The 72089-nt window shown below is 42.3% G+C and overlaps 1 long non-coding RNA gene across 1 annotated transcript; it reads right to left on the bottom strand.

Annotated features, from left to right (window-relative positions):
- Nucleotides 1-53611: 53611 nt before the first annotated feature.
- Nucleotides 53612-62818, bottom strand: LOC109872646 (uncharacterized). Its single transcript, XR_002252502.2, has 4 exons — nt 62128-62818; nt 55550-55597; nt 54821-54881; nt 53612-53673 (listed from the first exon to the last, which is right to left on the bottom strand). It is a non-coding gene; the product is annotated as an uncharacterized LOC109872646 (long non-coding RNA).
- Nucleotides 62819-72089: the final 9271 nt, after the last annotated feature.

The following is a 72089-nucleotide window of genomic DNA, read 5'->3' as shown; positions in this document are numbered from 1 at the left end:
TGCTGACCTGTTGCACCCTCGACAACCACTGTGATTATTATTATTTGACCAGGCTGGTCATTTATGAACATTTGAACATCTTGGCCATGTTCTGTTATAATCTCCACCCGGCACAGCCAGAAGAGGACTAGCCACCCCTCATGGCCTGGTTCCTCTCTAGGTTTCTTCCTTGGTTCTGGCTTTTCTAGGGAGTTTTTCCTAGCCACCGTGCTTCTACACCTGCATTGCTTGCTGTTTGGGGTTTTAGGCTGGGTTTCTGTACAGCACTTTGATATATCAGCTGATGTAAGAAGGGCAAAATAAATGCATTTAATTAGATTTGATTTGATTCAGACCACCTTGATTTTTTCCACATTCCGTTAGGTTGCAGCTTTATTCTAAAAATGATTCAATTGTTTTTCTTCCCCATCAATTTATACAAAATATCCCATAATGACAAAGCAAAAACAGGTTTTATTAAATTGTTCCTAATTTCTAAAATAAAATACTGAAATATCACATTTACATAAGTATTCAGACCCTTTACTCAGTCCTTTGTTGAAGCACCTTTGGCAGTGATGACAGCCTTGAGTCATCTTGGGTATGACGCTACAAGCTTGGCACACCTGTATTTCGGTTTCTCCCATTTTTCTCTACAGATCCCCTCAAGGTATATCAGGTTGGATGGGGAACGTTTCTGCACAGCTATTTTTGATCGGGTTCAAGTCCAGACTCTGGCTGGCCCACTCAAGGACATTCAGAGACTTGTCCGAAAGACCCTCCTGTGTTTTCTTGGCTGTATGCTTAGGGTCGTTGTCCTGTTGGATCTCTCTGTACTTTGTTCAGTTCATCTTTACCTCAATCCTGACTAGTCTCCCAGTCCCTGCCACTGAAAAACATCCCCACAGCATGATGCTGCCACCACCATGCTTCACCGTAGGGATGGTGCCAGGTTTCCGCCAGATGTGACACTTGGCATTCAGGCCAAAGAATTTAATCTTGGTTTCAACAGACCAGAGAATCTTGTTTCTCATGGTCTGGGAGTCTTTAGGTGCCTTTTGGCAAACTCCAAGTGGGCTGTCACATGCCTTTTACTGAGGAGTGGCTTCTGTCTGGCTACTCTACCATAAAGGCCTGATTGGTGGAGTGCTGCAGAGATGGTTGTCCTTCTGGAAGGTTCTCCCATCTCCACAGAGAAACTTTAGAGCTCTGTCAGAGTGACCATCAGGTTCTTGGTCACCTCCCTGACCAAGGCCCTTCTCCCCCGATTACTCAGTTTGGCAGGGCAGACAGATCTAGGAAGAGTGTTGGTGGTTCCAAACTTCTTCATTTTAAGAATTATGGAGGCAACTGTGTTCTTGGGGACCTTCAATGCTGCAGAAATTATTTGGTACCCTTCCCCAGATCTGTGCCTCAACACAATCCCTTCTCGGAGCTCTACGAACAATTTCCTTCGACCACATAGCTTTTGCTCTGACATGCAGTGTCCGCTGTGGGCCTTATATAGACAGATGTGTGCATTTCCAAATCATGTCTAATCAATTGAATTTACCACAGGTGCACTCCAATCAAGTTGTAGAAATGTCTCAAGGGTGATCAATGGAAAGAGGATTCACCTTAGCTCAGTTTCGAGTCTCATACGAAAGGGTCTGAATACTTATGTAAATAGGATATTTCTATTTATAATTTGTAATACTTTTGCAAACATTTTGCTATGTCACTATTGGGTATTGTGTGTAGATTGCTGATTTATTATTTTTTATTTGATCCATTTTAGAATACTGGTTTGAGTACTTTCCGAAGGCACTGTAGATAATTACAATGATTACACACACATTTGCATTTATAGGAGCCTCTTCCATGCCAGAAATACAATTTGTCAGAATCGGACCCATTCACAAGGATATGTTGTTTGTTCCACACCAAGCCCACCCCACCTACCCAATAATTTATCTTCCTGTCCCCCCCCTAGTAGTTCTATTTAAAGATGTCTGATTGCCCTACACTCTGGGGCTATTTAACCATTTCTAGCAGTTTAGCATTGTTCTCCTTGTTTGTTTTAACAGTTGCAAGCATTGAAATCTTTGCCAGGGAGGACACTGACAGCTATTAGCAGACATTTTGTGCCAAAAAGCCCCAAGTCCTGCCATGCTAGCTGTTTAGCGTAGTGCTGTGAATTTGTTTTAAGTGGTTGCCTTGAGTCCGGCTGAGAGAACATTGCCATTGTGGAAACTAATGGCTGGCAAGCAGCCACAAGTGTTTAGCTCTCATCCCGAGCACTTCCCTCTACTCTTTCAGCACCATAGGCAGCAGTCAGAACGTCAGCATATATATATCTCTCTCTCGTTTTCCTTCTCTCTCCTCCCTCTCACCTCACATGACTCAGCTCCCACCACTTAAAAGCTTGTCCGCAAGAAACAGAGAGATGTCCACAAGGACTGGGGCACTGGGGATGTGATAACCCTCTATTGCCTCTCTATATCTCTCTCTGCCTCTCTTTGTCTGGCCGTGTTGACCCTGAAATGAGCAGATCTGATCTGATTTGAGTCTCTGTAGTCACTGGTCCTGTCTGGCCATGTCTGATAGCATCCATCTGCCTTTCTCTTTCTCACTCTGTACTATTCATCTGTCCTCACTCTCTCGCCATCTTCTGAGCCCTCTGTACCTCTTGGTCTGTCTCTCTCTCCCTCTAGAGCTGAGGCGGTTATTTTCAGTGTGTTTCTATAGTTGCAGTCAAGATTTTGTGGCTGGAGAAAACAGAACTCCATCTATAGCTAGAGGACTTCTCATATCTCCTAGATGTATACTTTTTGTCTTAAACTGTTGCTTTCTAGTAGTGTTTTTTTTGCTATACTCAAAAAATGAAACCAGAAAGTATTAGATAATATTTATCTGTTAGACCTCTGTCATTGCCAACAAAAGGTATATAACAAAGTATTGAGATAAACTTTTGTTATTGACCAAATACTTATTTTCCACCATCATTTGCAAATAAATTCATTAAAAACCCTACAATGTGATTTTCTGGATTTTTTTTCTAATTTTGTCTGTCATAGTTGAAGTGTACCTATGACGAAATTACAGGCCTCTCTCACCTTTGTAAGTTGGAGAACTTGCACAATTGGTGGCTGACTAAATACGTTTTTGCCCCACTGTATATATTAAGGAACCTTGTGTGTAAATAATATTTGCTCTTTCAACATTTTGTTGATATTGTCATAATGTTGATATTGCAAAGAATACTTTGATCATGCACCCAAAATCAACAATGACAAGTGATTTCAGACATGTTACTGGCACTTTTAGTTTATTGAAGGCAGTACATCTGTTCAATCAAAAAGTACACAAGGTTTGTATCATTTGATTTACACAATATGCCTACAACTTTGAAGATGCATTATATTTTTTTATTGTAAAACAAAAAAGAAATAAGACAAACAACATAAAACTTGAGCGTGAAAAACTATTCACCCCCACAAAAGTCAATACTTTGTAGAGCCACCGTTTGCAACAATTACTGCTGCCAGTCTCGGTGTATGACTATAAGCTTGGCACATCTAGCCACCGGGATTTTTGCCCATTCTTCAATGCAAAACTGCTCCAGCTCCTTCAAGTTGGATGGTATTCTCGGAGTGATGAGAGGTGTTGGGTTTGCGTCAGACATAGCGTTTTCCTTAACCTCTTGAAACTAGGGGGCACTATTTTTATTTTTGGCAAAATAACGTTCCCAAAGTAAACTGCCTATTCTCAGGACCAGATGCTAGAATATGCATATAATTGACAGCTTAGGATAGAAAACACTAAAGTTTCCAAAACTGTCAAAATATTGTCTGTGAGTATAACAGAACTGATATTGCAGGCAAAGGCCTAAGAAAAATCCAATCAGGAAGTTGTTGCAAACGGTGGCTCTACAAAGTATTGACTTTTGGGGGGGTGAATAGTTATTCATGCTCAAGTTTTATGTTGTTTGTCTTATTTCTTTTTTGTTTTACAATAAAAAAATATTTTGCATCTTCAAAGTGGTACCCATCTTGGATCCGGGAGAATTATCAGCAACTACACTAATTAGTATAGCGCAACGGTCAAATAATCTTACTAGAAAATATTCATATTCATGAAATCACAAGTGAAATATAGTGAAACACAGCTTAGCCTTTTGTTAATCTCCCTGTCGTCTCAGATTTCTTAATTGTGCTTTACAGCGATAGCAAGACAAGCGTTTGTGTAAGTTTATCGAAATCCTAGCATAACCCAACACCTCTCATCACTCCGAGAATACCATCCAACTTGAAGGAGCTGGAGCAGTTTTGCATTCAAGCTAGCAGCAGGAAGCTTGGGTCACGAAAATCAGAAAAGCAATCAAATGAACCATTTACCTTTGATGATCTTCAGATGTTTTCACTGACGAGACTCATAGTTAGACAGCAAATGTTCCTTTTGATCAAAACAGATTATTTTTATACCCAAAATACCTCAGTTTGTTTGTCACTTTATGTTCAGAAATCCACCGGAAATAGCGGTCACGACAACGCCGGAGAAAATTCCACATTAGATCCATAATATCGACAGCAACATGGCAAAGTTTTTTATAATCAATCCTCAAGGTGTTTTTCAAATATCTATTCAATAACATATCAACCGGGACAGTTGGCTTTTCAGTAGGACCGGGAGGAAAAATGGCTACCTCTCTCTTTTACGCAAGAATCACTCTGAGAGCCATCAGCTGGCCACTTACGCAATGTGTTCGTTTACGCTCATTCTTCAACATAAAGGCGTGAAACTACGTCTAAAGGCTGTAGATGTCATGATCGTCATAAGAAGCGGACCAAAGCGCAGCGTGGTGTGAATGCATCATTTTAATAGATTACGAAAAACACGAAGTAAACTGTACAAAACAATAAACGAATAACGACCGTGAAATATAATAAGAACTGTGCTGACACAAGCAACTAACATAGACATCCAACATAGAATGCCCACTCAGATCACACCCTGACCCAACAAAACATACAAACATACAAAGCAAACTATGGTCTGGGTGTGACAGTACCCCTCCCCTCCAAGGTGCGGACTCTGGTCGCAAAACCTGAACCTATAGGGGAGGGTCTGGGAGGGTATCTGTCCGCGATGGCAGCTCTGGCGCTGGACGTGGACCCCACTTCACCATAGTCTTAGTCCACCTTAGTAGCGTCCTTTGAGCGGCGTACCTACTAAAGGGCCCCAGAGGCAGCTCCGGACTGAGGGGCAGCTCGGGACTGAGGGGCAGCTCAGGATTGAGGGGCAGCTCAGGACTGAGGGGCAGCTCAGTACTCAGGAGTAGCTCAGGACTGAGGGGCAGCTCCTGTCTGAGGATCAGCTCAGGACTGAGGGGTAGCTCCGGACTGAGGGGCAGCTCAGGACTGAGGGGCAGCTACAGACTGAGGGGCAGCTCCGAACTGAGGGCAGCTCCGGATTGAGGGGCAGCTCCTGGCTGGCTGACGGCTCCGGCGGCTCCTGTCTGGCTGATGGCTCCGGCGGCTCCTGGCTGGCTGACGGCTCCGGCGGCTCCTGGCAGGCTGGCGGCTCCGGCGGCTCCTGGCAGGCTGGCGGCTCTGGTGGCTTCTGGCAGGCTGGCAGCTCTGGCAGCTCCTGGCAGGCTGGCGGCTCTGGCGGCTCCAGGCAGACTGGTGGCTCTGGCGGCTCCTGGCAGACGGGAGACTCTAGCAGCTCTGGAGAGACGGGAGACTCTAGCAGCTCTGGAGAGACGGGAGACTCTAGCAGCTCTGGAGAGACGGGAGACTCTAGCAGCTCTGGAGAGTTGGAAGGCTCTAGCAGTGCTGGACAGGCGGGAGCACCTGTAGACAAAAGACAGCCTGGTGCAGGGGGCTGCCACCGGAGGGCTGGTGCGTGGAGTTGGCACTGGATGGACCGGACCGTGAAGGTGTACTGGAGATCTTGAGAGCAGGGCTGGCACCATCCGCCCTGGCTGGATCTTCACCCTAGCCCGGCAGATGTGGGGAGCTGGGATGTAGCACACCGGGCTAAGCACGCGTACTGGGGACACTGTGCGTTCCACCGCATAACACGGTGCCTGACCAGTACAATGCCTGCCACAGTTAGCACGGCTAGGAGCACAGTAGCGCTGACCTGGCACAGGAAGTGCAGGGCTAGGGAGGTGCACAGGATGCCTGGTGCGTGAGGCTGGCACAGTTTTCACCAGACGACTAGCACGCACCTCAGGACGAGTATGGAGAGCTGACCCAGGTGCCATCAAATCCCCGACACGCTCCGTCAGGCGAATGTCGTGCCTCATAGACCAACACACTACCTCCCTCATAACTCTCTCCTCCAATTTCCCCATTAACTCCTTCAATGTCTCTGCTTCGCTCACCTCCAACACCGGCTCTGGTTCTGGTTTCCTCCTTGGCTCCTTACGGTAAACAGGGGGAGTTGGCTCAGGTCTGACTCTTGACTCTGCCACACTCTCCCTGTGCCTCCCCCAATACATTTTTGGGGCTGCCTCTGGGGCTTTCTTGCCAGCCTTGTTACCTCATATCGCTAGCTCCTCTCTCCGGCTGCCTCTGCTCTCCTAGCTGCCTCTACCTGTTCCCATGGCAGGCGATCCCTTCCAGCCAGGATCTCCTCCCAAGTGTAGCAACCCTTGCAGTTCAAAACATCCTCCCATGTCCAGGTGGTTCTGACATCGCTGTCTCTCCTGCTGCTGCTGCTGCTGCTGCTGCTGCTGCTGCTGCTGCTACTGCCTGTTACCATGCCGCTTGGTCCTTGGTTGGTGGGTGACTCTGTCACGATCGTCATAATAAGCGGACAAAAGCGCAGCGTGGTGTGAATGCATCATTTTAATAGATGACGAAAAACACGAAGTAAACTGTACAAAACAATAAACGAATAACGACTGTGAAGCTATAATAAGAACTGTGCTGACACAAGCAACTAACATAGACATCCAACATAGAATGCCCACTCAGATCACACCCTGACCCAACAAAACATACAAAGCAAACTGTGCTCAGGGTGTGACAGTAGACACCTTAGGGAAGACGTAGAAAAAGGAATCTGGTTGATATCCTTTTCAATGGGCAATAGGGATGCATAGAAAGACAGGGGTTTCAAAATAAGGGTCACTTCCTGATTGGAATTTTCTCGGGATTTCGCCTGCAATATCAGTTCTGTTATACTCACAGACAATATTTTTACAGTTTTGGAAACTTTAGAGTGTTTTCTATCCTATTATATGCATATTCTAGCATCTGGTCCTGAGAAATAGGCAGTTTACTGTGGGAACATTATTTTTCACACGAATAAAATAGTGCCCCCTAGCTTCAAGAGGTTATTAATTAAACAATTTAAAGGCAATGCTACCAAATACTAATTGAGTGTATGTAAACTTCTGACCCACTAGGAATGTGATGAAAGAAATAAAAACTGTAATAAATCATTCTCTACTATTATTCTAACATTTCACATGAAGTGGTGATCCTAACTGACCTAAAACAGGGATTTTTTTACTAGGATTAAATGTCAGGAATTGTGAAAACTGAGTTTAAATGTATTTGGCTGAGCTGTATGTAAACTTCCGACTTCAACTGTATATACTGAGATCATGTGACACTTAGATTGTACACAGGTGGACTTTATTTAACTAATTATGTGACTTCTCAAGGTAATTGGTTGCACCAGATCTTATTTAGGGGCTTCATAGCAAAGGGAGTGAATACATATGCAGACGCACACACCACTTTTCATTTTTTTTCCATTTCACTTCACCAACTTGGACTATATTGTGTATGTCCATTACATGAAATCCAAGTAAAAATTTATTTAAATTACAGGTTGTAATGCAACAAAATAGGAAAAACACCAAGGGGATGAATATTTTTGGAAGGCATTGTATTTCTTATTGCCTGCTACCTTGGTAATAACTTGAAATAAAGTCAGCTAAACAAAAGTGACTTGTGTTGGATTTATGTGACTCACTTGAGATAGTAAAACACTATGGAACTCAAGTTTAATTGAATCATGCTAGGTAAATTCAACATAAGTAGAGACTTTGGAAGTGAGCTAATAAAATTTTTATCTGTAGCATTTACTCAATACAACCATGTTATTTAGTAGTAATCTATATTCTATCATTAATATTTACTCAACTCAGTTTCGTGGAACTGGTTTACATAACTTGTTCAAGTGTATCCAAAACTAAATTTTTTTGAGTATAGATTGGGTCATCGACTTTAAGTGCTGTTTCTCTTCCCAGTAGCCTAATTGGTGCTGATTGCTCTATAACTTGCAGCTGATGTTTGACACATCAACCAGGATTAAGGGGCAGGGCAATTTGTGACTGTTGTTGTTGTTTCTGTAATCAGTCACTATATTGAAGGTGGAGTGATTTCTCCCCTCCTAGGCAATCAGCAATTAATACCGGAAGGTGTGCTCTTCACCTCTGCTAGGCAATTAGCCATTTGTTTTAATACTTCGGTCTCCCCTGTTTTCTCAGCGGCAGCTGTAAGCGGCGGTTGTGTCAGTGGCGGTCTCGTCGCAGAAATGAGGACAGTTCTGCTGAGTTGTTCGAGGTAAAATGCTCCTGATAAAATGTCTGGCCATTCACCCAAGAAGCTCAAGGTTCTCTCTTGGGTGTTGTCTGCTAACACAGACACACACACGCTGAAACTTCCCCCTCTTGTGAGCACAAAGGGAACTAGTTATAGAATGTGATATAGAAAATATGTATTACATTATAGCAACCAATACACACAATCATATAAACAGGGTTAAACAATTAAACTATCAAAGGACGTTCCATAAAAAAACGTATATAAAAGTAAGCAAAATCAACAAATTAAACCGGACACTTTATTTATTCATTCTGGGTTGTACAATCCAACTAGTAACTGATCCTGATCCTTATTCCATGAAACTTCAGACTTTAATTTCATACAGTTACACATGCTTCATTACACAGTTTAATTGATGTAAATTCTATCACCCCTTTCTACTTTGCCTCTGGCCACAAATACGTTTGCACATAAATCATTCCATACAACCCATAACACATGAATTACTACTGCTGGGCCACTTGCAAACGCAAGAAAAATATGTGAACCCTTTGGAATTACCTGGATTTCTGCATAAATTGGTCATAAAATTGAATTTGATCTTCATCTTAGTCACGACAATAGACACATTGTGCTTAGACTAATAACACACAAATTGTATTTTTCTTGTCTATATTTAATACATCATTTTAGTAGTCACAGTGTAGGTTGGGAAAGTATTTGAACCCCTAGGCTAATGACTTTTCCAAAAGCGAATTGGAGTCAGCAAACCTTGAGTCCAATTAATGAGACGAGATTGGAGACGTTGGTTAGAGCTGCCCTGCCTTATAAAAAACACTCACAAAATTTGAGTTTGCTATTCACAAGAAGCATTGCCTGATGTGGCACATACCTTGAACAAAAGAGATCTCAGAAGACCTAAGATTAGGAATTGTTAACTTGCATAAAGCTGGAAAGGGTTACAAAGTATCTCTAAAAGCCTTGATGTTCATCAGTTCACGGTAAGACAAATTGTCTATAAATGGAGAAAGTTCAGCACTGTTGCTACTCTCCCTAGGAGTGGCCGACCTGCAAAGATGACTGCAAGAGCACAGAGCACAATGTTCAATGAGGTTAGGAAGACTCCTAGAGTGTCACCTAAAGACTTACAGAAGTCTCTGGAACATGCTAACATCTCTGTTGATGTGTCTACGATACGTAAAACACGAAACAAGAATGGTGTTCATGGGAGGACACCATGGAAGAAGCCACTAATGTCCAAAACAACATTGCTGCATGTCTGAAGTTTGCAAAAGAGCACCTGGATGTTCCACAGCGCTTCTGGCAAAATAGTCTGTGGACAGATTATACTAAAGTTGCGTTGTTTGGAAGGAACACACAACACTATGTGTGGAGAAAAAAAGGCACAGCACACGGACATCAAAACCTCATCAAAACTGTAAAGTATGGTGGAGGGAGCATCATGGTTTAGGGCTGCTTTGCTGCCTCAGGGCCTGGACAGCTTGCTATCATCGACGGGAAAATGAATTCCCAAGTTTATCAAGACATTTTGCAGGAGAATGTAAGGCTATCTGTCCGCCAATTAAAGTGCAACAGAAGTTGATTGATGCACCAGGACAAGGACCCAAAATACAGCAGTAAATCAACAACATAATGGCTTCTGGAGTGGCCTAGTCAGAGTCCTGACCTCAACCCAATTTTAAAAGGCTGTGGCATGACCTCGTGAGTGGTTCACACCAGATATCCTAAGAATATTGCTGAATTTAAACAGTTCTGTAAAGATGAATGGTCCAAAATACCTCCTGACCGTTGTGCAGGTCTGATCCACAACTACAGAAAACGTTTGGTTGAGTTTATTGCTGCCAAAGGAGGGTCAACCAGCTATTAAATCCACGGATTCATATACTTTTTGTCACTCTACACAGTGAATGTTTACACGGTGTGTTCAATAAAGACATGACAACATATAATTGTTTGTGTTATTAGTCTAAGAAGACTGTGTTTGTCTATTGTTGTGACTTAGATGAAGATCAGATCAAATGTTATGACCAATTTATGCAGAACTCCAGGTAATTCCAAAGGGTTCACATATTTTGTCTTGCACTGTATATAGTTATAAACATAACGACACTGTCAGGATTTAGCCAGGATTGTTCAGGTTTTGGTCACTAGATGCCCTCATTGTGCTTTTTTGACCCTTTTGTTTATCCCTTCTTCTAGTTATTAGTTGCACCTGTGCCACATTTCCTTTGAATGTATTTAAACCCTTAGTGTTCCTCAGTTCTTTGCTCTGTGTTTGTATATTAGCACCCAGCCCCAGCCATGCTGTTGTTTCTCTAGTTGGATTTTCTTGAGGTACTCTGGTTTTGTTCTTGTTTATTTTTGATTATTCTTTTGAGGTTAGTTTTTTTCCCTGCTGTTCTTACCACTATGTGGATTTTCCTTGTGTCTTGGAGGATATACATTTTTTCTCTTGACATTACTTTTGACGTTGTGGATTTATATTATTGCCTGAAGATCTTTTCCTTTTTTCTTTATTAAATCACCGTCTCTAGTACTGCTGGGTCTGCCTCATCTTCTGTGTTCTGCTGACTATTAGTGGCTCAGTTTACTAAGTGACTGTTTCTCACACCGGAGACCCAAGTTCGTAACCGGGTCCTGACAGACACTGGTAGAATGTACATTTATATACGGAAAATACATATACGGTATTTACTACTAACATTGACATAGATTATATTAATCTTATATTTCTAGCATGAACTTTTCTCATCATGGCCCCAAAATGATAGATCGGTATCTCAATGCATTTTTTTGTCTAAATTACTATAAATTTCGCAGTGTGCAGACTTCCACAATCAATCTGATACCCAAAATGAAGCCTAAATCAATTACGGGCACGGTTGACCAACCCCTCCCTCCCAGTGCTCATTCTTCAAGCATTTTTCATTTTCGTCTTCGGATCGCTTTACAGTTCATCCTCCCAATGGCAGACATGTAACTCATGCATGTCAGAGTGAATGGCCCTTGATAATGTTCCGATTTCAATATCTGGGGAATAATCAGATTTCCCCAGAAAGACAAATCTCTCACTTGAGTCGCCACCACCATCCTTTATGGTCCATTCTGTCTTGCCCATTTTTCGACCAGTGAACCGGCAGCATGAGAGAAGTTTGGACAGGTTCTCTCTCCATGCTCACACCACGTGGACAGTGTCAGGACTCCTATTGTACTCTTGAGAGAAAAGGGAGTTAATAGCATTGGCTGGATGCTGTACACAGGTTTCTGGCTTGCACTCAGGTCTCAGGGAGAAGTGGTGAAAGACAGGGCCATAGTAAACGCCATTGTCGCCATTACTTCACCTGGTTAGAGGGGGTGAGACACACTGTTCTCGTTCAAATGATCCCTTCCATGCATCTAGATACCATCGGTGGTCACCTTCACCATAACCTCGAGAGAGGACAGGCCAAAACATACGTTTTGGGCATTTCTGATTCAGGAAATCCAAACAAATTATTCATTGCATGAAACATTTTTCCATTCCCAATATTATTAATACAAATTATTATTACTAAGAAAAATGTCAAAGAGAATAACAACAGTGTTGAAACCATTTTGCAAATTGGTTTATAATCGTAATAATAAAATAGTATGAACACAAGTATCTTATGTCGTTGAAAAGCTTAAATTCTTATTAATCTAACTCCATTGTCCGATTTACAATAGGCTTTACAGCGAAAGCATACCATGCGATTGTTTGAGGACGGCGCTCAACATCAACATATATTTCAACCAGCACAGGCTTCATAAAATCACAAATAGGAGATTAAATAAATCCCTTACTTTTGAAAATCTTCCTCAGTTTGCAATCCCAAGGGTCGCAGCTATAACATGAATGGTTGTTTTGTTAGATAAAAACCTCCTTTATATCCCAAAATGTCTGTTAAATTGGTGCCATCGATTTCAGTAATCCACTCGTTCAACATGCAGACAAAAGAGTCCAAAAAGCTACCGCTAAACTTTGTTCAAACAAGTCAAACTATGTTTCCATTTAATCCTCAGGTATTCTAAAATGTAAATCAACTATAATATTTCATACGGAAAGAAGTATGTTCAATGGAAATGCAAAATTAGCAGACGCGCCTCCTCTTTGTCACGCACCAACAGACTGATTTTCCACTGGGACTCTTTGCTTGTAACAATGAACAAAGACTGTTGACATCTAGTGGAAGCCATAGGAATTGCAATCTGTGAGCTGGAATTACATAGGACCCATAGCTTTCCATTATAAGACCCTGGTACCTAAAAATAAAAAATGTTGGGTGGTTTTTCTTTGGATTTTCGCCTGCCATATCAATTGTGTTATAGTCTCATACATTATTTTAAAGTTTCTGCAACTTCAAAGTGTTTTCTATCCAATGCTACCAATTATATGCATATCCTGGCTGAGTAACAGGCAGTTTACTTTGGGTACATCAGTCAGGCGGAAATTGAGAAAAATAGACCCTATCCCTATGAAGTTTGACAGAGAAGTAGCATTGTATTTGGTCAAACAATTTTTTACCAACAGTTTGCTTCGACTTTTACTTTGGCTTCCCTCCAGGCCTGAGGACAAAATACTTTCACTAGGCTAATATTAAAGATTAAAGAGTCAGCTACCATCCTCAGTAGCTTTCCATCTAATGCCAGAAGGATTGATCGATAACAATAATTTTTCCACCTCTCCCACTCTAAATGTATAAAATCAAACTTGCAATGCTTTTCTTTCATTATTAGTTTTTTATGCATGAGTTGGCTGGACTCCCCGCCTGTGCCATCAAACCCCTGCAACTTATCCACTCCCTACCTTCAGGCTTTTCTCAAACCCTACACCTCTGTTCTCTTGGCCCAGCTCCCGCTCAGCCCTGTCAAAGCTCTTCTCTGTCTTGGCACCCGAATGGTGGAAACATCTCACAAAAACATTTGAAACTTTACCTCCTCAAAGAGTATCTTAAATAATCCCCCCCCCGCCCCGCCCGTTCTAGGTGAAAAGTCTTATTGCGCTCTAGAGGCTCCGGAAGAAAACCGATCCCTTTGATGAAGGCTGTTTGAGGTCCTTTGATTTTTCTGATGGATTTCTTTAAAAGCTTGTCATGTTCCGTGCTGTTACAGGAGAGGCTGCTGAATGTTGCTTTTGTATCTATTGAGGAAGCAGAAAGGTCAGGGCTTTAATATCACACTGTGACTCCGTGAGCGCCTGGCTGGGTCTGGGTCTGCCTCAGTGAGACTCACTCATGTCTACGGCACACATTGATAACACTGCGCCAAGTGGACAAAGACACAGAAATGTCACCAAGAGCTGACCACTGTGTGGGGAGAGAGAGAAGATGGGGGAGGCGAGGGACACGGAGAGAGGTGTCAGGAAAGAAAGAGGATATAAAGACTGCTCATGAGAGATGGAGAGAGATATGAGGAAGAAGCAAGAGAGAAAGAGAGGGGGGGTTAAGTAGCAGAAAAAGAGAGGAAGAGGGAGGCAGATGTAAATTTAAAGGACAGGATATAATATTTGATTTAATGACATTTCAGCTTCATGCTTTTAACAAACTGTAGAGTATTGTTTCTGTAAATGCATTGTTTCTGTAAATCTATCAGTGCAATATTCTCTACATTAATTCAGGCAATTCTTTTAGGTTTTAATTGTTTATAAAAAAACTATAGAAACCTTGCCTTTGTGATATAGACTGCAAGGAAGGTCATGACTTTTTGTAAAGGTCTCACAGATCCCAATACTGTGGAGATTTTAAGAGTTGGACAGAATGGAGGTGATGTAGAGTTGAAGGACAGTAGAAAAACTAGAAAAAAAGCAATAATCCAATCATGTTTATTACTCTGGACTCTTGGACTCTTTTTTCAAGTATGAGTAACTGCATACACAGAATATGTCTGAAAGTGGGCGTGTTGAAAGAAGAGGGTGGATCATCAGCGATGGGTGTGACATCCACTCTCTGTGCTTGGTTAGACAGTTTTGATTGAGCAATGTTTCTTAAACTAGTTAGAGCTAGGCAGAATACTGCCCCCTTTGGAGGAATTGCGTGCCCATAGTAAACAGAAAAAAAATCTGTCCAAAATTGCTAATATATGCATATAATAATTATTATTGAATAGAAAACACTCTAAAGCTTCTAAAACCGTTCAAATTATGTCTGTATGTAAAGCAGAACTCTCAGGGCAGCCATTCTCCCAAACTCTCTCTTGTCATCAAGAAAGTTGGGCCAACTTTGACGTCATCGCCCCCACCCTTCCCAACCAGCTATGGATCTGGGAACAGTTTCTATCTCTTCAGCGCGATGTCTCCTTTCAATGGGGCATTTCATTGTGAAAATCGCACGCTCCCTGACCCTTTGGCGGGCTAAAACCTTCGGGTCACGCGAAAATACATGTACTCTCATGCGCGCGTCGCGTCTGGAGCTCTCTTTGTTCCAGGATTCACCAAACGATGTCGGTTTGTCTGTTCGAGCTGATAATTGTTTTGCACGTTTAGAATATCCTAAAGCTTGATTCTGCACTTAGTTTGACCAGTTTAGTCGACATATAATATGTAATTTTGAAGTTTTGATGCGCAACCCCTAGAATTTTGGCTGCATTTCAGCCGGAATTTGTCGCATTTGATAACCCAAAGACACAGACTTGAAAGCCAAACGCAGTTTTTGGTAAGTATGACTCCTTGCACGACTTCTGATCGAAGAACATCAAAGGTAAGGGAATATTTACGTGGTAATTTTGTGTTTCTGTGGACTCCAACATAGCGGAGACATATTGCTAATATCTGGCGCCGTCTCATATTATTGCCTAGTGAACGAATTCTGTAACGTTAAAAATAAATGTAACACAGCGGTTGCATTAAGAAGCGGTGTATCTTTCTAACTATATGTAGAACATGTATATTTAGTCAAAGTTTATGATGTGTATTGCTTGTTATCTGACGTTATCTGCCGGAGCTATCATCATTTCTCAGGACTTTTGAGTAGCATTTTTTGAACATGGCGTCATTGTAAACAGAGATTTATGGATATAAATTGCATATTATTGAAAAAAACATAAATGTACTGTGTAACGTCCTATTACTGTCATCTGATGAAGATTTTCAAAAGGTTAGTGAATTATTTTTCTTTTAATCCTGCGTTTGTTGATTGCATCTTTTGTTCAACATGGCTATTCAAATTAGCTGTGTCTTTGGTGGTGGTTTGACATAAATATGTGCTATGTTTTCGCCGTAAAACATTTTACAAATCTGACTTGCTGGCTAGATGAACAAGGTGTTTATCTTTCATTTGAGCTATTGGTGTCACGCCTTGGTCATAGTGTTTTGTGTTTTCGTTATATATTTTGGTCAGGCCAGGGTGTGACAGGGGTTTATGTTATTGTATTTCGTATTGGGGTTTGTAGTATTTGGGATCGCGGCTGATTAGGGGTGTTGTTAGGCTTGGCTGCCTGAGGCGGTTCTCAATCAGGAGTCAGGTGATTCACGTTGTCTCTGATTGGGAACCGTATTTAGGTAGCCTGAGTTTCACTTTGTATTTTGTGGGTGATTGTTCCTGTCTCTGTGTAGTGTTCACCAGATAGGCTGTATTAGGTTTCACGTTCCGTTTATTGTTTTTTGTATTTATAGTTATTTCATGTACCGTAATTTTTCCATTAAAATCATGAGTAACCACCACGCTGCATTTCGGTCCGACTCTCTTTCAACAAACGAAGAACGCCGTTACAGAATCACCCACCACATACGGACCGAGCAGCGTGTTAACAGGCAGCAGCGAAAGGAGGACGTTATGGACAGCAATGGCATGGAGTATACGACGTGGGAAGAAATCGACAGGTGGGCGGCCGACCCAGAGAGAGTGCAGGAGCCCGCCTGGGATTCGCTAGATCAGTGCGAAGAAGGCTATAGGCGAATGGAGTTAATGGGGAAATTGGGAGGAGAGAGAAATGAGGGAGTTGCTGTGTTGGTGCTTTTTGCATAGAATTCGCCCGACGGAACGTGTTGGGGATTTGATGGCACCTGGGTTAGCGCTCCATACTCGTCCTGAGGTGCGTGTTAGTCGGCTGGTGAAGTTGGTGCCAGCCTCACGCACCAGGCCTCCTGTGCACACCCCTAGCCTTGCACGTCCTGTGCCAGCACTGCTCTCAAGATCTCCAGTACGCCTTCACGGTCTAGCCCATCCTGTGCCACCTCCACACTCCAGCCCTCCGGTAGCAGCTCCCCGCACCAGGCTTCCTGTGCGTGTCCTCGGTCCAGTAACACCAGTACCAGCACCACGCACCAGGCCTTCAGTGCGCCCCGCCTGTTCAGCGCTGCCAGAGCTTTCCTCCTCTACAGCACTGCTGGATTCTCCCGCCTGTTTAGCGCAGCTAGAGCCTTTCTTCTCTCCTGCGCTGCCGGAGTCTCCCGCCTGTTCAGCGCAGCCAGCGCTTTTCTCCTCTCCTGCGCTGCTGGAGTCTCCCGCCTGTTTAGCGCAGCCAGAGCCTTTCTCCTCTACAGCGCTGCCGGAGTCTCCCGCCTGTTTAGCGCAGACAGAGCTGCCAGCCTGCAGGGAGCAGCCAGAGCTGTCAGTCTGCATGGAGCAGCTGGAGCTGCCAGCCTGCATGGAGAAGCCAGAGCTGCCAGCCTGCATGGAGCAGCCTGAGCTGTCAGTCTGTATGGAGCAGCCAGAGCTGTCAGTCTGCATGGAGCAGCCAGAGCTGTCAGTCTGTATGGAGCAGCCAGAGCTGTCAGTCTGCATGGAGCAGCCAGAGATGTCAGTCTGCATGGAGCAGCCAGAGCTGTCAGTCTGCATGGAGCAGCCAGAGCTGTCAGTCTGCATGGAGCAGCCAGAGCTGTCAGTCTACATGAAGCAGCCCGAGCTGCCAGTCTACATGGAGCAGCCAGAGCTGTCAGTCTGCATGAAGCAGCCAGAGATGTCAGTCTGCATAGAGCAGCCAGAGTGCCAGTCTGCAAGGAGCTGCCAGTCTGCAAGGAGCTGCCAGTCTGCAAGGAGCTGTCAGTCTGCAAGGAGCCGCCAGTCTGCCCAGCGCCGCCAGTCTGCCCAGCGTCGCCAGTCTGCCCAGCGTCGCCAGTCTGCCCAGCGTCACCAGTCTGCCCAGCGTCGCCAGTCTGCCCAGCGCCGCCAGTCTGCCCAGCGTCGCCAGTCTGTCATGATCAGTTACATCCACCAGTCAGCCAGGATCCACCAGTCTGCCAGGATCCACCAGTCTTCCAGGATCTGCCAGAAGTGCCAGTCAGCCAGGATCCGCCAGTAGTGCCAGTCGGCCAGGATCTGCCAGTCGGCCAGGATCTGCCAGTCGGCCAGGATCCGCCAGTCGGCCAGGATCCGCCAGTCAGCCAGGATCCGCCAGTCAGCCAGACTCTTCCAGATCTGCCAGTCAACCAGAATCTTCCAGATCTGCCAGTCAACCAGAATCTTCCAGATCTGCCAGTCAACCAGAATCTTCCAGATCTGCTAGTCAACCAGAATCTTCCAGATCTGCTAGTCAACCAGAATCTTCCAGATCTGCTAGTCAACCAGAATCTTCCAGATCTGCTAGTCAACCAGAATCTTCCAGATCTGCTAGTCAACCAGAATCTTCCAGATCTGCTAGTCAACCAGAATCTTCCAGATCTGCTAGTCAACCTGAATCTTCCAGATCCGCCAGCCAGCCAGGATCTACCGGAGCCTACTACCTACCTGGGCTTCCTCTCAGTACTGGGCTTCCTCTCAGTACTGGGCTTCCTCTCAGTACAGGGCTGCCCCTCAGTCCCGAGCTGCCCCTCAGTCCCGAGCTGCCCCTCAGTCCCGAGCTGCCCCTCCGTCCCGAGCTGCCCCTCAGTCCCGAGCTTCCCCTCAGTCCCAAGCTGCCTCAGTCCTGAGCTGCCCCTCAGCCACGAGCTGCCCCTCAGTCCAGTGGGGTTCTGGGTGAGGACTATTAGGCCATGTTCGGCGGCGAGGGTGGATTATCCCAGGACGCGAAGGGGAGGAACTAGGACATTAATGAAGTGGGGTCCACGTCCCTAGCCGGAGCCGCCACCATGGACAAACGCCCACCCGGACCCTCCCTATGGTTTTGAGGTGCGTCCGGGAGTCCGCACCTTAGGGGGGGGGGTTCTGTCACGCCTTGGTCATAGTGTTTTGTGTTTTCGTTATATATTTTGGTCAGGCCAGGGTGTGACAGGGGTTTATGTTATTGTATTTCGTATTGGGGTTTGTAGTATTTGGGATCGCGGCTGATTAGGGGTGTTGTTAGGCTTGGCTGCCTGAGGCGGTTCTCAATCAGGAGTCAGGTGATTCACGTTGTCTCTGATTGGGAACCGTATTTAGGTAGCCTGAGTTTCACTTTGTATTTTGTGGGTGATTGTTCCTGTCTCTGTGTAGTGTTCACCAGATAGGCTGTATTAGGTTTCACGTTCCGTTTATTGTTTTTTCTATTTATAGTTATTTCATGTACCGTCATTTTTCCATTAAAATCATGAGTAACCACCACGCTGCATTTCGGTCCGACTCTCTTTCAACAAACGAAGAACGCCGTTACAATTGGACTTGTTAATGTGTGGAGGTTAAATATTTGTAATAATATTTTTGCATTCTGTGCGCCACTGTTTCAGTTGAGGGGGGGTACCCCTTGGGGAACCTGTACCCTTAACACGTTTTCATTGTTCAGTTTCTCTGTGGTGATACTAATGGTTTGTTGGGACCGATGGTTTGTTCAAGTAGCAGGTTAGGAGAATTAACATAGCAGGTTAGGAGAATTATGGTAGAAAGTTAGGAGAATTAAGGTAGCAGGTTAGGAGATTTAAAGTAGCAGGTTAGGAGAATGGTTAGGTTTAGATTTTGCTCAAATGTTCTTACAGTTGCAGTCACACAAAACGGTCTTGAGTGGCAACAAATCTGCCCAATTAGCTGTTCGCTTTCCATACACCCACTTAATACTTAATATTTAATATTTATGTTGACACACCAATGTTCTGGCAGCCATGTTGAGTTGCAGTTACCCATGACTCCTTTTTTTACCCCTTTGCCTTTGAGTGCTATCAGGGAGAGTGCTTTGAGTGTTTCAATAAACAGTGGTCAGGGTAGCTATATGGTATCTCTCTCTCGCTCATTTGGGTTTGATATAAATAAGTTATTAGAAATTGTTTTAATTTCAATGGGGGACTGCAGTGTGTTATGTAAAAAAACAACACTTGTTCTCAGTTGAAGCTGACGTTTATCTCAACTAGTAGCATCTCAAAATCCAATGGAAATAGAACCACAAATCACCAAGCAATTTCTGATAAAAAACATGTAAACAAAATTGACTGTCCAATCAATGATTTGAATCATGAATGCTATACTAGACAATCAGTGATAAACACAACACAGGGATGTTGAAACTGCCCTGTAGTCAGATAAAGGTGTAATAAAGGGGAAGGCTGTGATTGGACTCACAATTAACCTTTTTGTATCAACAATGATCTGTTAAAACACTTTAAAGATTTTTCAGATTCCGAACTCTGTGGGGATTTTTTCTATTGAAATGTCATTGTATGAAGAAATCAAAGTCATGTTTCTCTCCCGAGTAACATACCCTTCTCAATAAAGAAACATGGAGTGAAAAGTGTGATATATCTCAGAGGCCGATTAGCGAATGGCGTGAAAGGATCATGTTCAGAGAGAATATCACTCAGGCAGGAATTGACCAAATTGACAACATCTTCATCTTTGTCAGCTCCACGAGCTGTACTAATTAGCAATGGCTCCGACTTATCCCGCAAAAAGTTTGTCTCCTCGGCCCTGCTGGCCCAAAAGACGGGAGCAGAGAAAGAATACTTGTGTGTTCTCTTTTCTTTTTATTTAACCTTTATTTAACTAGGCGAGTCAGTTAAGACCAAATTCTTATATACAATGATGGTCTACCAAAAGGCAAAAGGACTACTGCGGGGACGGTGGCTGGGATTACTTTATTTTTATTTTTAATATAGGACAAAACACACATCACGACGAGACAACACAACACTACGTAAAGAGAGACCTTAGACAACAACATGGCAAGGCAGCAACAAAGAATGGTAGCATCACAATGTGACAACAACATGGTAGCAACACAACATGGCAGTAGCACAACATGGTAGCACCACAAAACATGGTACAAACATGATTGGGCACAGACAAAGTTGAGGCAAGAAGGTAAAGAAAACAATTCATCACACAAAGCAGCCACAACTGTCAGTAAGAGTGTCCATGATTGAGTCTTGAATGTAGAGATTGAACTGTTCAGTTTGAGTGTTTGTAGCAGCTCGTTCCAGTCGCTAGCCGCAGCAAACTGAAAAGATGAGTGACCCAGGGATGTGTGTGCTTTGGGGACCTTTTAACAGAATGTGACTGGCAGAACGGGTGTTGTATGTGGAGGACAATGGCTGCATGAGATATGTCAGATAGGGGGGAGTGAGGCCTAAGAGGGTTTTATAAATAAGCATCAGTGGGTCTTGCGATGGGTATGCAGAGATGATCAGTTGTCGGAGCAGTATTGAGTGCAGTTTTTCTGGATCAAACGCGCCAATAAATGGACATTTTGGATATACATCGACGGAATTAATCGAACAAAAGGACCATTTGTGATGTTTATGGGACATATTGGAGTGCCAACAAAAGAAGCCCGTCAAAGGTAATTATACACTGCTCAAAATAATCAAGGGAACACACTAAAATAACACATCCTAGATCTGAATGAATGAAATATTCTTATTAAATATTTTTTTCTTCACATAGTTGAATGTGCTGACAACAAAATCACACAAAAATGATCAATGGAAATCAAATGTATCAACCCATGGAGGTCTGGATTTGGAGTCACTCTACAGGCTGATCCAACTTTGATGTAATGTCCTTAAAACAAGTCAAAATGAGGTGTGTGTGGCCTCCACGTGCCTGTATGACCTCCCTACAATGCCTGGGCATGCTCCTGATGAGGTGGCGGGTGGTCTCCTGAGGGATCTCCTCCCAGACCTGGACTAAAGCATCCGCCAACTCCTGGACAGTCTGTGGTGCAACGTGGCGTTGGTGGATGGAGCGAGACATGATGTCCCAGATGTGCTCAATTGGATTCAGGTCTGGGGAACGGGCGGGCCAGTCGATAGCATCAATGCCTTCCTCTTGCAGGAACTGCTGACACAATCCAGCCACATGAGGTCTAGCATTGTCTAGCATTGTCTTGCATTAGGAGGAACCCAGGGCCAACCGCACCAGCATATGGTCTCACAAGGGGTCTGAGGATCTCATCTCGGTACCTAATGGCAGTCAGGCTACCTCTGGTGAGCACATGGAGGCTGTGCGGCCCCCCAAAGAAATGCCACCCCACACCATGACTGACCCAGCGCCAAACCGGTCATGCTGGAGGATGTTGCAGGCATCAGAACGTTCTCCACGGCATCTCCAGACTCTGTCACGTCTGTCACATGTGCTCAGTGTGAACCTGCTTTCATCTGTGAAGAGCACAGGGCACCAGTGGCGAATTTGCCAATCTTGATGTTCTCTGGCAAATGCCAAACGTCCTGCACGGTGTTGGGCTGTAAGCACAACCCCTACCTGTGGACGGCGGGCCCTCATACCACCCTCAGAGAGTCTGTTTCTGACCGTTTGAGCAGACACATGCACATGTGTGGCCTGCTGGAGGTCATTTTGCAGGGCTCTGGCAGTGCTCCTCCTGCTCCTCCTTGCACAAAGGTGGAGGTAGCGGTCCTGTTGCTGGGTTGTTGCCCTCCTACGGCCTCCTCCACGTCTCCTGATGTACTGGCCTCTCTGCTGGTAGCGCCTCCATGCTCTGGACACTACGCTGACAGACACAGCAAACCTTCTTGCCACAGCTCCCATTGATGTGCCATCCTGGATGAGCTGCACTACCTGAGCCACTTGTGTGGGTTGTAGACTCCGTCTCATGCTATCACTAGAGTGAAAGCACCGCCAGCATTCAAAAGTGACCAAAACATCAGCCAGGAAGCATAGGAACTGAGAAGTGGTCTGTGGTCACCACCTGCAGAACCACTCCTTTATTGGGGGTGTCTTGCTAATTGCCTATAATTTCCACCTGTTGTCTATTCCATTTGCACAACAGCATATGACATTTATTGTCAATCAGTGTTGCTTCCTAAGTGGACAGTTTGATTTCACAGAAGTGTGATTGACTTGGAGTTACATTGTGTTGTTTAAGTGTTCCCTTTATTTTCTGAGCAGTGTATTTTTATTTCTGCGTTTTGTGTCGCGACTGCAGGGTTGAAATATGCTATTCTCTCTTTGTTTACTGAGGTGCTATCCTCAGATAATAGCATTGTTTGCTTTCGCCGAAAAGCCTTTTTAAAATCTGACATGTTGGCTGGATTCCCAACAAGTGTAGCTTTAATTTGCTATCTTGTATGTGTGATTTAATGAAAGTTTGATTTTTATAGTCATTTATTTGAATTTGGTGCTCTGCATTTTACCTGGCTTTTGCCCAGGTGGGATGCTAGTGTCCCACATATCCCAGAGAGATTATCAGTCTGATGGCCTTGTGATAGAAGCTGTTTGTCAGTCTCTTGGTCCCAGCTTTGATGCACCTGTACTGACCTAGCCTTCTGGATGAAAGCGGGCTGAACAGGCAGTGGCTCGGTTGGTTGTTGTGGGGGCAGTGGTGTGGGGGCTGTGCTTTGGCAAAGTGGGTGGGGTTATATCCTTCCTGTTTGGCCCTGTCCGGGGGTGTCCTCGGATGGGGCCACAGTGTCTCCTGACCCCTCCTGTCTCAGCCTCCAGTATTTATGCTGCAGTAGTTTGTGTCGGGGGGCTGGGGTCAGTTTGTTATATCTGGAGTACTTCTCCTGTCCTATTCGGTGTCCTGTGTGAATCTAAGTGTGCGTTCTCTAATTCTCTCCTTCTCTCTTTCTTTCTCTCTCTCGGAGGACCTGAGCCCTAGGACCATGCCCCAGGACTACCCGACATGATGACTCCTTGCTGTCCCCAGTCCACCTGGCCATGCTGCTGTTCCAGTTTCAACTGACCTGAGCCCTAGGACCATGCCCCAGGACTACCTGACATGATGACTCCTTGCTGTCCCCAGTCCACCTGGCCATGCTGCTGCTCCAGTTTCAACTTCCACCTGACTGTGCTGCTGCTCCAGTTTCAACTGTTCTGCCTTATTATTATTCGACCATGCTGGTCATTTATGAACATTTGAACATCTTGGCCATGTTCTGTTATAATCTCCACCCGGCACAGCCAGAAGAGGATTGGCCACCTCACATAGCCTGGTTCCTCTCTAGGTTTCTTCCTAGGTTTAGGCCTTTCTAGGGAGTTTTTCCTAGCCACCGTGCTTCTACACCTGCATTGCTTGCTGTTTGGGGTTTTAGGCTGGGTTTCTGTACAGCACTTTGAGATATCAGCTGATGTACGAAGGGCTATATAAATAAATTTGATTTGATTTGTTGTCCTTGATCCTTTTGGCCTTCCTCTGACATCGGGTGGAGTAGGTGTCCTGGAGGGCAGGTAGTTTGCCCCCGGTGATGCGTTGTGCAGAACTCACCACCATCTGGAGAGCATTACGGTTGTGGGCGGAGCAGTTACCTTCCCGACAGGATGTTCTCGATTGTGCATCTGTGACAAGCCAAATTTCTTCAGCCTCCTGAGGTTGAAGAGGCGATGTTGAGATGTTGGGTCAGACATAACGTTTTCCTTAATGGCCAAAAAGCTCAATTTTAGTCTCATCTGACCAGAGTACCTTCTTCCATATGTTTGGGGACTCTCCCACATGCCATTTGGTGAACACGAAACATGTTTTCTTGTTTTTTTTATTTTCTTCCATAAAGCCCAGCTCTGTGGAGTGTACAGCTTAAAGTGGTCCTATGGACAGATACTCCAATCTCCGCTGTGGAGCTTTGCAGCTCCTTCAAGGTTATCTTTGGTCTTTATCTTGCCTCTCTGATTAATGCCCTCCTTGCCTGCTCCATTAGTTTTTGGTGGGCGACCCTCTCTTGGCAGGCTTGTTGTGCCATATTCTTTGAATTGTTTAATAATGGATTTAATGGTGCTCCGTGGGATGTTCAAAGGTTCTGATATTTTTTTATAACTCAACACTGATCTGTACTTCTCCGCAACTTTGTCCCTGACCTGTTTGGAGAGCTCCTTGGTCTTCGTGGTGCCGCTTGCTTGGTGGTGTCTCTTGCTTACAGGAAGGGCACTTTTTGGCATTTGCTGTATGATCCATATTGGATCATATTGAAACTCCATATTGCAAATGTACGGTCCCTTACTAGACGTCTGCGAATGTTTGTTAAATTCGCAGACGGCGGCGGGCGGACATTCAGTTTCCTTTTTATAAAAGAATTCCAAAGTCCCGGTAAATTCCACCAGATGGCGAATGGAATCTTATTGCAAATGTACAAAACATCACCAATCACGACATGGCCATTTCTCCTAAACGCAAAAGACTTTGAAGACGAAACTTGGTGAGCATAGGATTGGACTAATGGGCTGTTAGCCCAGGAACAAGATGGTGTCGAGGCCTCAACATTTTTTGAGTTAAGGCCATTTTTCTGGGATTAAATGTCAAAAACGAAAATAGAGCGCTAATTTGACCGCTTCACATCCATGTACATGAACCTGTGGAGTCAGGAAAAAAAGACCCAGACATGTATCTATCGTAATTTAAGAGAAATCCTACAATGTACAATTGGTGATGCTCAAAGAAATGTATTTTTTCCCCCAAAAAATTACAGATCCAGTTGCGGCATGTTCAGAGGAATCCATTAAGGTGGGTTTCAGAGATCTGTGAGGTTTCTGTGATTTTCTGAAATCACACACACTCATTCAACCCTCTGTATATCAGTCAGTTCTAATCGTAAAAACTTAAACGTCAAGATTCTGTAAGAGCCTACCCCAAGGAGGATATGTGTTCACTTTCAGCTTCCTGTGTCAACCGGAAGTGCCTTAAATTGTGGTCATAGGGGCTGTTTCGAAGGGTTAAATAGGTCAGATCTTTCCAAAACTTCTTATGTGTGATTAGGCAACCCTCCTGAACTGTAAATCAGTCATTTCTCCCAACAGGTGTCAAATAAAAAACTATCTCACACAAACACACACACACACACACATAAAGGATGGAGTGACACAGTGTGGGGCTTAAAGACACACAGAGCCTGCAATTGCATTACCATAATCTCCAGGCTGTGCCGAGTTCAACGAGATGCCCCGCTTGACCATAGCTTGCTCGGTCTGAGCGCAGCGATCGTGAAAATTAGTAGGCCCATAATGAAGCCTGGCCCTAAATTTCAGGTGCTTTTGGGTGACCGCGGGAGAACCGTTAGGGTTAGAAGCACAATTCGAACTCAGGAACGTTCCTGAGGTCCTCCCGATCTGTGGCATTAACCCTTAACAGTGAAAAGAAGGTGTTTACATCAAACAGTTTGCAATGACTTCTCTCCCCATATGAATACATTGCTTGCACCCCTAAATTCAACCTCAAGCCTATGTAGGCTATGAATGTCTTATGAACCTGTCTTCAATGACTATGTATTAGGCCACTATGAGGTCTACCTGTGTTGATTTTAAGCTTTCTGAAGCAACCAGAAGTGGTTAAATACACCCTAAAGGTGTTTTGTTACATCCACCCTGCAGTTTGTGAAAACACTGCATTCAATCCTGTGTAAAAAAGTAAATTCTTAACGTAAAGACCTTAAACATCAACATTCTGTAAGAGCCTACCCCAAGGAGGATATGTGTTCACTTTCAGCTTCCTGTGTCAACCGGAAGTGCCTTAAATTGTGGTCATAGGGGCTGTTTCGAAGGGTTGAAAAGGTCAGATCTTTCCAAAACTTTAAATGTGTGATCAGGCAATCCTCATGAACTGTAAATCAGTCATATCTCCCATCAGATTTCCAAGAAAATCTCACACACACAGCAAGGATGGAGAAACACACAGAGCCTGCAATATTTACCTTTGTTCGAACTATCGAATAAACGTCAGACCTAGAGCTCTGAAACTTTAGAAATCTGTTCTAAAGCTCAAGTCGATAGCGCACGGGGAGTTATGTGGCTGTAGAATGTTCTCAGACTGAGAAACAGCCTCGTACATTTGCAATAACTTCAATTAATTTTGTCCATCACGAAAATGACGACATTTAAAAAAGTCCCAGAGTCACAAAACTAAGTGCATTGAAACTGCTTTGGCCCATAAAGATGGACCCCAAAGTTTCTGACCGATAGCTCATTCAAGGACCCCATAGCAATGCCCGGAAAAAGTGAATTTTCAGCACCAATTAAGGTCGTTGCTCAGGCACTGAATGACCTATCGAGCTGAAACTCAGGATTCGGGGTCACCTCAGCTAGGCCTACACATAATGTCAGAACTGGACCCACAGCTAGAATGTAACGGTTTAAACTATGGTTTAAACTGAATTATGGGCCTGCTCTGAAATATGTGATAGTTGGCTTCTAACTTAATATGGCTGCAGGGGCAGTATTGAGTAGCTTGGATGAAAAGGTGCCCATTGTAAACAGCCAGCTACTCAGTCTCAGTTGCTAATATATGCATATTATTATTAGTATTGGATAGAAAACACTCTAAAGTTTCCAAAACTGTCAAAATATTGTCCGTGAGTATAACAGAACTGATATTGCAGGCGAAACCCTGAGGAAAATCTAAACAGGAAGTGGCTTTTATTTTGAAAACTCCATGTTCCATAGCCTCCCTTTGCTGGATTTAACGGGATATGAACCAGATTCCTTTTCCTATCGCTTCCTCAAGGTGTCAACAGTCTTCAGACATAGTTTCAGGCTTTTATTTTGAAAAATGAGCCAGAACGATAACATCGCGTCAAGTGGTCACATGAGTTTAGCTTGCGCAACAGAATTCAGACAGCCATTTCCTTTCCCTCTCCTACTGTGAAAGACATTTGCGGTTGATATATTATCGATTATTGTTAGGAATATTATGAATAAATGAATAAACAATATCCTAATTTTAAATAGAACTGTAACTAAGTAAACTTATACTCTGTTTTATTATATCTGATTAACAATATGAGTTCATAAGAAGGGATTGTGTGACAAGGAGTAATTCAAGTTAATGAACACCATTCCAACTAGGCAGAAAGGAATGGGTTGTGGATTAAGTAAGCAGATAAGGTAGTTAACCTATGGTTGAACCGACAAAACTTAGCTCTGGGGTGGTTTAGATAAGACAGTGAGTGCATTCCTAGGTTTTCTGTTAATTAGAACTGTCAGCTAAGTGGTGATCGATAATGTTGAGGGGTCAAAAGTTAATTCAGTTGTGTTGTGCATCCTGTGTATGTGCTAGTGGGTCTGAATGAACTTTTAAAGTTCTCTTTGTCTCGGTCGAGAAGGAGGAGATTCATTTTAGAAGAAATGAAATGACGTCATGTTATTGTATATAAACTGTTGCTCGTGGTAACGTGGCAGCGCGCTCCGAGAATAAATACTTTTATCTATTATTGATAAGACTGGTCTCCGTCTATTTTATGCAAACAAGAATCTTACAAATTCTCATAAAATTGATTAAGGGAATTCACTTAATGAAAACATATTGGAATAATTCAATTACAGTAACAATTATACATTTTAAAAACAACCTGAGGATCGATTATAAAAAACGTTTGACATGTTTCTGTGGACATAATGGAAATTATTTGGAATTTTCGTCTGCGTTGTGGTGACCGCTATTTCCTATGGATTTCTGAACATAACATGACAAACACACTGAGGTATTTTGGATATATAAATCATCTTTATGGAACAAACGGAACATTTGTTGTGTAACTGGGAGTCTCGTGAGTGAAAACATCAGATGATCAAAGGTAAACGATTACTTTGATTGCTTTTCTGATTTTCGTGACCGAGCTACCTGATGCTAGTTATGCATTAGGGGGCGCTATTAAACATTTTGGATGAAAAACGTTCCCGTTTTAAACAAGATATTTTGTCACGTAAAGATGCTCGACTATGCATATAATTGACAGCTTTGGAAAGAAAACACTCTGACGTTTCCAAAAGTGAAAATATTTTTTTTTATCGTGCGATCGATAAACTTACACAAACGCTTGGATTGCTTAAGCTGTAAAGCATAATTTCAAAATCTGACATGACAGGTGGATTAACAAAAGGCTAAGCTGTGTTTTCCTATATTGCACTTGTGATTTCATGAATATAAATATTTATTGTAATATTTATTGTATGTAGCGCTATGCTATTCAGTGGTTGTTGATGACACTTATCCCGATAGGGGGATTGCAGCCATAACAGGCTAAACAAGTTGGAAAAAGTGGTTTTGGTGTCAGATGGTATCAGTTTGGTGTCAGAATTATATCTAATTGACTGATGGACGCTGACTTGCTGGCTGACTTTTGTACATTTGTAATATGTTTCAACAGTGATAGACCATCATCAAATTGACATTCTGAAATCAACACCAATGAGTGATGGAGAGGAACCAGAATCACTGCCCGGTCATCCCGAGTTCATCGGGCCAGTCAATTTCGCATTGTTGCAATTTTTTGGAGCATGCCAAATTCGTGATGGTAAATGCCCATTGAAACATATTGCAAATGGACAGCCGGGCGTAAAAAAACGACAGAGTCCCACCTCTGTCATGTCACCATCGAGCGATGTAGAGGAACCACTATCAATGCCAGGCCATCCCGAGTTCATCAGGGCAGTCAATTTTGCATTTCTGCATTTTTTTCAGCATGTCAAATTCATGATGATAAATGCCCGTTGAAACATATTGCAAATGGACAGTACATTTGCAATAAGATTCAACAGTGAAAAAACATCACCAAATGGACATGATGAAATAAACACAATGAGCGATGGAGTGGAACCACTATCACTGAGTTCATCGGGCCAGTCAATTTTGCAAATGGACAGACGTGCGGCTGGTGATTGGAATGTGTTACCAGGAGCACATTTTCAAATGTTTTTTAATGCCTTTAGGGAGTTGCAAAGGGGTCTACGGTTGTGTAGGGAACACCCCCCACCCGTTCCCATCCAATAGGGGGCACCCCTGGTAATTTTGGACGTTTTTCAAAAATCCCACTTCTCACTTCTCCCTCATCGTACATGACAAAATAGACAATCTAGGTTGATTCATGGCTCAGCTTTTTGTAACTAAGGGGCAGTATTTTTATTTTTGGATAAAAAACGTTCCCGTTTTAAATGGGATATTTTGTCACAACAAAATGCTTGACTATGCATATAATTGACAGCTTTGGATAGAAAACACTCTGATGTTTCCAAAACTGAAAATATATTGTCTGTGAGTGCAACAGAACTGATGTTACAGGTGAAAGCCATATAAAAATCCAACCAGGAAGTGCCCCATATTTTGAAAGCCCTGCATGCCAATGACTCCTTATATGGCTGTGAATGGGCTACGAATGAGCTTACGCTTTCTACGTATTCCCCAAGGTGTCTACAGCATTGTGACGTCTTTTTACGCATTTATGTTGATGAATAGCCGTAAGGGACCACATTGAGCAAGTCGTCACATGATGGCTCCCGCAGAAAATCTTGCGGAAAGTACTGAGGTAGCCATTATTCCAATCGCTTCTAATGAGAAACCAATTGTCCCGATGGATATATTATCGAATAGATATGTGAAAAACACCTTGAGGATTGATTCTAAACAACGTTTGCCATGTTTCTGTCGATATTATGGAGGTAATTTGGGAAAAAGTTTGGCGTTATAGTGACCGCATTTACCGGTCGATTTCTCAGCCAAACGTGAAGAGCTATTTCGCCTACAAAAATAATATTTTTGGAAAAAAGGAACATTTGCTATCTAACTGGGAGTCTCCTGAGTGAAAACATCCAAAGTTCTTCAAAGGTAAATGATTTAATTTGATTGCTTTTCTTATTTTCGTGAAAATTATGCCTGCTGCTAGCAGAGCCTAGCATAGCATTATGCCATGATAAACTTACACAAATGTTTGTCTAGCGTTGGCTGTAAAGCATATTTTGAAAATCTTAGATGCCAGTGTGATTAACAAAAGGCTAAGCTGTGTCTCAATATATTTCATTTGTGATTTTCATGAATAGGAAGGTTTTCTAGGAAGATTTATGTCCCCTGCATTTTGCTAATTAGTTTGAGGCGATGATTGCGCTCCCGGATCCGGATTTGAGAGTCGCAAGAAGTCATAGGGCTATGTATCATTTGGGCAGTACAAATGCCATTTGAACATGGTTCACTGACTTTTGAGTTTGGAAACCGACTTCATATGTACATGGCAAATGGACATTACACCCTGATTTGGCACTTTCAAAACATTCATATTGCATTTGGACATGGCATTTGGCAATGGTTCACTGACTTTTGACTTCGACTTTTAACTTCCTATGAAATCATATTGCAAATGGACAAAACATATGCCTTATGGACAAGTAAAAAAAATTGACAATAAAATATGACAAGTATGTTCATACAGTTCTTATACATATATACTGTATGTGGCAACCTGGTCAGACACAGAATTTTTGAACTGTTCTAATCAAATTAGACAGACCCTCAAAAGTACTAACTTCAGAAACTGTACACCAACGATTAAATGCAGAAGTCAAAACACGAACAAACTCAGAATAGGTTTGTGAATCTAACTCTTTCCTGTAACGAAAACGTTGGCGAAATGCCTCTGGCACAAGCTCGTTGACCTTCAGAAGTGCTGATTTAACTTTAGCAAAAACTTTACTGTCAGCTACACACGTGCTTTACCTGTAAGTAGACATTGCAACAACATATTCATGTCCAAATCAAAAATACTAAAGTAAGACTAAAGTACAATTAACTTTAACTTACGGATGAGCCCCCACTTGTCACAGGCCGGCTCATAGCCTGTGGCAAAAATGAGAGGACACGAACAGCAGGTATAGGCCAATCAAAAAGGTTATTTATTTTAAACCAAAAACGATTAACTTTAAACAAAGAAAAAGGAATGAGGTGTGAAAGTATCATAATTTAGGGTGTATGTAAAGTGCAGGGATGCGTGAATCTGTGTGTGTGAATATGACTGAGTGAAAACGACCTAAAACTTCAAAGGAACAAACAAAACAGGATCGTACCTGGAGGAGCAGAGAGAGAGACAAGAGTGGTTAGTGAAGCAGTTTAAATACCCTGAGCCCAGGTGGCTCCAATCACTAACGACCCTCCTCTGCCTGCAGGAGGAACTGCCCTGCAATGCAGAGGAGGGGCCGTGACACTCTGGTCATCCAGGTATCGGTCGGACGGTGCGCTGTCTGAGTGGGAAGTACTGGTGGCCCACTTTGGCTAAGAACGTGAGGGTTTATGTTTCCTCTTGCTCGGTGTGCGCACAGTGTAAGACTCCTAGGCACCTGCCCAGAGGTAAGTTACACCCCTTACCCATTCCACAATGGCCATGGTCACACCTGTCGATCGATTTCCTGACCAATCTCCCCCATCACAGGGAAACACCACGATCCAGATTGTTGTGGATCGTTTCTCTAAGTCCTGCTGTCTCCTTCCTCTGCCCGGCCTCCCTAAAGCCCTACAGACTGTGGAGGCCTTGATTACGCACGTCTTCCGGCACTATGGGGTGCCTGAGGATATAGTGTCTGATTGGGGTCCCCAGTTCACTTCGAGGGTCTGGAGGGCGTTCATGGAACGTCTGGGGGTCTCGATCAGCCTTACCTCTGGTTTTCACCCTGAGAGTAACGGGCAGGAGGAGAGAGTTAAAACTTCTTGTGACTCCCAAACCCGCATGCGGTAGCGCAATCATCGCCTGACAATAATTAACATAATACAACGGATATAAATATCCGTAGAAAATATTCCTATTCATGAAAATCACAAATAAAAAATATTGAGACACAGCTTAGCCTTTTGTTAATCACTCTGTCATCTCAGAATTTCTAAATATGCTTTACAGCCAACGCTTGTCATGGAAATCAGAAAAGCAATCAAATTAAATCGTTTACCTTTGATGAACTTCGGATGTTTTCACTCACGAGACTCCCAGGTAGATAGCCAAAGTTCATTTTTTCCCAAAATATTATTTTTGTAGGCGAAACAGCTCCGTTTGTTCTTCACGTTTGGTTGAGAAATAACCCGGAAATTGCGTTCACCACAACGCATGAAAATATTCCAAATTAGCTCCATAATATCGACAGAAACATGGCAAACGTTGTTTTAGAATCCATCCTCAAGGTGTTTTTCTAACAATTCGTTTTTCTCTAGGACCGATTGGAGTAATGGCTACCTCTGTACTTTACGCGAGAATCTCTCTCGGAGCCACCATGTGACCAATTACGCAATGTGCTTGCCTACGGCTATTCTTCAACAGAAATGCGTAAAACTACGTAACAATGCTGTAGACACCTTGGAGAATACGTAGAAAGCGTAAGCTCTTTGATGGTACATTCACAGCCAAATAGGGAGTCATTGGAACGCAGCGCTTTCAAAACCTGGGGCACTTCCAGATTGGATTTTTCTCAGGCTTTCGCTTGCAACATCAGTTTTGTTATACTCACAGACAATATCTTTACAGTTTTGGAAACGTTAGAGTGTTTTCTATCGAAAGCTGTCAATTATATGCATATACTAGCATCTTTCCCTGACAAAATATTCCATTTAAAATGGGAATGTTTTTTTTCTTCCAAAAATGAAAATACTGCCCCCTAGCACCAACAGGTTAACCTCTCTGGGATATGTGGGACGGTAACGTCCCACCTGGCCAAAAGCCAGTGAAATTGCAGGGCGCCAAATTCAAATAAATTAACTTTCATGAAATCACACATGCAAGATAGCAAATTAAAGCTACACTTGTTGTGAAGCCAGCCAACATGTCAGATTTCAAAAAGGCTTTTCGGCGAAAGCAAACTATGCTATTATCTGAGGATAGCACCACAGTAAACAAAGAGAGAGAAGCATATTTCAACCCTGCAGGCGCGACACAAAACGCAGAAATAAAAATATAATTAATGCCTTACCTTTGACGAGCTTCTTTTGTTGGCACTCCAATGTGTCCCATAAACATAACAAATGGTCCTTTTGTTCCATTAATTCCGTCGATATATATCCAAAATGTCCATTTATTTGGCGCGTTTGATACTGAACAACACCGGTTCAAACTTGAGCAACGTGACCTCAAAATATCTCAAAAGTTACCTGTAAACTTTGCCAAAACATTTCAAACTTCTTTTGTAATACAACTTACAACTTATATTTTTTTACCTAAATATTCGATCAAATTGAAGATGGGATGATCTGTGTTGAATACAGGAGGAAAACAAACTGTAGCTAGCTTTCACTTCAAGTGACCCTCGTTCAAGAAGGCCGTACTTGGGGCGGCAGGGTAGCCTAATGGTTAGAGCGTTGGACAAGTAACTGGAAGGTTGCAAGTTCAAACTCCCGAGCTGACAAGGTACAAATCTGTCGTTCTGCCCCTGAACAGGCAGTTAACCCACAGTTCCTAGGCCGTCATTGAAAATAAGAATTTGTTCTTAACTGACTTGCCTAGTTAAATAAAGGTAACTTCTTCATTACACAAAAGAAAAACCTCTACCAATTTCTAAAGACTGTTGACATCAAGTGAAGCGATAGGAACTGCAAGAAGGTCCCTTAGAAATCTGGATTCCCAATAAAACCTAATTGAAAAGAGAGAGACCTCATAACAAAATTGGAATGTTTTGTCGTCGGGGTTTCGCCTGCTAAATAAGTTCTGTTATACTCACAGACATGATTCAGTTTTAGAAACTTTAGAATGTTTTCTATCCAAATATAATAATATGCATATCCTATCTTCTGGGGATGAGTAGCAGGAAGTTGAATTTTGGCATGCATTTCAGCCGGACATGAAAATACTGCCCCCTGTCACCAAGAAGTTAACGAGTTACCATCTCACGAAATAAACTCGAGAATATATATATTGATAACAGTCACTTAATCATTACCTCATATCAATTCTCATTCTAAACAGTCGTAACCTTCTTGGATCTGCAAGAAACCCAGCCTTTAGCATTATTCAATACTACACAATTTGGCGGCTTTTTACACAAAGATGGAGAAGGGGGTGGGGAAAATAGAGAGACATTTATTGTATAGATAGACATTTATACATTCTAGGACTGCCCTCAAATTAATCATATACCTTGCACACGAACCGCCGCCCATTTGGAAAAAATAAATTATGAATGTATTTACTTGTTGAATGACGTTCGTTCGTCGTTTATCTCGGTCGGAATCAAGCCCTCTCGGAAAGTTTCCTATGGGTCACTTGTACATGCTCTGATTGTCCACCAGAGGTCACAATGTCCTGTCTCCAATGTGCTGTTTATTAAAAAGAGCTACTTAGCCGTATCAATCATTGTCTGAGAGGGGAGTTTTCTCCTCCTCTTCCTACAATAAATTGTAAAAGTAAAACCACTTTACACACTTTAACCACTCCCAGGGACTGCGGTTAAAAATTAGCCGGCTGACTAAAACCAGCAATTTTCTTGAAACTTTGGTTTTTAACTCAAACGCGCAGCTGCAGATTGCAGGTGTCCTCGTCTAGTAAGTTTGTTTTCTTCACCTCGTGTTAAGAGTTTCAGATTTTCTAACCATTTCAGCGTGTGGACCACACGTCTTTCTGGTCTGATGTTCATTTCTCTGGTCAAAAAGGGCAGTTTATCACACTGACAAGCTCTCTGACCTCACTCTGGGCGTGAACAAATTTGTTCATCAATTCTTTGTATCACATAGACAACGTATTGGATGGAAACTTGACAGATAAAGGGGGTAGCCTTCCAAAGTTAAAGTTTTTGGTTCCTACAGTTTTTAATAACATCGCAAAATGACAAACAATTTGACATTATTTTTCTACATCTACGCACTGACCATTTCCCACATTCGATTGTTAGAAATATTGTTCCAAAAGTTAACTTTTTAGACATTAGAGTTTTGGGCTGACAAAAATATTCTCGAGACATTCCATTGATTGATACTAAGGAGCTAGAGAGAGAGTTCTCTGCTGCATACATTTACGACTGGCGTGTGGAGGTGTCAAAACACCCACCATTCTCCCCCCTCCCCCCTTTGCTAGTGGGAGAGGGTCTGGTGATTATCAGCCATTGCCAAGCTGATCTGACCCATTGTGATCCTCACGTGTAGTCATGATAATAGGAGAAGAGATTTTCATAACTTGCAATACTGTGCTTCTGAGAAAGGATGGTTCCCCGCTCTCTGCTCCCAAAAGCTGGTCTGGGCTTATCGTCAAGGTCATGGGTGATTCAGAGATAACTTGCGGCTTGGGATAGAGATAAACTTGCGGAACAAAATCAATCTCTGTATTGTTACAAAATCCTCTTCGGTCTCTGACTAACTTGGTCACACAGCACATAAGATAAAGAGCATCAGAGTGACAACAATTCTTTGGTCCATCCTGTTCTTTTACTAATCTTTCAAGGACACAGATGTGGAGACATGAGGTGAACCGAGTCTGGCTTGAGCAATGTTAAAAATTATATATATATATATATATATATATATATTTGTTTACCTTTATTTAACTAGGCAAGTCAGTTAAGAACAAATTCTTATTTTCAATGAGGGCCTAGGAACAGTGGGTTAACTGCCTGTTCAAGGGCAGAATGACAGATTTGTACCGTGTCAGCTCGAGGGTTTGAACTTGCAACCTTCCGGTTACTAGTCCAACACTCTAACCACTACCACCCCAATCAGCGGAAAGGATAACATTGTCACATGTTTGTGCGCTATGACCTCACACCCCCGATACATATGGTCACAAGAAGAAACAAGGTAGCTTATGACCTGCCGGGAGGGATGGAATCAGCCATGACTAAGCATTTTTAGGTCTCCTATAAAAGACCCTGTATTCTCTGTATGATTTTAAGTTCTCCATCACACACTCAAGTGTGTGGGATCGACCAGCTTCCTTATTGCAATTTGTGTAACAAAGATGGATTGTTTGAAAAAAGTCCCTCTCACTTGATTAGAATTTCCATAACACAAGCAAATAACTACCGGTCTCACGGTAATTGACCATAAATGAAACTTTTCACACATACCAACAAATGGGTGTGATCATTCTACAGTGGTCCCTGTAGAGTAAACTCAAACCGGTGTGATTAGAACGCTTGATTAGAACATCACGTTTCGATTGACGCAACAATCAGCATTTGAGCTGTTCACGCTGTTTTATCAGAGAAACATGTTGCACAAACACAGTCCTGACAAAGTTTTGTCCAGAATATGACCAGTTTATTTTTGGACGGAATGTTCATACATTCACAGAAGTAGATTGTGTTATGCTCTATCATCCAAACTGGAAAATGTAGGCTACATTTGTCTTAGCGCTAACTGAGGAAAGATTGACCTAACAGAAGTAGTCATATTTGTATAACTCTTTGGCTGACAAAAACTACAATATGAATTAGCTAATGGCAATTACTATTTATATTTAATCACATCACGGGTGAGCTCACCATTGATCAAACATATTGAGTAAAACACTTTCTAATAATCTAAAGCAATCCAACGATGGGTAGTTTGTGCAAGCCACCATGTTTGTTTTTTCCCATCAACCAAAGATAATAAGAGGAGACAAGATGAGTTTGTTCTATAATATTCATGTTGAAAACGGTGTGTCGTCTACCATCATTTATATCACATCATTCTCTTCCAGGAAGTTTACTCTAAAAATGAGTGAACCCTCCTTCACCTAATTCTGTTATAAAATCTTTGGTCCAACAGACATTTACGTATAACTCATAATGCATTGTATGTCACCAAACATGGCTCCACACATAGCTGGAATTAGCTTAGCTCATCATAATCAGTACAACTTTTTTAAAAGTATTTTACACATATAACATAACATGTGTCCATTACAATCTATGCAAGAATCGTAATGCATAATTTGTCACCAGTACTTGAAAACGTGTCAATAAAACAGTAAATAAATAAATAATTACCACACAAAACATTTTCTGATAGTGATTTATTGATACAAGTGGCACATGCTGGCAGTCAATCACGTGACCTCTCACTCCCACTCTGAACGATTCAGTGTTTTTGTATATAGCTAGTGAGCTAAGCTGTAGCATTAGCAATGTCTTTCAAAAGGAGACAAGTCACAAATGTGGAAATTCTAGAGATTTGTATAACTTCTGACAAGGAGTCTGAGTATGAAAGTCAGGAATCAGATTCTCACAGTGACAGTGAGGAAGGAGCTGCTCCCCAATCTTGTAGCCATTGAGAACCATGAATCTGAGGATCCTTTGTCCACTGACAAAGTCCCACGTCCCTTTGAAGATGCTGGTGGTGATGGAGGCAGACCGACAGTAGCTGGAAGACCACCAGCCATTTCACCCCTCCTGGCCTTGCTGTTTGCTTTGATGAGTCCCAATCTGGAGTGCAAAGCTTCTTGCCATTTCCCTCTGAGGCAGAGTGCTTCAAGCCGTTTCTGAAAGAGCAGCTGGTGGGAGACATAGTAGAGGAGACCAATTGTTATGCCTTGGAGCTACAGGAGAAGAGAGAGCCAGGAGTGAGGGGGTAACTTGAAAAATGGGTGATAACCACAATTAGCGAAATGTAGACCTTACTGGTGACAGTCCTTCTCATGGGAATTGTAAAGAAGAACTCCCTAAGAGAATAATGGAGCACAGATCCTATGTTTGCAACTCCCTTCTTTGCCACCCTCTTTCCCCAAGACCGCTTCCTAGTTCTGCTGCGTTGCCTGCACTTTGTCAACAATGCTACTGCCAACCTAAATGACCCATTACACAAAATAAGAAATGTTCTCATCAGCCTGACAATATCATTTGATCTGGTCTTTGTGCCATACAAGAACCGATGCATTGATGAGTCCCTGATGTTATGGAAGGGTAGGCTGGCATTCCTTCAATATGTCCAGGACATTATAGTTTACACTGACATCCAACATTATGAGGGGCTTGGGGTGTCCGGGGCCACAGTGATGACCATGCTGGCTCCTCATCTCGGCAAGGGACACACTTTGTATGTAGACAATTGGTACAGCAATCCAACACTCTTCAAGCATCTGCTCTCCAACAGCACGGTAATGCCTGGAAATCTGATGCAGGAAGATGCAGAGAGGGAAGGTGAAGTTTAAGGAGAATGGTCAACAGCTGGCAGTAAAGTTGCATGACAAACGAGATGTCCATGTCCTCTCCACAGCAACCATGTCGGCCACAGGGAAGGTGGACCACCTGACAGGAGAGAGAAATATCAAACCAGACTGTGTGCTTGACTATAACCTCAAAATGGGGGCAGTGGATAAGGCAGACATGATAAACAGCTGTGTGGAATGCCCTCGGAAAATTACCAAGTGGTATAAGAAAATATTTTTCCGTCTGATCGACACTACTGCCCTCAATGGCCACATTGTTCACAGCCAACTAACAGGTGAGATGATTACTGATTACAATTATTGTAATTGGACATACAGTTCCATTATGCAATTATAGTTGCAATATCTCACCCACCTACCCACTGCCTCATCATCCTCTCCCTTCCCTCATCATCCCCACTCCTTCTCCCCATAGGGAAAGTAATTACCTACCAAAATGACAGAGAAAACCTCACGAGAGAGCTGCTGGAGGAGCACCACACCCCTCTGCGCCCATCCACTTTGGGCTGTCCTGCTGCAGACAATCCCCTACGCCTCACTGCACATCATTTTCCCTGCAAAGTCCCTCAAACTGCTGCTCAAGGTAGTTGTACATGGAGGCACAGCAAAGTCTGCCTGTCTGGCACCAAAAGAAGGAAGCAGAGGAAGTTGACAAAGTACATGTGTTTGGCTTGTTGAAGGAATTTAATTCCTCTGTTTTAATTCCCAATTAAAATTAAACACTCTGTCAATTCATAAGGATTTGTAAGACCCTTATTTTATAGGAATGGACAGAGTCCCGGTCTTAAAGTCAAGTAACAGTCTTTATTCAAGAGAGTACTGAGTAAATACATATTTTACCACAGGTTATAAACTGAAAATGACGTCAGCGTTTTCTAAATGTTCCATCTCTTCTTGACACTGGTAGAAAGGCCCTATAGCTCTCAAGCCTCCCTCCTCGCCTAGAGCCAAGGTCAGTCAGTGTAGATAAGCATTCTAGACAGTCTGGAGATAGTTCATTCATTTGTACCAAGGAACAGACTGTCATTGTTCTAAACTCTTGACTACATTATATTCAATACTGGGAGCAAGAGAGAAAATTCATACATGTACAGTAAAATAATAGTATTCGGATTAGTCAGTCCTGATTGAAATGTATACATAATTAGTCATCATTGATAAAAAATTCCCTTAACAGTTTCACCATGCTTTAAAGAGTATCATATGCTCAAGCACTATTGAGCACATCTGCAGCAATTACTGACTGACTGTCCTGATAGGTGACTTGACAGGTGACCTGCCATGATACCATGCCTTTAGAGGTGGGGGGGTGGGATTGCAGTTGTTGTTCAATCACTGCATGAATATGAAATATGGGTTATGCATATTCAGTTTTTCTCCTTTAGTAAAACAAGTTTTTGTTGTTGTTTTTCAACCATCACCAATACTTTAATAAAATAGACGACTATTACGTATTTGCCTATGTGTTTTCTTGCTGTGTTTTCATCCAGTACAACTGTTAAGGAGTGTACACTAGCAGATAAAAGCTGGCCTCAATCTTCAGCTAAAAAAGATGTCCAGTTCCAGGTATGATATTGGCAAATACTGTTTGTGTTTGTGGTTTCTGAAAGTAAAGAGTAAAGAGGAATTATTAGTAATTAGAATACAATATCAGGATATAGCAATAAAACAATATTACAAAGAAGTAACAATAAAACGGCTGTTAAAATAATATATTGCATTGACAAAATCACAAATGAGTTCCAACAGTAAGAAACAGTAACTGTTGAGCTCCACAAGGGCAGGGCAGAACAGAGCTATGGGGTATGTCTCTATCAGTTTTGCACATCGAGAGACTGAAATTTCTTCCCATTCCTCCTTGCAAAACAGCTTGAGCTCAGTGAGGTTGGATGGAGAGCATTTGTGAACAGCAGTTTTCAGTTCTTTCCACAGATTCTCGATTGGATTCAGGTCTGGACTTTGACTTGGCCATTCTAACACCTGGATATGTTTATTTTTGAACCATTCCATTGTAGATTTTGATTTATGTTTTGGATCATTGTCTTGTTGGAAGACAAATCTCCGTCCCAGTCTCAGGTCTTTTGCAGACTCCATCAGGTTTTCTTCCAGAATGGTCCTGTATTTGGCTCCATCCATCTTCCCATCAATTTTAACCATCTGCCCTGTCCCTGCTGAAGAAAAGCAGGCCCAAACCATGATGCTGCCACCACCATGTTTGAAAGTGGGGATGGTGTTCAGGGTGATGAGCTGTGTTGCTTTTATGCCAAACATAACGTTTTGCATTGTTGCCAAAAAGTTCAATTTTGGTTTCATCTGACCAGAGCACCTTCTTCCACATGTTTGGTGTTTCTGGGGGGGAATGGCCCTGGTGTGTCTCCCAGGTGGCTTGTGGCAAACTTGAAACAACACTTTTTATGGATATCTTTAAGAAATGGCTTTCTTCTTGCCACTCTTCCATAAAGGCCAGATTTGTGCAATATACGACTGATTGTTGTCCTATGGACAGAGTCTCCCACCTCAGCTGTAGATCTCTGCAGTTCATCCAGAGTGATCATGGGCCTCTTGGCTGCATCTCTGATCAGTCTTCTCCTTGTATGAGCTGAAAGTTTAGAGGGACGGCCAGGTCTTGGTAGATTTGCAGTGGTCTGATACTCCTTCCATTTCAATATTATCGCTTGCACAGTGCTCCTTGGGATGTTTAAAGCTTGGGAAATCTTTTTGTATCCAAATCCGGCTTTAAACTTCTTCACAACAGTATCTCGGACCTGCCTGGTGTGTTCCTTGTTCTTCATGATGCTCTCTGCGCTTTTAACGGACCTCTGAGACTATCACCGTGCAGGTGCATTTATACGGAGACTTGATTACACGCAGGTGGATTGTATTTATCATCATTAGTCATTTAGGTCAACATTGGATCATTCAGAGATCCTCACTGAACTTCTGGAGTGAGTTTGCTGCACTGAAAGTAAAGGGGCTGAATAATTTTGCATGCCCAATTTTTCAGTTTTTTATTTGTTAAAAAAGTTTGAAATATCCAATAAATGTCGTTCCACTTCATGATTGTGTCCCACTTGTTGTTGATTCTTCACAAAAAAATACAGTTTTATATCTTTATGTTTGAAGCCTGAAATGTGGCAAAAGGTTGCAAAGTTCAAGGGGGCCGAATACTTTCGCAAGGCACTGTATAATCTACACCCGTTGTAAAGCAGTTCATGTGCTTAATTTTAACAAGCTATTTGGCCACTTGGATACAAATCTTAGCAAATCATATAGGCCTATGGGCTAGGCTACATGAGGTGTGCGACTATTAATTAAAAAGGTAGGGAAATAGCCATGCACTATTTATTTTTTATTAACCTATCCACCCCCCTCTCTTTGGAGGACACTTATTTAAAAAAAAGTTTTTACAGCTTTTCTGCTTCATATAAATTCAGCAAAAAAGAAACGTCCTTTCACTGTTAGCAGCATTTATTTTCAGCAAACTTACCATGTGTAAATATTTATATGAAAATAACAAGATTCAACAACTGAGATATACACTGAACAAGTTCCACAGACATGTGACAAACAGATATTGAAAAATGTGTCCCTGAACAAAGGGTGGGTGAAAATCAAAGTAACAGTCAGTATCTGGTGTGGCCACCAGCTGCAGTAAGTACTGCAGTGCATATCCTCCTCGTGGACTACACCAGATTTGCCAATTCTTGCTGTGAGATGTTACCCCACTCTTCCACCAAGGCACCTGACATTTCTTGGACATTTCTGGGGGGGAATGGCCCTAGCCCTCACCCTCCGATACAACAGGTCCCAGATGTGCTCAATGGGATTCAGATCTGGGCTCTTCGCTGGCCATGGCAGAACACTGACATTCCTGTCTTGCAGGAAATCACGCACAGAACGAGCAATATGGCTGGTGGAATTGCTGGAGGTTCATGCCAGGATGAGCCTGCAGGAAGGGTACCCCATGAGGGAGGAGGATGTCTTCCTTGTAACGTACAGAGTTGAGATTGCCTGCAATGACAACAACCGCAGTCTGATGACTGGGTGACACACCGCCCCAGACCATGACGGACCCTCCACCTCAAAAATCGATCAGCTCTAGAGTACAGGGCTCAGTGTAATGCTCATTCCTTCGACAATAAACGCGAATCTGACCCTTACCCGACAAAAACGCGACTAGTCAGTGAAGAGCACTTTGTGCCTGTTGTTGCCGGTGATGTCTGGTGAGGACCTGCCTTACAACAAGTCTACAAACCCTCAGTCCAGCCTCTCTCAGCCTATTGCGGATAGTCTGAGCACTGATGGAGGGATTGTGCATTCCTGGTATTCCTCGGGCAGTTTTTGTTGTCATCCTGTACCTGTCCCGCAGGAGTGATGTTCGGATGTACCGATCCTTTGCAGGTGTTGTTACACCTGGTCTGCCACTGCGAGGATGATCAGCTGTCCATCCTGTCTCCCTGTAGCGCTGTCTTAGGCGTCTCACAGTACAGAGAATGCAATTTATTGCCCTGGCCACATCTGCAGTCCTCATGCCTCCCTGCAGCATGCCTAAGGCACATTCACGCAGATGAGCAGGGACCCTGGGCATCTTTCTTTTGGTGTTTTTCAGAGTCAGTAGAAAGGTCTCTTTAATGTGCTAAGTTTTCATAACAGTGACCTTATTTGCCTACCGTCTGTAAGCTATTCGTGTCTTAAAACCTCTTTGGGCACCTCCGGAAGAAATTGCAGAGCACGAAATTCCAAATACAACAATCGTAATATTAAACATTCATAAAAATACAAGTGTCCTACATTGTTTAAAAGCTTATCCTCTTGTTAATCCAACCGCGTTGTCAGATTTAAAAAAGGCTTTACGGCGAAAGCATACCATGCGATTATCTGAGTACAGCGCCCCACACCAAAATTATTTTCCAAACCAGCACGGGCGTCACAAAATCCCAAATAGCGATGAAATAAATCACTTACCTTTGAAGATCTTCCTCTGATTGAAATTCCAGGGGTCCCAGCTGCACAACAAATGGTCATTTTGTTCGATAAAGTCCTTCTTTATATCCCATGTCTGCTAGTTGGCGCGCTTGATTCTGTAATCCACTCGTTCAACATGCATACAAACGAATCCAAAAAGTTACAAGTAAAGTTTGTCCAAACAAGTCAAACGATGTTTCTAATTAATCCTCAGGTACTCTAGTATCTAAATAAATGATAAAAGTTAAGACAGAGAATAGTATGTTCAATAGGGAAGATAAATAACGAAGAGCGTTCACCTCATTCACAGGCGCAACAAGTATACTTTTCTAATGAGAGACACCATGGAAAAACTACAACTATTCGTTTGTTTTTCAAAAAACAAGCCTGAAACCCTTTCTAACGACTGTGGACATCTAGTGGAAGCCATAGGAACTGCAATCTGGGAGGATTGCATTGAAATGGCCTGTGACCTCAACAACAAAAGAATTCCGGGTGGGTTCTCCTCGGGTTTTCACCTGCCATATCAGTTGTGTTATACTCACAGACATTATTGTAACCGTTTTCAGAGTATTTTCTATCCAATGCTGCCAATTATATGCATATCCTAGCTTCTGGGCCTGGGTAACAGGCAGTTTACTTTGGGCACGTCAGTCATCCGGAATTCAGGATACTGCCCCCTAGCCTTAAAAAGTTAATGACCATTCCACAGGTGCATGTTCATGAATTGTTTATTGAACAAGCATGGGAAACAGTGTTTAAACCCTTTACAATGAAGATCTGTGAAGTTATTTGATTTTTTTACTAATTACCTTTGATAGACAGGGTCCTGAAAAAGGGACGTTTCTTTTTTGCTGAGTTGATATATTTTACATACACATTTTGCATACAGTAATCACATATCAATTATAAATTAATGAACATAAGCTATTAATCTCACCTCTTACCACCTTTCACCTCAATCAACCTATTACCATAGACCACCCTCATTTGGTTTCCATGTGCCATATGTTTTTCAATTGTGCAGTGATGTTTTACATACAACTTGAATCTTTCTAACCGTATAGTATCCACTGTTCCTCCAATGATTTATATATTATTTATTGACTCACTATGGCTTTTCAAATTGCTAAACACTGCTATTTTAACCCTTCCTGAACCTGTGACCAGAAACAAGCTACATAGGGCAATACCAGAATACATAATCTAGTGAATCTGTCTCGTTGCAGGGAAATCTGCAGAGCAGAGATTGTTTTATGACCCATATATACAGTTGAAGTCAGAAGTTTACATACACCTTTGCCAAATACATTTCAACTCAGTTTTTCACAATTCCTGACATTTAAGTAATTCCCTGTCTTAGGTCAGCTAGGATCACAAATCACCCAGAAAAACAGTTAAATTCCTCCACAAATAAGTCCCCAATCAATACTTTAAATTGCCCGAACGGCACCAGAAAAGCAAGATAAAATGAATTTCAATTTTGTTCTACCAATACAGTGCATTAAAACTAAAAGCAGATTTACCTAGCTCGGTGGAGACCCTAGGAACCTCAAGAGTTAACCAATCCTGTGAACGGGTCAGGCAACTCAGGTGTATATACTTACAGTAAAGTTAGATGCCTTCTAAACAAGTAGGGCCTTCAAAAACAAAAAGGGAGTAATGTAAAAATCTACAGGTCTTTAGCAAAGTCCAGCCAACCTTTTGATGCAGGATGGAGGGATGAGTATCAAAACTGTCACCTGTAACAAAACGGAGGGCACTATGGTAGATGGCATCAAAAGGTTTAAGAGTAGTAGCAGGTGCACTTTAATAAACAAAATCACCATAATAAAGAACAGATAAAAAGGTTGAATGAATAATCTGACTTCTACTACTGTCCTGATTTGTCATAGATGCGGTTGCTAAAAAAAAACTTTCATGAATCAAGCCTTCCTTCATGACCTGGCCTCTGTAAATTGGTATAGAATCAGATTGATTCCCTGTGTGTAAGACACTTTAACCTTCTTTTTTTATATTTTCAGTTGTATTGTTAACAAACACGCCCCCATAAAGAAAAGGAGAATTAAAAACAGGTTCAGCCCCTGGTTCGACCGTGATTTGGCAGAGTTACTCCATCTCAAGAATTCCATTTGGCAAAAGGCTTGGCACACGCATACTCAGGCTGACTGGCTCTCGTTCAGGCAAAGGAGAAATAAGTGTGCGCAGGCTTTTCGGAAGGCCAAAGTTAGTTACTTTAAGGAGCAGTTCTCTCTCTGTGGATCTAACCCAAAGAAGTTCTGGAAAACAGTTAAAGACCTGGAGAATAAACCCTCCTCCTCACAGCTGGCCACGTCCCTTAATGTTGATGTGATTGTTACTGACAAAAAGTACATGGCTGAGATTTTTAATCACCACTTCATTAAGTCAGTATCCCTATTTGACTCAGCCATGCCTCATTACCCATCCAACATTTCCTCATCTCCCACCACTTCTAATGCGACCAGCCCCGATGCTCCTCCCCCATATTCCCCAGCCCACTACAAAGTTTCTTTCTGCAGGCAGTCACTGAGTGAGGTGCTAAAGGAGCTCCTTAAACTTGACCCCAAACTAACATTGGTTAGATGGTTTAGATCCCTTCTTCTTTAAGGTTGCAGCCCCTATAAATCGCCAAGAATATCTCTGACCTTTTTAACCGGTCTCTCCTCTCTGGGGAGATTCCCATTGCTCAGAAGACACGCTATGGTGCATCCTTTATTTAACGGGATTGATCAAGTTGATCCTAACCGTTAGAGGCCAATTTCTATTTTGCACTGTTTTTTAAAAGTGTTGGAAAAAATTAATCAGCTTACTGGCATTCTTGATGTCTATAGTATTCTCTCTGGTATGGAATCTGGTTTCTGCTCAGGTTATGGATGTGTCACTGCAAACTGACAAGTCCTAAATTATGTCACCATTGCCCTTGATTCTAAGCAATGTTGTGCTGCTATTTTTATTGACTTGGCCAATGCTTTTGATACGGTAGACCCATTCTTGTGGGCCGGCTCAGGAGTATTGGTGTCTCTGAGGGGCCTTTGGCCTGGTTTGCTAACTACCTCTCTCAAAAAGTGCAGTGTATAAAGTCATCTGCTGTCTCAACCATAGCCTGTTACCAAGGGTGTACCCAAAAGCTCAATCCAAGGCCCCGCGCTCTTCTCAATTTACATCAACAACATAACTCTCTCATCCATTTATATGCAGATAATACAGTCGTATACTCAGCTGGCCCTTCCCTGGATTTTGTGTAAAACGCCCTACAACAAAGCTTTCTTAGTGTCCAACAAGCTTTCTCTGCCCTTAACCTTATTCTGAACACCTCCAAAAGAAAGGTCATACGGTTTGGTAAGAAGAATGCCTCTGTCCCCACCGGTGTGATTACTAGCTATTGAGGGTTTAGAGCTTGAGGAAGTCACCCCATACAAGTACTTGGGAGTATGGCTAGACGGTACACTGTTCTTCTCTCAGCACATATCAAAGCTGCAGGCTAAAGTTAAATCGTAATTGCTCCTCTTTCACCCCAGCTGCCGAACTAACCCTGATTCAGATGACCATCCTACCCATGCTAGATTACGGAGACATCATTTATAGATTGGCAGGTAATCTGCTCTCGAGCGGCTAGGTGTTCTTTACCATTCAGCCATTAGATTTTCCACCAACTCTTCTTATAGGACACATCGCTGCACTCTATACGCTTCCATAAACTGGTCATCTCTATACCTGTTGCAAGACCCACTGGTTGATGCTTATTTATAAAACCCGTTTAGGCCTCACTCCCCCCTATCTGAGATACCTACTGCATCCCTCATGCTTCAGATACAACACCCGTTCTGCCAGTCACATTTTGTTAAAGGTCCCCAAAGCACACACATCACTGAGTCGCTCTTCTTTTCAGTTCGCTGCAGCTAGACAGTTTTATCTCAATCTCTTCATTCAAAGATTCAATCATTGACAGTTGTGGCTGCTTCGTGTGATGTATTGTTGCCTCTACCTTCTTGCGTTTGTGCTGTTGTCTGTGCCCAATACTGTTTGCACCATGTTTTGTGCTGCTAACATGTTGTGCTGCTGCCATGTTGTGTTGCTACCATGTTGTCAGGTGGTGTTGCTACCATGCTATGTTTTTCTCTTAGGTCTCTCTTTATGTAATGTTGTCTCTCTTGTCGTGATGTGTGTTTTGTCCTATATTTTTATTTTTAATCCCAGCCCCCGTCCCCGCAGGAGGCCTTTTGTCTTTTGGTAGGCCGTCATTGTAAATAAGAATTTATTCTTAACTGATTTGCCTAGTTAAATAAAAAAAAGTCACAATCTGTTTCTATAGAAAAAGCCAACTTTTAATCTTAGCTTCTTATTCAGCTCATATATGTTTATTTATATATATATGTTTATTTAAACGTCAAATCTGTATAAATCCAAATGCCTAAGTATTTATATGCGGGCACATATTCTATTGGAGAACCATCTATTGAGTGAATATGTAGTCCTTCTGAAACATTCTTACGAGAGTTTGAAAACAACAGGTATTGCGTTTTGCCTGTACTCAGCACAAGTTTGGAATCAGCAAGGGATTCCTGCATAGCTATAAAATCTGAATATAGTTTCGACACAGCCAGATCAACAGTCGTGGCAATAGCATAAGTAACAGTATGACATTTTAACAGATTGACCAATGTGTTTATGTAAATAGCTCCCTGTCTTACACCTTTATGTACATCAAGGAATTCAGATGTAACCCCATCAATCACGATGGCGTAAGTTCTGTTAATAAGATGATCATGAAATCATGAACAGGCGTCAGAGCTGAAGCCTATCGAGGCCAACTTTTTTTTTAAATGTGCATGATCAACAGCTTTTGACAGGTCCACAAACAAAGCAGCACATTTCATTTTAGTATCTAAAGCATTGAGAAGATTATTATTAACTAAAGTCGTTGCTCTAATAATGCTATGACCAGGCCGAAATCCTGATTTCTTTACCTTCAAAATACTTTTCTCAGATAAAAAAAGAACAACGTTGTACATTTACCAAGGATTCAAGAATTGTAGCTAGGCAAGCAAGCACTGAAATGGGGCGATAATTATTAAGATCACTATGAGTGAACTCGTAGCAACGAGTCGGAGTCAGAGGCCGAGCCTTCTCTGGTCTCTCCTCCACCCGTTACGGGGTCTGAGCCACCAAAGACTCCCACCATTGGCTCTGACAAATTGAAAACCCTAGTCATTGGTGACTCCATTACCCCCAGCATTAGACTTTAAAATAATCATCCAGTGATCATACGCTGTTTACCAGAGGACATGGCTACCGACCTAAAGGCTAATCTGTTGATGGTGATGGCTAAGACTAAAACTGAGTGTAGAGAGTATAGGGATATTGTTATCCATGTCGGCACCAACAATGTTAGGATGAAACAGTCAGAGGTCACCAAGCGCAACATAACTTCAGCATGTAAATCAGCTAGAAAGATGTGTCGGCATCAAGTAATTGTCTCTGGCCCCCTCCCAGTTAGGGGGAGTGATGAGCTCTACAGCAGAGTCTCACAACTCAATCACTGGTTGAAAACTGTTTTCTGCCCCTCCCGAAAGAATAGAATGGAATTTGTAGATAATTGGCCCTCTTTCTGAGACACCCACAAACAGGAACAAGCCTGGCCTCCTGAGGAGTGACAGACTCCATCTTAGCTGGAGGGGTGCTCTCATCTCGTCTATGAACATAGACAGGGCTCTAACTCCACTATGAGATAGGGTGCAGGCCAGGCAGCCTGTCAGCTTAGTGGAGTTTGCCACTAGCACAGTCAGTGTAGTCAGCTCAGCAATCCCATCGAGACCGTGTCTGTTCCTCGATCTAGGTTGGGCAAAACTAAACATGGATGTGTTCGCTTTAGCAATCTCACTGGAATAAAGACCTCCTCCATTCCTGTCAATATTGAAAGAGATGGTGATATCTCATATCTCAAAATAGGGCTACTTAATGTTAGATCCCTCACTTCCAAGGCAGTTATAGTCAATGAACTATTGTCAATCTTGATGTGATTGGTCTGACTGAAACATGTCTTAAGCCTGATGAATTTACTGTGTTAAATGAGGCCTCTCCTCCTGGTTACCCTAGTGACCATATCCCCGTGCATCCCACAAAGGCTAAGGTGTTGCTAAAATTTCAATTTACATGTATTTTTTTATTTTATCTTTGCGTCTTTTGAGCTTCTAGTCATGAAATCTATGCAGCCTACTCAATCACTTTTTATAGCTTCAGTTTACAGGCCTCCTGGGCCATATGCCACATTCCTCACGGAGTTCCCTTAATTCCTATCGGGCCTTGTAGTCATGGCAGATAATATTCACATGAAAAAGTCCACAGACCCACTCCAAAAGTATTTCGGAGCCATCATCAACTCAGTGGGTTTTGTCCAACATGTCTCCTGACATACTCATTGCCACAGTCATACTCTGTCCCTTGTTTTGCAATACATAATGTGGATCTAAATGTTTTTCCTCATAATCCTGGACTATCAGACAGCTAATTTATTATGTTTGCAATCCCAACAAATAATCTGCTTAGACCCCAACCAACGATCATCAAAAGTCATGCCATAAATTATCTGACAACCCAAAGATTCCTTGATGCCCTTCCAGACTCCCTCCACCTACCCAAGGACAAAAAAGTGCAAAAATCGGTTAACCACCTAACTGAGGAACTAAATTTAACCTTGCGTAATACCCTAGATCCATTCGTACCCCTAAAAACAAAAAACATTTGTCGTAAGAAACTAGCTCACTGGTATGCAGAAAATACCCAAGCCCTGAAGCAAGCTTCCAGAAAATTGGAACGGAAATGGCGCTCCACCAAACTGGGAGTCTTCCAACTAGCTTGGAAAGACAGTACCGTGCAATATCGAAGAGACCTCTCTACTGCTCGATCATCCTATCTTTCCAACTTAATTGAGGAGAATAAGAACAATCCAAAATGTATTTTTGGCACTGTTGCAAATCCAACTAAAAAGCATTCCCCAAGAGAGGATGGCTTTCACTTCAGCAGTGATAAATTCATGAACTTATTTGACAAAAAGGTCATGATCTCAGTTGTCCTGAGTCTGCAAAACACTGCCAGGACCTAGGATCAAGGGAGACACTCATGTTTTTTAATCTTATATCTCTTGGCACATTCATGAAAATAGTAATGGCCTCTAAACCGTCAAGCTGTATACTGGAGCCTATTCCAATTGAACTACTGAAAGATCTGCTTCCTGTGTTTGACCCTCCTATGTTGAACATTATGAACGGCTCCCTGTCCACCGGATGTGTACCAAACTCACTAAAAGTGGCAGTAATAAAGCCTCTCTTGAAGAAGCCAAACCTTGACTCAGAAAATATTAAAAACTATCGGCCTACATCGACTCTCCCATGCCTGTCAATTTTTTTGAAAAAGCTGTTGCGCAGCAACTCACTGCCTTCCTGAAGACAATGGATATGAAATGTTTGATTTTAGGCCCCAACATAGCACTGAAACTGCACTCGTGAAGATGGTAAATTACCTTTTAATGGCGTCAGACCAAGACTCTTCATCTGTCTTCGTGCTCCTAGACCTTAGTGCTGCATTTGACACCATTGATCATGACAGTCTTTTGGAGAGTTTGAAACCCAAATTGGTCTACATGGACAAGATCTGGCCTGGTTTAGATTTTACCTGTCGGGAAATATATCAGTTTGTCTCTGTGTATGGTTTGTACTCTGACAAATCAACTAAGTTTCGGTGTTCCTCAAGGTTCGGTTTTAGGACCACTATTGTTTTCACTATATATTTTACCTCTTGGTGATGTTGTTCGAAAACATGTTAACTTTCACTGTATGTGAACGATACACAGCTGTACCTTTCGATGAAACATGGTGAAGCCCCGAAATTTCATACGCTGGAAGAATGTGTTTCAGACATAAGGAAGTGGATGGCGGCAAATGTTTTACTTTTATACTCTGACAAAACAGAGATGCTAGTTCTAGGTCCCAAGAAACAAAGAGATCTGTTGTATCTGACAATTCATCTTGATGGTTGTACAGTCATCTCAAATAAAACTGTGAAGGACCTCAGCTTTACTGTGGACCCTGATCTCTCTTTTGATGAACCTATCAAGACTATTTTAAGGACAGCTTTTTACCATCTTCGTAACATTGCAAAAATCTGAAACGTTCTGTCCAAAAATGATGCAGAAAAGTTAATCCATGCTTTCATTACACCAGGACAGATGCAGAGCCATGGTGTGACGTCATTAAAATGTAATTTACCACCTTCACGAGTACAGTCTCAGTGCTATGATGGGGTCTAAAATGAGATTTTAGCGTTCTGTATACATTGTTGGTCTTTGGGAAGGCAGTGAGTTGCTGCGCAACAGCTGTTTCAAACACTAAGAGGAATCGGAGATTCGTTATAGGCTGATCATTTTTTATATTTTCTGGGTCAAGGTTTGGCTTTTTCAAGAGAGGCATTATTACTGCCAGAGATAATTGGCTGCTTTTCAGAGCCTTTCAGGTTGTTGATCAGCTCATTAAAATCCTCTGTCATTAGCTCTGATTTAATCTTTTGATATCATTTGATCCTACATGCACTATGACAGCAGCAGCCCTTGCCTAGGACGGACGGAAGAAATCCTGTGATATCCTTCACCGTAGGCCCCGGGTAGCACAGAGTTTCTGCTCCAAGAAGGGAGTGGAGTAGAAAAGAAAAAGCTCTTAGAGTGGGACCTATCCAGGATACGCTGCAATGTCTCAATTTGCTTACTCTGATTGTCCAGCTGGATGTCTAACTCAGACATGTATTCCTCAATAAGCTGAGTGTCCACATTCCACAACATTATCCCGTTACTGTGCAAAAATAGGTGCAGCTCCGACATGGGTTGAAACAATCACCATAGTCTCTGAAGTGGTAGACAGCATTTTGGAAAAAGTCAGTTAAAATCCACACAAAATAGGTTGGCAAGTTATCAGCGAAAAGTCAATCAATCCACACAGTTTGATAGTTAGTTAGATTGAATCACACAGTTTGTAGGATCACCACAGTTATAGGCAGCGAGCCAGAACCCAACCTGACTAGAAACCAGACAGTTGTAGGACCCACAATAAACACAAGTCTGTATAAAACAGGAAGGCCTCCACCATGGCTGGCAACTTTTCAATGTATTTGTATACAGGTGGAGCTGCTCCGTTAAGATGGTAACAGTCACCCTCACTGTGCCATGTTTCAGTGAGACTGTAACATAAACACAGATGGTGAGTTTAATAATAACGAGAATATAAAACAAGCCCAGCATCTGGGCATGAAAACTGAACCAATACTGCCTGAAGATTGATGCTAGGGAGTGCTGGATAAATAGGAAGTAATCAGGGTAGTGATGGAGTCCAGGTGTGCCTCATGATGAGGTGCAAGTGTGCGTAATAAAAATTGCCAGGACCGGTGGTTAGTAAACCAGCGACGTCGAGCGCCGGAGAAGGAGTAGACTTGACAGAGGCAGATCATGGCAAAGTCATTGTCAGAGGTAAACTCATGCAGAAGAGGAAACTTGTTTGTTAAGGATTGTAAAGTGCAAGCGTGTGAAGGCATTGGTGGAAACAAATTCATTTAATTTAGGTTGGGCCACATTTGTAGTGTGTGTGTTTGTGATTATGAACTAATTTCACGTCTTGACCTCTTAATGAAACATTTTAATAACAAAAGCACATATAGATGTTTGATGCTAGCATCTTTATTCAAAATGCATGAATTAAGGAACAATTAAATCAGTATAGAAATAATATAGAAAACAATCCCATCTCTTCGTAGGACAGCTTTGTTTTTAGTAGTAGATTCTTGTCACTAAATGTAATTATCTGAAAGAGAGAGGAGAGCATTATAATTAATTTGACAGTGAATAACAGACTTCAACTGTATGAATGTAATATTCTCTGTATGTTGTCTAAAGGTTTCCAGCATGTTTTCCCGTCACCTTTCCACTCACCTCGACTGGCTACTTTCTGCTCTTTAGGGGCTTCAGGATCTTAGCTAAACTCTTTCTCCCAGCTGCAAAGATAGAGGGATTTGAAGGAGAGATAGAGAGATACACTTTTTTTAGTTTTCATTTGAATTCACCTTTATTTAACCAGGTAGGCTAGTTGAGAACAAGTTCTCATTTACAACTGCGACTGGCCAAGATAAAGCATAGCAGTGTGAACAGACAACAACACAGAGTTACACATGGAGTAAACAATTAACAAGTCAATAACACAGTAGAAAAAAATAGAAAAAAATAGAAAAAAAAGAGTCTATATCCATTGTGTGCAAAAGGCATGCGGAGGTAGGCGAATAATTACAATTTTGCAGATTTACACAGATCAGACATGGAATGTGCCGCCTTGAAAACGCCTTGGCTACGGCATGTTTGTTTGTCTGTAAGGGTACACTATGGCATTTATATGCCAACACAAAAGCTTCTCTGGAGATAGTTTCGAAGGTATTTTACTTGTCTGTAAAGCAATGCCGCTTCTGAAGCAGGACTAACGTACACTGGGAGACCAGAACTGTCAAATTATCTTGAGCTGCCTGTGTGCAGACCTCTTTCTCCTTAAAAAGTAGGTTAAAGTTCATTAAATGCCGTTACTTTCTACGTTTAGTAGAAAGAAAACACCCTACCATCAAAAAACAGCACAGCCATCGATTGTGTGTATTGTTGTCAGGAAAACAATACCGAACATTCTATGCCGGAGCAGAATTCTACTGTATGAAAAGGTGCAAACACTTCTGATTCAGTACTTTTTTTTTATTGTCTGAAAGGTTATCAATTGTTGCTATCAACATGTCACAGTTTTTTTATTTACCAGGCAAGTCAGTTAAAATAATGCAGTCTGTATAAAACAGGAAGGCCTACCGGAGAACTTACTTGCAATGAAGGCCTACCGGAGAACAGTAGGTTAACTGCCTTGTTCAGGGGCAGATTTTTAACTTGTTAACTCAGGGATTCGATCAAGCAACCTTTCGGTAACTGGCCCAACGCTATAACCACTAGGCTACCTGCCGCCCCATGTTACTGTAGTGACCATCCATATCTCCAAAGGGCACGAGAGAGAGAGACAGTGGGCGTAAAGTGAGATTGTGTATATTCAAAAGGTTGTGAATCATCAAAAGGAATCATCCACCCATTGTTAAATCAATCCCGCCAGCCCTTCTTTACCGTTCTTGCGGCACAAGTGGTGAGAGGTGGGCTTTTCCCCCTGCTGCAAAGATGGAAAAGTCTGAAAGTAGAAGAGAGGACGGCTTAGTACAACATCAGTGGGACCAGTGATGGAAAAAGTACTCAATTGTTATACTTGATTAAAAGTAAAGATACATTAATAGAAAATGAATCAAGTAAAACTGAAAGTCACCCAGTAAAATAATACTTGATTGAATGTCTAAAAGTATTTGCTTTTATATATACTTAAGGAATCAAAAGTAAAAGTGAAAATCATTTCACATTCCTTATATTAATCAAACCAGATGGCACGATTTTCTTGTTTTTTAAATTTATTTACGGATAGCCAGGGACACACTTCAACATGTAGACAATAATGTACAAACAAAGCATTTGTGTTTAGTGATTCAGTCAGATCAGAGGCAGTACGGATGACCGGGGATGTTTACTTGATAAGTGTGTGAATTGGACCATTTTCCTGTCCTGCTAAGCTTTCATACTTTTGGGTTTCAGGGAAAATGTATGGAGTAAAAAGTACATTATTTTGTTTTTGGAATGTAGTGGAGTAAAAGTCAAAGTTATCAAAAATATAAATAGCAAAGTACAGATACCCCAAAAAACGACTTAAGTAGTACTTTAAAGTATTTTTACTTAGGTACTTTACACCACTGATTGGGACTTACAGTAACATAGGAAATAATAGACAAATGAGTAAGCCTACATTTTTACCTTTGCACCATGCTTGTTGGAAGTGACGAAGGGAAGAAATTGAACAATCTGACAGGAATGGAGAGAAGAGGGAAAAATTAACATGTCATATTCATATATTGAAATACACACATTCATTGCCATGCGACTCACAGCACACCTGAATTTGAACATTGATTTAAGGACTATTCAATCAACATTGCAGAAGTTCAGCTTTACAGCGTGATTAAAATGTAAAGACAATGTTCCCGCTTTAGCGGAGACTGCTTTTATGGTAAATGCTGTATATACTCATATATACTCAATCGGAAATATATATATTGTGGAATCTTCAGCTTTATAGATTGAATAGAGCCCTAAATAAATCTACACTCTAACTACTACTGTTTTATTTTCTGTCTCTAGCCTATGTCCTACCTCTGCTCTGTGACATGCTGTCCTGCTGCTTCCCTCTGTCCCCCTGTCTCTCTGTTATCTACTGTATGTCTCGTGAGGCCCCCTCCTTCCTCTGTCTCGAGTCCTCTCCTTTAACCTCTCTTGGGTAGGGGGGCAGATTTTCACCTCCAGATGAAAATCGTGCCCAAAGTAAACTGTCTGTTACTCAGGCCCAGAAGCTAGGATATGCATACAATTAGTAGATTTGGATAGAAACCACTCTATAGTTTCCAAAACTGTTAATTGTCTGTGAGTATAACATAACTGATATGGCAGGCGAAATCCATCTAGGAAGTGGAATTATTTCCATGTCACTGTTTTTCAACTCAATGCCTATAGAGAATCCAATGGGTTAAAAATCAGATTGCAGTTCCTATGGCTTCCAATAGATGTCAACAGTCTTTAGACATGGTTTCAGGCTTTTATTTTGAAAACGATGAGTAAATATCCATTTTGGTCAGAGGACAAAGGAAGTATGCAGACCTGACTTGGGCGCACTTGCATCCCACATACTCTAGAGAGGTTAAAACTTGTTATTCAACCACTCAACAAATGTCTTGATAACAAACTATAGTTTTGGCAAGTCAGTTAGGACATCTACTTCGTGCATGACACAAGTAATTTTTCCAACAACTGTTAAAATTCCAGACAAAGATGTCATGGCTTTAGAAGCTTCTGATAGGCTAATTGACATAATTTGAGTCAATTGGAGGTGTACCTGTGGATGTGTTTCAAGGCCTACCTTCAAACTCGGTGCCCTTCTGCTTAAAATCATGGGAAAATCAAAAGAAATCAGTCAAGACCCCAGAAGAAAAATTTTTAGACCTCCACAAGTCTGGTTCATCCTTGGGAGCAATTTCCAAATGCCTGAAGGTTCCACATTCATCTGTACAAACAATAGTATGCAAGTATAAACACCATGGGACCACACAGCCGTCATACCTCTCAGGAAGGAGACACATTCTGTCTCCTAGAGATGAACGTACTTTTGTGTGAAAAGTGCAAATCAATCCCAGAACAACAGCAAATGACCTTGTGAAGATGCTGGAGGAAACAGGCACAAAAGTATCTATATCCACAGTAAAATGAGTCCTATATCGACATAACCTGAAAGGCCGTTCAGCAAGGAATAAGCCACCACCATTAAAAAAAGCCAGACTACGGTTTGCAACTGCACATGGGGACAAAGATCATACTTTTTGGTGAAATGTCCTCTGGTCTGATGAAACAAGAATAGAACTGTTTGGCCATAATGACCACAGTTATGTTTGGAGGAAAAAGGGGGAGGCTTACCATCCCAACCGTGAAGCACTTGGGTGGCAGCATCATGTTGTGGGGGTGCTTTGCGGCAGGAGGGACTGATGCAGTTAACAAAATAGATGGCATCATGAGAAAGGACAATTAGTGGGCTCCAAAATTACTGGCCCCCCTGACTGGCAATGCACAAACAATACTATAAAAAATATAAAAATATAATTATTGAGAAACTCAAAATACAAACATGAGAAATACTGTACTTTATTAACATTTCAATGGAACCAACCAAAATCATACAATTATTTAATACAAAATAAATTTAACCAAAATCAAGGTTTCATAATTATTGGCACTCCTCATTTAGTACTTAGTGCAACCACCTCTGGCAAGGATAACAGCATGGAGTCTTTTCCTGTAATGTTTGACAAGGTTAAGGAACACATTTGGAGAGATTTTGAACCAGATCCTTTCAAGATCCTTCACATTCTTGGGTTTGCGCTTCTCAACTGCCCTCTTCCACTCAGCCGACAGGTTTTCGATTGGATTGAGGTCCGTCGACTGATTTGGCCATGGCAGAACATTGATTTTGTTGTCACAGAACCATTTCGGGTCATTGTCTTGTTGGAAAGTCCACCTACGGCCAAGTCCCAGCCTTCTGGCAGAGGCAACCCGATTGTCAGCCAAAATTGCCTGATACTTGGTGGTATTCATTATGCCATCAATCTTAACCATTGCCCCTGGACCTCTGGAATTAAAACAGCACCAAAGCATCAGTGGCCCCCCTCCATATTTCACCGTGGGTATGAGGTTCCTCTCCTTGTATGCATCTCTGTTTCGACGTCAAACATGCCGATGCTGTATCTGACCAAATGTTCAATTTTTGTCTCAACTGACCAGAGCACCATCTTCCAGTCATAATTTAAATGATATTTGGCAAACTCCAAGCGCTTGCGTCTGTGTCTTGTGGTCAGAAAGGGCTTTCTTCTGGAAACCCTTCCAAAGAGCCTGTGGTTGTCAAGGTGGCGTCTGATGGTGCTTTTTGAAACCTGGTGACCCCAAGATGCCACCAAGGCCTGCACTTATTTCAGTGATTCTTGGAGATTTTGTTGCTTCTATCACCATCCTCCTTCCTATCCTGGGGGGCAAAATGAATTTGCGTCCCCTACCCGTGGTGTTTTCAACTGTTCCATATCTTTTGAATTTTTCAATAATATCCTTGACAGTGCTCAGTGGTGTATTCAATCATTTGTGGATCTTCTTGTAGCCATTACCAGATTTATGAAGGTCTACGACCATCTGTCTCTTTTGAACTGCTAGTTCTTTTGTTTTCTTCATGGTGTTGGATGACAGCGGGATACTGCATGTGTGTTACCTAATTTTTATACCCTAGTGAAACCGGAAGTGATGTAATGTCTCAATATACAGTGCCTTGCGAAAGTATTCGGCCCCCTTGAACTTTGCGACCTTTTGCCACATTTCAGGCTTCAAACATAAAGATATAAAACTGTATTTTTTTGTGAAGAATCAACAACAAGTGGGACACAATCATGAAGTGGAACGACATTTATTGGATATTTCAAACTTTTTTAACAAATCAAAAACTGAAAAATTGGGCGTGCAAAATTATTCAGCCCCTTTACTTTCAGTGCAGCAAACTCTCTCCAGAAGTTCAGTGAGGATCTCTGAATGATCCAATGTTGACCTAAATGACTAATGATAAATACAATCCACCTGTGTGTAATCAAGTCTCCGTATAAATGCACCTGCACTGTGATAGTCTCAGAGGTCCGTTAAAAGCGCAGAGAGCATCATGAAGAACAAGGAACACACCAGGCAGGCCCGAGATACTGTTGTGAAGAAGTTTAAAGCCGGATTTGGATACAAAAAGATTTCCCAAGCTTTAAACATCCCAAGGAGCACTGTGCAAGCGATAATATTGAAATGGAAGGAGTATCAGACCACTGCAAATCTACCAAGACCAGGCCGTCCCTCTAAACTTTCAGCTCATACAAGGAGAAGACTGATCAGAGATGCAGCCAAGAGGCCCATGATCACTCTGGATGAACTGCAGAGATCTACAACTGAGGTGGGAGACTCTGTCCATAGGACAACAATCAGTCGTATATTGCACAAATCTGGCCTTTATGGAAGAGTGGCAAGAAAGCCATTTCTTAAAGATATCCATAAAAAGTGTTGTTTAAAGTTTGCCACAAGCCACCTGGGAGACACACCAAACATGTGGAAGAAGGTGCTCTGGTCAGATGAAACCAAAATTGAACTTTTTGGCAACAATGCAAAACGTTATGTTTGGCGTAAAAGCAACACAGCTCATCACCCTGACCACACCATCCCCACTGTCAAACATGGTGGTGGCAGCATCATGGTTTGGGCCTGCTTTTCTTCAGCAGGGACAGGGAAGATGGTTAAAATTGATGGGAAGATGGATGGAGCCAAATACAGGACCATTCTGGAAGAAAACCTGATGTAGTCTGCAAAAGACCTGAGACTGGGACGGAGATTTGTCTTCCAACAAGACAATGATCCAAAACATAAAGCAAAATCTACAATGGAATGGTTCAAAAATAAACATATCCAGGTGTTAGAATGGCCAAGTCAAAGTCCAGACCTGAATCCAATCGAGAATCTGTGGAAAGAACTGAAAACTGCTGTTCACAAATGCTCTCCATCCAACCTCACTGAGCTCGAGCTGTTTTGCAAGGAGGAATGGGAAAGAATTTCAGTCTCTCGATGTGCAAAACTGATAGAGACATACCCCAAGCGACTTACAGCTGTAATCGCAGCAAAAGGTGGCGCTACAAAGTATTAACTTAAGGGGGCTGAATAATCTTGCACGCCCAATTTTTCAGTTTTTGATTTGTTAAATTTTGAAATATCCAATAAATGTCGTTCCACTTCATGATTGTGTCCCACTTGTTGTTGATTCTTCACAAAAACAAATACAGTTTTATATCTTTATGTTTGAAGCCTGAAATGTGGCAAAAGGTCGCAAAGTTCAAGGGGGCCGAATACTTTCGCAAGGCACGGTAGTTCCTTAAGACTCAGATAAACTTAAATAAGTGGAATTTAATTTGTGGTTTAATTTTGTTAGATGTTATATACAGTAATCTTTAAAGGTGCCATTAATTGTGAAACCTTGATTTGGAGGACATTGATTTTAACTTAATCAATAAATTATTTTGGTTGGTTCCATTGAAACATTAATAAAGTACATTATTTCTCACATGTTGGTATTTTGAGTTTATCTCTATAATTAAATTGTTTATATTTGTTTAACCATTATTTGTGCATTGCTAGGCAGGGGTGCCAGTAATTTCGGAGCCCACTGTATGTGGATATATTGAAGCAACATCTCAAGATATCAGTCAGGAAGTTAAAGCTTGGTCGCAAATGGGTCTTTCAATTGGACAATGACCCCAAGCATACTTCCAAAGGTGTGGCAAAATGTCTTAAGGACAACAAAGTCAAGGTATTGGAGTGGCCATCACAAAGCCATGACCTCAATCCTGTAGAACATTTATGGGCAGAACTGAAAATGTGTGTGAGAACAAGGATTGATTCAGTTACACCAGCTCTGTCAGTGGGAATGGGCCAAAATTCACCCAACTTATTGTGGGAAGCCTGTGGAAGGCTACCCGAAACATTTGACGCAAGGCAATGCTACCAAATACTAATTGACTGTGTGTAAACGTCTGAACCACTGGGAATGTGATGAAAGAAATAAAAGCTGAAATAAATCATTCTCTCTACTATTATTTCACATTCTTAAAATAAAGTGATGATCCTAACTGACCTAAAACAGGGATTTTTTACTAGGATTACATGTCATGAATTGTGAAAAACAGAGTTTAAATGTATTTGGCTAAGGTGTATGTAAACTTCCAACTTCAACTGTATGTGACCAATTTGATTTGAGATGTTGGTTCTTCAGGACATTTCGTCTGGATAGTATCTTTATTTATTTCACTGCATTCTTTTCTGCCTAATCCTCACTGCTCTCTTTTTGCTTTCCTGCACCCTTCCACTTTCCTGCACCCTTCCACTTTCATGCACCCTTCCATCTACCATTGCTTTTCTCTTTCAGTGCTACCTTATCCCTTTCTTTCCTCTGATCATCCAACCTTTCCTTCTTGATGTTATCCTTCCTTTTCACGCCATTCTTTCCCTCCTCATCCTTGAAGCAACATCTCAAGATATCAGTCAGGAAGTTAAAGCTTGGTCGCAAATGTGTCTTTCAATTGGACAATGACCCCAAGCATACTTCCAAAGTATGTCCATTCGGTTCTGTTTTCCCCCTCTTTCGTCACCAGGCCTAGATGCTGTGTCTTCCTGACTTTTTTTCTGAATGTTATACTTTTTTTGTTGCCATTCGTTTCCTCCTCATCCTCACTCTCTTCTGTCTTCTTTTGGCTAGTTTTCTCACCTTCATCCAACCTCCTCAGGATGAAGGAATCTGGCCTGCTGTCCTTTTTCCTTTCCTTCACCCTTCCCTCTATCATTGGCTCTCTCATTCAGTGATACCTTCTCCCTCTCTTTTTCCTGCTCATCCATCCTTCCTTCACAGACATTTTCATCACTATCTGTCCCTTCTATGCAAGTCTGGGGGTTCCCTTTCTCTTTCTCATCCTTCTCTCCTCTTTCTTTCCGTTGTTTTCTTTCTCACTCATGCCATAATCATTCACTAACAAAATTGGTGGTCATTGCTTTATCACTATGAAGCTCCTCCCCCCCCATCCAGCTTTTTATCACTCTTCATTTGATTTATTTTCTCACTCGCGCCATTATCACCCTTGGTTATTTTTTTTCATCACTCCTCTGCTTCTTTTCCTCCGTATCTTTTAGGATAATCTCCTCAATAACATCATAATCGCAATCTGTTTTTGACCAACCTTTATCAATTGGCAGAGGTTATCGTCAATTCCCACAGCGGTGTTATTCAGCTCTCCCTTGTCCTCTTTTCCCGCCACCCATTCATTCAGATACTTTTTTTTTTTTTGTCTCTTCTTGACATTGTTGGCCTCACCTCTTTTCTCCTCTCCGCCTCTCTCTCTCTTTTTTCTGCTCTTCTAGCTTTCTATTCTCTCTGCTCGTTCTCCTCTTCAATTCTAATAACCAGTGCATATGTTTTTTTTATATAGCTCTTAGTCTCCTCTGTTGTTTTCTTTGCTCAAACAGCTCACTCTCTCTCTTCTCCAATGTTTTTATTCCTCTCCCCCTCAAATAGTCTTTGCTTCCTGTCTCCCTCTCCAGCTTCCTCTCTCTTTTCCTCCTCCCTCTTTCTTTAGACTTTCTCTCCACCTCTCTTCTCATCTCTACCACTTTCATTGTGCACTCTTCTAGCTTCTTGATGAACTCTTCTGCCCTATTTTTTTATCCTCAATCTTTTGCTATCTCTTCACCAGCTTTATATTTGTGGCCAGCTCTCTCACTATCTCCTCCATCTCAATCTCATCCTCCTCGTTCCGCTTTATATTCTCCAGACATTGTCTTTCCGCCTCCCTCCTCGTCTCTACCAGCTCCTCCCTCTGCTCCTGTCACACTTCTCTCGCTCTTCTTCCCCTCCTCCTTTTGCATCCTATTATATTCCTCCCCTCACTTCCTATCCTCTTTCCTTTCTTTCTCTTTCTCCTCTATCCACTTTCTCCATTCCTCCCCTCTTCTTCCACTCAATTTCTCCTCACTTCTCCTTTTCTTCTCCTCCTTTGCCTCTCCATGTATCTGTCTCGCCTCTTTCTGTCTGTCATCCTGCTGCTCTTTCCTCATCCTCTGCTTCTCTCTTAAAGACTCCTTCCACTCATCTTTTCCCTCTCTAATGCCATCTTTCCATTCTTCTGCATCGCTCCGCACGGATGTCTCCATCTTGTAGATCTCTGCTATTCTCCTCCGCTGGAGCTCCATAAATTCACACATCTCCTTTTCCTCCGCCCTCCTCCTCTCTTCCATTTCCCTCTTTATCTCGCACTCGCCTCTCCATCATCATCTTCTCTATCTCCATCTCCCATCTCTCTTGCTTCCTCCTCCACTCCTCCATATCTCAGCCCTCGCGCTAGCCACTTTACCTTGGACGAGTCCCCGTCGAAACCGGATGCAGTTAGATTGCTATCTTAATTGGAGGTCCAGTTCACTAACGTTACCACTTCGACCCTCGATTTAGCTTGAGGGAGTGAGTGAAGAACTTTGATCACTTGTGGGGTTGATATGACCCACAATTCAATGCAAACTGTAGTCACGTGCCCGCAAAGTGTCATATTTAACCAAAACAGTGATATTTTCGGATGTCAGACAAAAGTATGACTCTAACTTGCTAAAATATATATATATATATATATGTGTACACTACCAGTGGAAAGTTTGAGTTTCTTTATTTTGACTATTTTCTACTTAGAATAATAGTGAAGAATAATAGTGTACTGTAGAATAATAGTGAAGACATCAAAACTAATAACACATATGGAATCATGTCGTAACCAAAAAAGTGTTAAACAATTCTTCAAATAGGGTTGTCTTCTGTATACCACCCCTACCTTGTCACAATCCAACTGATTGGCTCAAACGTATTAAGAAGGAAAGACAACCTACAAATGAACTTTTAACAAGATACACCTGTTAATTGAAATGCATTCCAGGTGACGACCTCATGAAGCTGGTTGAGAGAAATTAATAATAATAATTCGATATGTGTTATTTCATAGTTTTTTTGTCAAGGTAAATTAAAAATGAATAAATAAATGAAATTATTATTTACATAAGTATTCAGACCCTTTGCTATGAGACTCAAAATTGAGTTAAGGTGCATCCTGTTTCCATTGACCATCCTCGAGATGTTTCTACAACATCCACCTGTGGTAAATTCAATTGATTGGACATGATTTGGAAAGGCACACACCTGTTTATATAAGGTCCCAGAGTTGACAATGCATGTTAGAGCAAACACCAAGCCATGAGGTCAAAGTAATTGTCCGTAGAGCTCCAAGAAGGGATTGGGTCGAGGCACAGATCTGGGGAAGGGTACCAAAAAATGACTGCAGCATTGAAGGTCCCTAAGACACAGTGGCCTTCATAATTCTTAAATGGAAGAAGTTTGGAACCACCAAGACTCTTTCTAGAGCAGATCGATTGGCCAAACTGAGCAATCGGGGGAGAAGGGCCTTGGTCAGGGAGGTAGCCAAGAACCCGATGGTCACTCTGTCAGAGCTCCAGAGTTCCTCTGTGGAGATGGGAGAACCTTCCAGAAAGACCACCATCTCTGCAGCAATCCACCAATCAGGCCTTTATGGTAGACTGGCCAGACAGAAGCCACTCCTCAGTAAAAGGCACATGACAGCCCACTCAGAGTTTGCCAAAAGGCACCTAAAGGACTCTCAGACCACGAGAAACAAGATTATCTGATCTGATGAAACCAAGATTGAACTCTTTGGCCTGAATGCCAAGCATCACGTCTGGAGGAAACCTGGCACCATCCCTCCGATGAAGCATGGTGGTGGCTGGGGATGTTTTTCAGGGGCAGGGATTGGGAGACTAGTCAGAATCGAGGGAAATATGAATAGAGAAAGGTATAGAGAGATCCTTGATGAAAACCTGCTCCACAGCGCTCAGGACAGACTGGGGATGAAGGTTCACCTTCGAACAGGACAACGTCTCTAAGCACAACAGCCAAGACAACGCAGGAGGGATTTCGAGACATGTCGGAATAAGTCTCTGAACCTTGAGTTGCCCAGCCAGAGCCCGGACTTGAATCCGATTGAGTATCTCTGGAGAAACCTGAAAATAGCTGTGCAGCAATGCTCCCCATTCAACTTGACAGAGCTTGAGAGGATCTGAAGAGAAGAATGAGAGAAATATAGGTGTGCCAAGCTTGTAGCGTCATACCCAAGAAGACTTGAGCCTGTAATTGCTGCCCAAAGTCCTTCAACAAAGTACTGAGTATAGGGTCTGAATACTGACATAAATGTGATCTTTTAGTTTCTTTTATGTTATAAAATTTCTAACAACCTGTTTTTTTGGTCATTATGGAGTACTGTGTGTAGATTGATGAGGGCAAAAATTATATTTAATACATTTTAGAATAAGGCTGTAACGTAACAAAATGCACTATACATTTTCAAGTAATATTAACAAACTTTCAATACCCACACATAACCTGAACTCATTCAAATGCATGCGTGAACACACACACGCACGGACACACGCACACACAGGTCTCATAAGTTACTGCAAATGTTAATGGGCTACACATCCCCCACTTCTCTCTCTCTCCCATACCACACACACACACACACACTTGGCTGAAATACACTAACTAGCTAGTCAGTCTACTTGTGCCTCATCATACAAACACAGACACTCACAGATAGACAGACACAGACAAGCACACTGTACACATTAAACACTCACAGCCAACTAAACTTGAATGGCAAGCACTTACCATTTGTGAGTTCATTAATCTAGTCACGTCTCTTGACCATCTCCTCTGGGGTAAACAGCAAATTACAGGGCTTTCCTTCGTTGGACTTGCAAGTGCACCTGATCTTGCGGGCCTTTTGAATTTCTTGTCCAGCATCACTGACATATTCCCCCTCGACCAGCTGAAGCATGGTAATTGACGGATCCACCATTAATGGGTGGTCTTCCTCAGTTACCTCCTCAAGTGGATTGGCCTCGACTTCGGTGAGCTCATCTGAGTCGGTGTCTGTGCTGTCTGCGGAGGCACTGGTGTAGACTTGATTTGATTGATTAAGATACCCATTAGCCAATGGCAACATCTAGTCTAACGTGGGTCCAACCTATAACGAAATATACATTACAGACAAAATACTTTACAATTTACATCCATTTAAAAACATTAACATGCTGTGTGTGTGTGTGCAAACTCTCTCCGACTCAGGTGTCAAAAAGTAGTCACAAATAAGTTGATGCCATTAATCGTCTTAACCAGCTCCTAGCAAAACATTGCTATTTAAAAATCTAGTGATTTTTGCTCTCCTGGGAATCCATTGATGCAGTATAAACTAAGCTAGCTAGCTAAGGCGTAGGCAGTAGTGACAGAGTGAATGTTTATGATGGGTTTTTGACAGATCTGACAGTTGATTTAGAATACAGATTTCTAATATATAGTCAATGTATCTCTCTTTCATAAGCACTCATACACTACACAGGCAGTAAAATCAATTCAACACATTCAATCAATATGGTCTTGTTGAGTTTGCGATTATAAAGGAGACACTCCGTCAGCAGTTCCTAAATCTATCACACATGATAGATCTACCACACATGTATGTATGCCTCAACATGGGTAAGTGAGTTCAGTGACACCAATGTTATTATTTATTATTTAGGCATCATTTCTACACACCAGGCACATGTGAGGCAGGGACATAAATATTTTTGATTAATGGAGCCTCTGGAGTTGATTGGCCAGACACAATGGGGAGCAGTTGTGAGGTTGGTTCAAGGGGATTTCCATAATCTAAAGGCTAATTATATTGTTGTTGTGGATGTCTGTTTCTCAGACGGCTCGATATGTGTGATGGAGACGAAGCGCTAGGCTATTGACTAAGGAGGGAGAAGGTTAGCCCCATCAATCTGAACTATCTACAGGCCTGGAGAGGAGAGAGCAAGAGAGCGAGGAAGACAGAGAAAGAGAAAGAGAGACATACCATGCAGCTAGCCTTACCACTGTACTTGGGGCTGAAACACTTGCTGACTCAGCACTCCAAACCAAGGCAAAGAGTAGACAACAATCTGAACTTAAAGGTTATAGCCCCCCCACGCCCTCCACACACACAGACCCAACTGCCCTCATGATTTATGCTGGGTGGCATCTCTAACTGGTTGGTCAACCTGGTGCCTGTCCCTTTCTCTGTTGCTCTGGCAGCCTCACTGTTAAAACAGGTCTGCAGTCCAGCTTGGCCCCAGTTCATAGCAGAGCCCCATTAAACCCACTCACGCTGCTCTGTACTCTATCTACTTGCCAGCAGCTAAATGGGCTCCAAGTCAAACACTGCAAGGCCTTGAGCACTGTGTGGTACTGGTGTGCCTCACAGTGTGTAGAGGTTTACATTAAATAAACCATGTCCTTCCAGGGTCCAATCTAGATCAGTTTAGAGGTTCAAGGGGCGGTTGCTTGAAAAAGAGTAACATCAAAACCTGCCTAGATGAGTTTAGGATGGTTGGCTAGATGGGCTAGGCTTCGCCTCTGTATGTTATTCTGTTCACACCACAATCCCAAACATTTACAATAAGTGGTACGATTTCCAACTAGGGTTTCACATTTTCTAAAATCTCAACGTCATGTCCAGAATGTGTCTGCGCCCTGACATAGTACAGCAGGGAGTAACTGACTGAATAGCAGACTACTTTTTCACATCCTATTTTTCTGAAAGAATCCGAAAGCCTATACTCCCAATCCTGCTCCAAAACGTGCTCCCCAACTTTGCTCAGTGTGAAATTTGATACAATTTAATCAAAAGTGAAAAATGAAAAACCTCCCTCAGACTCCAGGGGAGGGCAAAATGCTGCTTTATGGGAGAAAGGAGAACCATGCAGGCTTGAAGAGCAAACAGCTCCTATGTAAATGGCTTCTCACCAGAGAGAAGGGAACAGATTTAGTTCTCCTGCTCACCAATCCCTCTCAGTCTTACTGAGGAGGAGCGTTTTTCAGACGGAAGTTAATTAATTTATCGTTATCACTTCATCTCAGACGTGACTAAGCGTTCCAAATCATCCGTCCAGGGTGCTGGAGAGGTTTATGCGTTGGAAGACTGGAGGAGCGTTTGTTTTGGTCTGGATGTCTGTGAGGGTCTCTCTCTCTCTCTCTCTCTCTCTCTGTGTGTGCACGCTTGTGTATGCTTGCATAACTGTATCAGTCAGGTTGGAATTAGTTAAGAAGTGTCTAGAGATATCATTGAAGTGTGTGTGGGTGTGGGTGTGGGTGTGTTTGATGATTGGGTGACAGGTGACTCAAGGGGGATGTGTCTTCTTGGCCCAGGTGCTACAGGGCTTCAAGGTTGACAAGATAGGATTAGTATTCTAGAAATCTGCACTTCAAAAAACCCTCAAAGGTCTGACTGAGTCCCTGAGTGGCAACAGAGTCCCTGAGAGGCTACAGAAATGCCTCAAAAACAGATGATTATTATTACTACCTATCCAGGGGCAAAATCCTCCCTTCTTCCTATCCTCTTGTCTCCTTTCCTTAATTTTGAAATGATCTAAAAGCACAGGATAGGTGAAAGCAAATTCCTTGCGGGCACCTACCTTTGGATAAACTGTAAAGTTGATCCACATCAATGTGTAGCGACAGGGGGAAATAAAGGAAAGATGCTGATTTAGACGGTTGAGATGCACTCCTAAAGTTGGAGAGTGGAGAGGTTCCCTTATCATGCCCTTTCTTTACCTCCTTGTACTTGATCAGCACACAGAGATAAAAGTATAGGGATATATTTGGGACCGGGCAGTTCTCTAGTGGTAAGGGTTTATAGGTTCATTTCATACAGTTTCATAGAGTCATAGCCCACTGAAATGAAAATCCTCAGTTTGCAGTGAGTTGTTGTTTTTATTCCACCGTGCCTTGATGTTTTAAACCACATTTGGAGTTTGCTTTCTCCCAAGTTTTCTCTAAAATGTTAATCGTGTCAAGAGACAGTCGGTCAGGGAGTTAGGTGGTCAAATATATAAAAATGTAAAATACAAATATTGTTATTTTTCATTGACTTCTATTCCATTGATATGTACAGTACATGCATGTTGGAGAGCAACATACCTTAGTAGAGACAGTAGGTAGATCAGGGGCTGGCAAGCCTTGTCCGGCACTTCATGTTTTTGATTGAACCAACCTGGAAGACTAGGTGGGTTGAATTTAGGCAATCACTGAACTGATCAATTAGCTCAGTTGGCCAGGTGTGGTGCCTAGTTGGAACAAAATCCTGCAATACCTGCGGCACCCGAGGAACAGGGTTGCCTACCCCTGACGTAAGTCATAAATTGTTATTAAGGGTGCTATAGATCTCAATGAATAAAATATAGTTCCTATTATACGCCTACTGTTTAACTCATCTTAAAGTTAGAATCTGCTGTTTAAACAATAACAAAGCGGTGACCCTGCCTCTGTTTTGCTAAAAAGCTGAGGACTGGAGAAATTGGCCTGGGCCTGGAGAAATGTAACCACTCTCAAATTCATAGACAGAGCTATGCAGGGACTGGTCATCCATATTGCGAGGCTATACAGTGTTTACATTTACACACATTGGAGTAAGACAAGCTGATATTTTGGGTTCTGATGGGGAATGACCGTTTAAAAGTTACATTCTTCAAGAATCAAGGGCTATATATTATTAATTTGTGAATCCACAAATGGATGTAACAAGTATTCATACCCCTTGACTTAATCCACAGATTGTTGTGTTACACCCCAAAATCAAAATGGATTAAATCAAATACAAATCTCACCCGCCTACACACAATAGCTATTGTGAAAAAGTGAAAACATGTATTTCGAAATGATTTCACATGACTGGGAAAACAGATATGTTGGTCACAAATACCTTAAAACAAAGTTAGGTGCGTGGATCAGAAAACCAGTCAATATCTGGTGTGACCACCATTTGCCTCATGCAGCGTGACACATCTCCTGCACAGTTATTTCAGTCAAAGGCTTCATGCCAATAGGGAGGACATGGGCACGTGCCCCCTCAGATATGTCCATATATACAGTAGCAGTCAAAAGTTTGGACACACCTACTCATTCAAGGGTTTTTCTTTATTTTTAATAGTGAAGGCATCAAAACTATGAAATAACACATATGGAATTATGTAGTAACCAAAAGAAGGTTAAACAAATCAAAATATATTTTATCTTTGAGATTGTTCAAAGTAGCCACCCTTTGCCTTGATGACAGCTTTGCACACTCTTGGCATTCTCTCAACCAGCTTCATGAGGTAGTCACATGCAATGCATTTCAATTAACAGAATTTGCCTTGTTAAATGTTAATTTGTGGAATTTCTTTCCTTCTTATTAATGTGTTTGAATCAATCAGTTGTGTTGTGACAAGGTAGAGGTGGTATACAGAATATAGCCCTATTTGGTTAAAGACCACGTCCATATTATGGCAAGAACAGCTCACATAAGCAAAGAGAAATGACAGTCCATCATTACTTTAAGACGTCAATCAATGTGAAAAATGTCAAGAACTTTGAAAGTTTCTCCAAGTGCAGTTGCAAGAACTGGCTCTCATGAGGACCGCTACAGGAAAGGAAGACCCAGATGCAGATGATAAGTTCATTAGAGTTACCAGCTTCAGAAATTGCAGCCCAAATGAATTCTTCACATAGTTCAAGATCCTTGACGAAAACCAGATCCAGAGCGCTCAAGACCTCAGACTGGGGGCGAAGGTTCAACTTCCAAAAGGACAGCAACCATAAGCACACAGCCAAGACAATGCAGGAGTGGCTTCGGGTTAAGTCTCTGAATGTCCTTGAGTGTCCCAGCCAGAGTCAGGACTTGAACCCCATCGAACATATCTGGAGAGACCTGAAAATAGCTGTGCAGCGACGCTCCCCATCCATCCTGACAGAGCTTGAGAGGATCTGCAGAGAACAATGGGAGAAACTCGCCAAATACAGGTGTGCCAAGCTTGAAGCTGCATACCCAAGAAGACTTAAGTCTGTAATCACTACCAAAGCTGCTTCAACAATGTACTGAGTAAAGGGTCTGAATACTTATGTAAATGTGATATTTCTGTTTTGTATTTTTATTACATTTGCAAACATTTTTAAAAACCTGTTTTTGCTTTGTCATTATGGGGTATTGTGTGTAGATTAATGAGAGGAAAAAAATATTTGTAATCCATTTTAGAAAAAGGCTGTAACGTTACAAATTGTGGAAAAAGTCAAGGGGTCTGAATACTTTCCGAATACACTATGTGTTTGTGTTGTGTCGGTCTTTGTGTGTGTGTTATGTGTGTGTGTGTGTGTGTACATATATAGTGTGTGTATAGTGTTTGTATATATAGTCTAGTGAGTGTGTGTAGGGTCAGTGCAGATAGTTTGGGTTCCATTATTTGGCTATTTAGCAGTCTTATGGCTTGGGTGTAGAAGCTGTCTCAGAGCCCGTGAGTCCGATAGCCGATGCTCCGGTACCGTTTGCCAGATGGTAGCATAGTGAACAGTCTACGGCTTGGGTGGCTTGAGTCTTTGGCCATTTTTTGGGTCTTCCTCTGACACCACCTGATATAGAGGTCCTGAATGGCAGGGAACTCGACCCCAGTGGTGTACACGGCTGTCCGCACCACCCTCTGTAGTGCTTTGAGGTCAAGGGCAGTGCATTTCCCATACCAAGCGGTGATTCAGCCAGTCAAGATGATCTCGAGGGTTCAGCTGTAAAACTTTTTGAGGATCCGAGGGCCCAAGCCAAATCTTTTCAGACTCCAGAGGGGGATGATGTGCTGCTGTACCCTCACGACTGTGTCGGTGTAACGTGTATGCTAATAAATCGGTAAGCAAGTGAATTTAATAAAGGAGTGAATTTAATAAATAAACTAACATCGAACAAAACAAGAAATATGAATAGCGTACAGACATGCAACATATAAACTGAAACAATAACGCGTGGGGAAAGAAACAAAGACAATGACAGATATAGGGGAGGTAATCAGAAAGGTGATGGAGTCCATGTGAGTCTCAGGTGCGCGTAACGATGGTGGCAGATGTGCGTAATAATGAGTAAACTGATGACAACGAGTGCCAGAGAGGGGGAGAGGGAGTAGATGTGACAGTACCCCCCCTTCCTGACGCACGGCTCCAGCTGCAGGACGCCGAACAAAGGGACAGTACCTAGGACCAGGAGCAGGCCGGTCG

The sequence above is a fragment of the Oncorhynchus kisutch genome, linkage group LG3 (genome assembly GCF_002021735.2).
Source record: "Oncorhynchus kisutch isolate 150728-3 linkage group LG3, Okis_V2, whole genome shotgun sequence".
Classification (NCBI taxonomy): Eukaryota; Metazoa; Chordata; class Actinopteri; order Salmoniformes; family Salmonidae; genus Oncorhynchus; species Oncorhynchus kisutch.
The sequence above is the reverse complement of the archived record's forward strand: the minus strand, read 5'-3'. Positions and strand labels throughout refer to the sequence as shown.